The sequence below is a fragment of the Tenrec ecaudatus genome, chromosome 4 (assembly GCF_050624435.1).
Source record: "Tenrec ecaudatus isolate mTenEca1 chromosome 4, mTenEca1.hap1, whole genome shotgun sequence".
NCBI classification, from domain to species: domain Eukaryota; kingdom Metazoa; phylum Chordata; class Mammalia; order Afrosoricida; family Tenrecidae; genus Tenrec; species Tenrec ecaudatus.
In genome coordinates this window covers 112,027,853-112,099,351 of record NC_134533.1, presented here as the reverse complement: position 1 = coordinate 112,099,351, position 71,499 = coordinate 112,027,853, and the positions used below count along the sequence as shown (strand labels likewise).

Here is a 71,499-nt window from a genome sequence, read left to right as displayed (position 1 = left end):
AACTGTGAACACCCAATTTGCGAAGGCTATGGAGGGCAGTAGGAGCCCCAAATCTGTCTGCAGAGTATCTAGTCAGTATAGTCTTTGGCAGATCCCCCCTGGCCACAGGTGAGGGACTCGCAAACAGCGTTACCATCAGAAACTTGATTGTGGCGGATCGGACTACATTGTAATATGATAGCTTGCTCAGTTGACCCAACCTGAATTTGCTCTAGGCAATATTTTTCGCTTGTTCCACAGCAGACATTTCTTCTCCGGCTTTTAAAATATTGTTGGTGGTCTTTTCTTTCTTAGTCTTTATTTTTATCTTTATGTTATCATTCTGTCTCATTTTGGTTTGGTTTTGTATTGTTTCTGTTAGGTTTCTCAGTTTATGAAGCCCAGAAGGAGCGAATGCATAGGGGCAATAACTGATACAATGGTTTATCAGGATGGTGAGGGGGTGGGGTGGCTTTGGGTGAGGGGGAGGAGTTGGGGAGCAAACTGAATGCAGGAGGGGGGAGGGAGCACTAGAACGGATTGTAAAGGTGCATATACAACTCTTTTCAAAAGCGACCACGTTATGGAAGTGGCTGTATGATAGGTGAATTTCATATCAAGAAAACTACTAAAATAAATAAATAAATACTGTCTGTAAAGTAGCCTCTTGGTTGTTGGGGTTGGGGCTGAGGGACGTCCACAGGGGATGCACCTCCTCCGTGTTCTGGTTCAGGCAGCTAACATGTGAATCCCAGCCCCTCCACAGCTATGAGGCAGACCATGGCCCAGAGGCACATATGCATTCGAGCGCCCACGGGGCTGCCCAGGGATGGCCTGGTCTCACATGGACTTCTCTCCAGCCGTCCAAAAAGTCTCCCCTCCCCATAAGCTGGGGGTGTGGGAGGTTGGGGCGGCGCGCTCACCACGTTGATGATAGAGTAGACCATGACGTCAATGAACACGGTGGTTGACTTCCTCCAGTCCTTCACGGGCCGCACACCCTTGGTGTAGTTGGCCAGCAGGCAGTTGGAGAGCCTCAGCAGGGCAGGCAGGGTGGTATTGTGGGCCCTGGAACAGACCTTGGGCCTGGCTGGGGAGGAGAGCAGCGCAGAGTGGGCCCTCTCCCCTTGCCCTAGTATGAATGCCATTAAAAGAACTATGTCCCCACCATAACCATCTCGCAAAACTCTCAGACAGTCTCACCCCTGCAGACAGAAATCCCCACGGCCAGATCACGGAGTCTGCAAAGATTCCTGCCAACGTTCAAATGTGTCCTCTCAGATCCCCCACCCCCAACCGCATCCCCCCCTCCACCTCATGTACACCTAGCAGAAGCGGAAGGGGACACGGTCAGAAAAGTTCTGGAATAGGGTCAGGAAAGACAAGGATCCCAGGTGCTGAAGTGGGGTACGCATTTAGGTTGCTAAGGAGAAGGTCAGCGGTTCAAACCCACCAGCTGCTCCTCTGGAGAAAGATGAGGTTGCCTGCCCTGGTAAAGATTTACAGCCTGAAAGTGCTGTGGAGTGCTTCTTCTCTGCACTGTGGAGTCATTATGAGTCGGCACTGACTTGATGGTAGTGGGTACAGACTGAGAAAGGGTGAGAGAGAGCTGCCTGCCCTAAGAGGGCGGGCCTGTGGGTCTCTGGTCAAGGGGTTCAGGAAGCCGCAGGGAAATGGCCAGGGCTGTGTGCTGTAGGATAAGGTATGTTGGGTACAAGAAGGTGCATGCTCAAATGCATGATTTCTAAGCCAGATGGTCTGCCTGAGCCAGCACGGTATTTCAGCATCCAGGGCAGCTCTGTCACCGTGCTCCCAGCCGGCAACCACCCAGAAAGGAAGAAGGAAGGGCAACCAGACAGGGAAAACGGATACCCTGTCCCTTCTGCAAAATCAGCTCCAGAGGGTGTCCCGCTACCTCCCCGTCACACACAAACAGTTAGCTAGGCAGCCTTCTGCAGGCCCTAGCCTGACATGCTCGCTCGGTTGAGAAGAGAGCTTGGCAGTGGGGAATGAGAAGCCCCATCGCCTTGCTGTCAGCACAGGAGGTCCTCATCTTGCCCTACAGTGGACCCTGAGGCAGCCCACAGGACCATGAGATATAAGGAGCGGATATTTGGGGCAGGAAGGGACCACCCTAGAGAAGCGGGCTGTGGACCCAACAGGAGCGAAGGAGGGTCTGGCGGGGAGACCGCATGAACTGGCTTTCTCCAAACTAAGCCCCTCTTTTCTCCGCTCGCCTATGACGTCCCCATGCACCTGTGTGGCCAACTGGTCCCACCAGTGCCCCCTGCCTGCCTCCAACCCACCTGTGCCTGCCGAGCTGCCAGCACCCCTCAGAAGGGCAGGAAGGAGAAGGGAGAAAAGACCGCTTGCCGAGGCGGGTGCCTGCTCGGACGATCTAGGCTGACGTATGCTGCGCCTAGTCATTTGGGGCCAGTCCACCTTGGTGCTTATCAGATGGACTCATTCGATAAATAAGGAGGGAGCAGCGGGTCCTTTTCATTCCTCCAGCCAGTGGAGGAACTGGAGTCAAGCCTGATCCTTGGGTCTCCTCACAGGGGACAGCCCGGATCCTCCTAGTGGCAGGGCTCCGTCCAGCTCAGAGAGAACAAAATGGAGAACAGTGCCCCCTTGCACCCCCTCCCCTGGGCTGCTGGGAGGTACAGAGCTTCTCTCCAAAGAGAAAGGCCCACCCACAGTACGGCTGCAGCCTCCACTCACTAGCCCTACTGAGCGCTCAGCTGGCCGGAAGGAAAGTTACTGATCCCGCAAGCCCTGCTTTCACCCAGCCCCAGAATAGCATCTTCTAATCATTCTACAGAGCAGCCCTGAGGGTGTAGTGGTTACCCATTGGGCTGCTTACTAGAAGATCAGCAGTTCAAAGCTACCAGCTGCTCCTCGGGGAAAAGAGGAGGCTTTCTAATCCCGGAAAGAGTTCCAGTCTCAGAAACCCTCCCAGGGCAATTCTACCCTGTCCTATGGGGTCGCCATGAGTCAGAATCGACTTGACAGCAGTGAATTTTTGTTGTTTGTTTAATGACTCTCTAGCCCCAGCTCCAAACTGGGTCTGTAAGGGAGAAATCTTCTAAGAAGGCTCCTGATGTGACTACCACGTCTCCCCAGTTCCAGAGAGGGACGGGGAACCCAGAGAAATTCGGTGTCAGGAGAGTTTAGCTCAAAGAGAATCTTCAGAAACAAAGGCCCAGAGGAGCCAGCGGAGCCTGAGGGTCCCTTGCAACTGCGACTAGAGGAGTTTGTGGCCAGGATAAAGCCCCCCCCCCCCATCTAGCGCCTCCTCTCAGATACGCTAGGCGGCTGGGTAGCAAGCCCTTCCTACACCTGGTGGTCCATGGCTCTAACTTTCTAGCTTGACCACGATTCTTCAAAAAGCTCTCCTGCTCATATACATGAAGATGCCCACCTATCCTGCGGCTGCACCCACACCACACACTCCATCCCTCCACTCCCTGAGGGAGCAAGCACCTCGCCCTCACCCCACCATTGTGGGTGTCCAGCCACGTCGCATAAAAGTGCTCCTTACCTTCTCCCACTGCCAGGAACGTGGGCAGAAGCAGGGAGAGCAGCACCTTCCTCAGGGGCAGCAGCATGATGCACTTCCCACAGGGTGGGTGGCCGCCCAGGGCCAGCCTGCCCACACGCTACCAGTCTGATGCCCGGGCAGTGTGCTTCTTCTCCTGGCCGCTGCGGCTCACTGTCTGAGGATGCAGCCACCCGCTCCACACAAACCCCCAGAATTGGGAAGCCGCCAAAACTTCCCTGCAATCAGTCCCTTAGTGGGATCAGGTTTCCGGGTGGGAGGGGCAGGGAGAGGACCACAGGGAGAGAAGTTGATGTCACTGGGTTGGAGCTCAGGCCACACATTCATTCAGATGGCCTGGCCCAGGTTCTCCACGACCCCACGGGGACAGGGTCCTGCAGGGGTCTGTGGGGCAAGGGTCAGCAGGCTGCTACTTTCTTTAATGACCCAGGGTGAGTATGTCGCCCCAGCACTGGTCTGAGACCAGGTGGGCAATGGCAGACAGAAGCAGAAGGGTCATTTCTTGCCCCCCAGAGAGAAAGATGGGGCTCTCTATCCCACAAAGAGTTATAAACGCGGAAGACCACAAAGGTTATTCTGCCCTGTCCTGATAGGGTCTCTCTGAGTTAGAATGGACTTCGTGACAGTGAGTTTGGATTGATTTGGTTTTGAAGGTGTAGTCAGGGAAGAGAATCTGAGGTCACTGGAGCTGTCCCCTCGTGTCTTCCTTTTCAGTCGTTCTATTTTAATATTTTTATTTAGTTACTCTTCTTAATATTCAATGCATAAAAGTTTGTATTTAAATAGATAGCAAACTACATGCATGGGAAAACCATAATTGTCATCTAGGTTCGTTGCAGAAGAAAAATATTCAGACAAGTGAAAATCATCCACAAACATACTACTCAAAGACCCGAACAAAAACCAGACTCACGTCATTGAGGCAATTCCGACTCATACTGCCCCTTTAGGACAGGGCAGAACTGCCCCTGAGGGTTTCTGAGAAGAACCCTTTGTAGAAGGAGAAACCGCCGTCATTCTCCCAAAGAGCACATGATAGTTTTGAACTGCTGACCTTGCAGTAAGCAGCCCGATGGGTAACCACTACACCACTAGGCACCCTGCCCATCGACAGCCACTGTTAAGTATATGGGCATATAGGCTTCAGTGATTCACCCCTAGTATATTTACAGACCGAAGTAAATCGTTCATTTTGGATTCCTCACTTCTCTGTGCTTGCTAACATTTCATAAACATTTCAACACCTTTAACTGTGGCTTCCCCCCCTAAAGAAATTGTCCTTATCTTATTGTAAATTTAATAAGCAAGTATCCGTGCCTCAGATAGCTGGCTGTGTGCACCTCAAATTGCCTAAGCAACGAATTTTGGGGACATCCTCTCAGAAGGGACTGCACCATGTGAGTCAGCGCGAGCTCTTCTACCTCGAGGTGCTGAAGGCCAGGTGCATCTGTACTGATCACGTTGGCCTTCATCAACAGATCGCCTCATTTCTTTTCACCAAGTGTGGGATGGCCTGGAAGCCCTGCAGGAGGGATGGGTTGTAGGAATCGCAGTTGACTTCAAACACAAGGAAAACCATCTTATTTCAGATGGAACCTTCCGTGGCTCTGCCTGGAGGCTCCGGAATATTTCGTCACACTCAGAGGAGTTGGCCTTCTCTCTTCTTGTCCATGTGCTACATCTCTGTACCCTCAGGGGAAAGTCGGCTCAAAGGCTTTGGGGGCAGGGGTGGGGTGGGGTGCAGAATGGAGATGAGGGCAAGCAGAACAGGAGAAAAGCATGATGTAGCAGCTCACAGACAGACCCCTCCAAGATAGATTTGCTCAACTGAGGATGAGGCCAGACCAGGAGAACCAAGCTCCTCCCTGGGCTTCCAGCTGCAGGCCTGCCACGGCAGGATTCCTAGATGCATCCCAAGCTCAATACCTGGCATGATAAACAAAGCCGCGGGTTAGGCTCCTGCTCACCCGCATTTATGCTGATTGGTACTTAGAAATAGGCTGCACAGTGTCAGAAGAATTGTCCCTCTGAACAATTGTGCGCTATGAAACCTTCACCCAGAGTGACGCCATGCATGGTGAAGCCTCTTCATGGAGCTCTTAGCCGGGCACGCGACTAGAATGGAAATCTCCTGATTTCGTCGTTCAAGAACACACCAACACTTTCTCCCCTGTGCACCTAGGGCTGCCCTCCCAATTACTCCATTCAGTCGTGCTGGGCTCTCTGTGGATGCCTCCAAGGCCTGCCTTTCTCTCCTGCTCCCAAGGAGACCAGTGTTCTCTGGGGACCATGCCTTCCACACTGCCTTGCTGTTTGGAGCATTAGAGTAGGGAGGAAGTAGGCAAGCTCTACTGGTTCCAAAAGAGGTAGAACCAAAAGAGAATGAAAGGGGGGAAGGAGGAGGAGGAAGAAGAAGAAGATGAGGAGGAGGAGGAGGAGGAAAAGAAGAAAAGGCAATGCCAAGTGAAAGGATAGACTAACGGACTCAACCCAAACTTACCTTCTATAAACCCAAACCAAACTCACTGCCATCAGGCCCTATACGATGCATGGCAACCCTATAGGACAGAGTAGAATTTACATTGTGGGTTTCTGAAACTGGAACTCTTTACAGGAGTAGAGAGCTTCATCTGTCTCTGGAGGAGCACCTGGGGGGTTTCGAACTGCTGACCTTGTGGTTTGCAGCCCAGTTGGTTACCATTACGCTACCAGGGCTCTTTTACTTTCCATAGAGCAGTATTAAGTTATGAAGTATTAGCACAATTACTGGGAGAACTCTAAATACGCATAACTTTTCTACTATTTGCCGAGAGAGTTGGAAAGGTGTCATATTTGCACATATTGCAATCCGGATTTATTCTCAGAACACAAAAGTAAAGTTTATTCCTTTATAAGAATATACGTAAGACATTCATATTCCAATGATATGCAGAGCCTGTCCTGAAAATTACAGTGTGATTTAGCAAGCTATCTGTTTTGTGGCTCAAATGTAAATGATTTAGACAGGAAGCTGCATTTTCACTGTCTATATGGAGTGTCATAACTAGTATACAAATGTTGCAACTCTTTCTAAGAATTCAGAGGAAAAGTAAGAAAGGTCACGTGAGACATGAGCAAGGCCTTTGTGGGAGAGAGGAGCCAGAAAGGAACCATCAGCAGGTGAACGGATAGACACGCTGTGCGACACTGGCCAGGGAAGGTTACTGTGCAGCAAACAGAAATGAAGTCCTTGGAAATAAGTATCTGAGTGAAACAGGTCCATCACAAACGGGGAGGAGACTGCATGGGACAGTGGGAAGAAGCAAATGTGCAAAACCACCCTGTGGTCTGATGGGGCTAGGCAGGACAGGGCAAGGACAGTCTGGTCTGGGAGGTTGTTGCCAGGTGATGTGGAGTCGATTCTGATGCATAGTAACCCCGCGGGTACCAGAATGAAACCCTTCCCTCTCCTGTGCTGTCCTCTCCCTCCTTCTACTGGAACCTCTTGCTACAGCCATTGTGCCAACCCATCTCCTTCAGGGGCATCCTCGTTTTCTCTGACCTTCTACATTACCGAGCAGGATACACTTTGCCAGGGACTGGTCTTTCCTGATCACATGTCCAAAGCATGTGAGCCAAAGTTTCACCAGCCTTGTTTCTAAGACGGGTTGATTCGGGCAGCGCTGAGTTTCTGTTTCGGGGCTGGACAATTTGGAAATGGCGATTGGAGGAGGCTGCACAGCGTGAGGAACGTAGAGGAGCTGGAAATGTTGAATCGCTAAAACAGGCGAGAGGCAGAAAAGCAAGAAGATGATGAGAAAGGGCGGAAAGATTGGTGGGAAACTGAGGAGGAAGAAGAAAAAGGAAGTAAAATGAATGGAGGAATGGGGGAAGAAAAACAAGGAAGAAAATGGAAGGCGCAAAGGCTGGCCTAGAGCAGTGGTCCTCAACCTTCCTCCTGCCGCCACCCTTTCATACAGTGCCTCATGTGTGATGACCCCCAACCATAACATTATTTTCGTTGATACTTCATCACTGTCATTTTGCTACTGTTATGAAATCGGCAACCCCCGTGAAAGGGTTGTTCAACCCCCAAAGGGGTCATCACTCACAAGTTGAGAACCGCTGGCCTAGAGGGAGCATGGCGCAGAAGGAGCCGAGGATGCTGGACTCTGAGCCCACACGTGTCGCCCTGTGCCCTCCTGGCCCCTCAGCATGACATTCTGGATGTGGGCTCTTGGCGGTAGTGTGGAGACAGCCAAGGGACAGGAAGAGCGTCTGGAACTCCCAGCCCATGGGTCCCAAGCCTCCCTTCTGCACTGAGCATCTCTGGGACCGTCCAATTGGGTTAGGGAGGGAGGAGGATGTCCACTGTGTAGCGTGTGCATTAGAGAATTAGCTCCTTACGTAACAGGATTAGAGGGAGCCTGGCAGGCCGAGGGCTCCAATGGAGATGTATTGCCTGTGCATCTCTCCGGTGGATCGGCAATCAAGTTTTCCCTGAAGAAATGCCTTAATAATGGAACTGATGGCCCAAAAGACAAGGAGGGAGTTGGAGCCGTGGCCAGTGGCGGGGTGTAAATTGCCTCAGATGAAACTGTGGACTCCCTTTCGCCCCTTCGAAACAAGATAACAATTAGCAGGAGGACTTGATGAACTCACCTTGGCCGGTGGGCATGAGGAAAACAGAGGCCTGGCTAATTCGATTCCGCAGCTCTGCTCACAGACGGCCAGGCTCCTCCCCGGGAGTGGAGGCAGACATGAGGGTGGCAGCAAGCCAGTTTGGGTAATGAAAAGCCCAAAGACTGAAGAGCCTGCGGGCCTGCGCTTTTGTGTCCAACTGCCCCTAACACCCCGGAGGAGGAGGAAGACTGGTGTCACATGTGGTTAGGCTGGGTTGACAAGAGAAACAAATCCAGCGACACTCATATGTATAAGAGAGAGATTTATATCAAAGAATAGTTGTATATTAAGAAAACATCTCAGCCCTGTCCAGATCAAGTCCCCTACGTCCGATATTAGCCCCTAAGTCTGATAACTAGTCCATAAATCTTTCTTCAGACTCTCACAGGACATGCAATGATGCAAAATGCAGGAAGATCACAGACCGGTGGGTGCAAAGTCTTGTGGATCCAGAAGTGGTGCAAGCAGCTCCAGGGCTCCGTGGCTCCACGTGACTCATCAACAGAAAGGTGAAAGCAGAGAGCGGGCCTCCTCACAGGTCTCAGCAAGTCTCCTTGTGGCTTGTCAACTGGGAGATGAAGGCAGAGAAAGAGGAGGTTGCCAAAATCCTCATGAGAAGGCCACTCCCACAAGAAGGCATCATCAGGCTGTGACCGGATTGACTCCACCCCTACACTTACTGATCGAGTTGACATGACATTGTCACTACCCCACCATCCATGGATGCACGCTCTCATGCTTGATCTTACGCCTTATCACTTTTCTTGTACCGCACCCCCCTTTGTACCTCTAAGACAGAGAGCATCCTGACATGCTTTAATTCTTACACCTACAAGTGGAGCTGGGGACCCTCAGACTCCAGACTCCTGCCTCTTACCATTTCAGTGGTATATCCCATCCTGGGCAGTAAATTTTAATGGTCTGTAAAAACTTTTACCACCAAGGATCCTGACCTTTGAAAACCTGTAAACTCAGCAACTCACAGACACAGCTGGCCCCACTAAGGCCCACCTGCCAGGCCCAGTCTGGCTGGGGGAGGCTTGTGGTTTGTCATTATGGTGCTAAGTAGAAGCTATCTCTTCACCCTTTGCTAGGAACCCACCTCTCCCCACAAAGGACAGACAGGTGCACTCTTTCCCTCCCGGGGTTCCAGGAACCACCACAGAGGGCAAAAGGCTTAGGGACCGTCTAGTCATGGAGCTCCAGAAAAGTGCACGGGATGATTAGGTGCCTGATTCCTCTCCTAGGTCCTCTGTCCAAAGAGGCAGCAGCAGCAGCCTTGCTCGGGAGAGGATGACGGCATCCTCAACAGATGCAGAAGGGCCAGATGGATTAAATGCTTTCCCAAAGGATGTACTGTGACTATGCCCTTGTTTGAAAACAAGGTTATTCTGTAAAGATGATATTGGTTAGCATCCTGCTATACCGGGGCTGGAGGGGACCTCATCCTTCCGGAATTGCTGTTGGTAGGGGCCCTCGCATCGGGATGAAGCACTGCCCAGTCCCGTGCCATCCTCACAGCGTGGTTATGTGTGAGCCCACTACTGTAGCCACGGTGCTAATCCATCTCCTGGAGGGCTGTCCTTTGCTTCCTCGGACCTTCTTTTTCACCAGGCATGATGCCTTTCCCCAGGGACCGGCCCATCCCGATAACATGTCCAAAGGGCATGCGGTGCAATCTCACCATCCTCACTGTTAAGGAGCACTCTGGCGGTGCTTCTCCCAAGGTAGATTTATCTGTTCCAACGGTATCGTATCAAAGGGGAGCGCAGACACAAGGCACCCGGCGGGTGGAGGGGAGATGCTGTGGGAAGCTGCAGCGACAAGGCCACCGCGATGCATCCAGGAGCCTCCAGAATCTAGGAGGGAGGCATGGACCATGTCTCTCTATCAGGGTCTTCAGAGGACTCAGCAGGACCGGGACACTGATTATCGACTTCCAGTCTCCTGGGCTGTAAAACATGACCTTTCTGCCTCTGTTCAGCCCCCACCCCCTTTTGTGCGTTCAGTAGAGCAGCCCTAAGGAAGGGGTTTCTTTTTTCTTCCTTTTCTGTACCGTGACCCCAACCTCTGCTCCACCAAGGCCCGAGTCCTTAGAATGGCCTGATTCAATATGATCCCATGGTGGTATGTGTGTCAGGCACTGTGCCAGGCTCCCTATTTGTTTAATCTTTATTTTATATGGAGAATCAATTATTAACCCCATATCGCTGGCTAGCTAATAAGAGAAGGGAGTGGTATTCGGTCTGAAAGACTGGGAAGCTTGCACTCTGAGCCCTCTGATTAAACTGAGTCCCAGAACATTCTCTTGGCTTTAGACCAAGGCTTTTTGGACTCTGGCTATACCCTTTACCATCCTGGGGATGGGTGGGGGTCACCATTTCCATCGTCATTGCTCTTGTTGAAAGAATCGATTCACTGGGATGGTTTTAATTAAGTGATTTTTACTGAAGAATATCTTAAAACAAAAAACACTCACTGCCATCAAATCCATTGTGATTCATGGCAACCCTGGAGGTCGGGGTGGAATTGATTCTGTGTGTTTCTGAGACTGTAACTCTGTATGGGAGTCAAAAGCCTCATCTTTCTCCTGAGGAGTGGCTGGTGGTTTTGAATTACGGATCTTGCAGTTATCAGCATAACCCACCATGCCACAAGGATTCCGTAGTAGTAGTAGTAGTAGTAGTAGTAGTAGTAGTAGTAGTAGTAGTAGTACACTATCTTAAGTGAGACTATGATAACATAGTGGATCAAGTTTACTATTTTCCCCAGCATAATATTAGTTCTGAAATATTGTGTGGTCTTGTCCCAGCAAAGGCACGTTAAGCATGTGTGTGCGCGTGTGTGTGTTGTGTGTGTATGTGTGTGTGTGCGTGTGTTGTGGGAAGGCAGGGGATGCTCCATTATAATTTGGGACTGGTGACCTCTGCAGCCCCTCCTTGTGGCACAGAGTTTGGGGGGTTTATTATATTTTGGTTATTCTGTTGAATCTGGGAGCCTTGATGGCACATTGGTTAAGTCCTCAACTGCTGACCGAAAGTGTTGACGGTTCAAACCCAACCAGCAGCTCCATGAGAGAAAAATGTGGCAGTCGACTTCTGGGAGGGTTACAGTGATACAAACCTATACACTGTGCCGTAAGCTGAGTTCGCTAGAGCAGAGCTTCTTAAACTGTGGTTGACAACCACGCATGTGGTAGCTGGATGTGGGGGTGGAGGAAAAATCGGCAACACCAAAGGGTTTTGAATACGTGATGACTGAAAACGAATTCAGAATCAAACTCAGAGTTGTTTCTGACAGCACCTGCCAGGGCTGGATTTTGAGACTTCATTCTGAACACCCATCATGTGCTCAACGTGTAGTGCAAAAAATCAACAGAGTTGGATGTTGTGCTTTGCAAAACTATCAAAAGCATTAATTTCACTAAAAGTCACGGTTGATTTGTATACTTATTTTATCCGTGAGAGAAAGACAAGCCTGTGTGATCTAAGGACTGCTAATAATGAGATTCATGATCAGAGGAGGGAATTGTATTAGAGCTTAAATTCTAAGCATCAGTTTGCCAAAGGCTATGGGGAACAGTGAAAGTCAAAAATTCATTTGCATGATCCCCACATGGATTAAGCCTCCATTGAATTCCTTGACTACTGACCAGGGATGTGAATAGTCTTGCCCTTGGACAGAGTGCATTGGGAAATGAGTTACTTCCACCACCACCACCACCACCACCCGCCACCAGCCCAAAGAGGGGAAATATCTTTTAGGAGCTTATCTGGTGTGTCCTTGATGAAGATCACTGTACTGGGGGTCACAAAGTCATGACTGCCTTGCAAAGACCCTGGACTAATACTGTAAGCGCCATTGTCTAACATAAGGTACTTGTCCCAATCATGGACCCCCCATTCCACTTCAGGAGTTCCTCTGGTCACTAGGATGTCTTGATCTGTTGCTAACCATGTTTTTGTGACAGTTTTCTTTGACCTCTTATGTCCTTTTGAAAGCTCTATATCTCAGCACACCCTTGGACACCATTATGACTTTAGGTTGATGGCCCCTCATCTGGATAAAAGTCTATGTAGTTATCTTGTTCTTACCCTGTTTAAAACTCAATAAATGTTCTCTTTAAATTAAAAAAAAAAAAAGATTTACTCTCTCGGACACCCAAAGGGGCTATAAGTCAGAGTAGACTCAATGACAGTGAATTTGAGTTTGTTTAGTTACATGTCAAGGTTTATATCAAGGAAATGACTCACACCAATAAAGATTTACAGTCTCTTATATAGAAATCTTAGACATGAATGGATTTTACACAGTTGCAGAAGCATGCAATTTCTAAGTCTATGGGTCAGATGTCAGACTAGCGGTTTCACCTGACTCATGTAGCTTCAGGGGCAGATGAACCCAGTATCTGCAAGTCATGTGAAGGCTTTTCAATCTAGAGGTGAATAAAGTCAAGGCCAGCCATGAAAATAAGAAGCAGGCTGCTCAAGCCCAAGAATCACAGGTCAGACAATAAGCCAGATGCAGAATCCAGACCCCACAAAAAGCAAACAGATTTTCCAAAGCTTCTATATACGTTTTAAACATACCCTCACGGAAACTTCCTTTCAATTTCACTGCTGTTGATGCTAAACCAACCAAGTGGACACAAAACTTTAATAACGATCACAGAGCAGTTCTGCGCCATCCTAAAGGGTCAGTGTGGGTGAGAATCGACTCAACAGCAATGGGTTTGCTCAGTCCAGGTTCGTGAGGAGAGCTGTCCCAGAGGGGTGGGGTTATTTCTAGTTGTCTGTCTCACAGGGAAGAGGATTTTTCTAGCCCCACCACCAGACAGGATGGCGATCCTGAAGGAAGCTACGCAGCAGGACTTTTCTCTCAAACTTGACCCCATGTTCTGTATATTTTATCACGTGCACACACATATGAACCTGCACACACAAAGGACCCAAAGTTGAGATGATAGAGAACTTAGTCTTGGGAAGTGAGTCATCATGTGGCCACCTGCCAGAGCTGAAAAGAGGCAAGGTCTAGGCCATGGGAAGATCCAGCCAGGGGCCTCTGAAGTCGAAGAGGACACTGGGGACGTCCTGACATGTCTAGCAGAACCGAGAGCCCTGCACTGGTCAAGATAGATTACTTCTGTACCCTCCAAGTCTTGCTGATTCCCCCTGTCTCTTCTCTTAATATTGGTTCATGTGGAAACTTCTAGCCTCCATCTCCCACACTAAGAGGGACAGGAGGACGGGAACGTGGTGCAAGGCTAGGCCAGGATAGTAGCAGCATCCATAGTTATGCAAGAGAAGTTGCAGAGGGGGGTGAAGCCCACTGGACCCCCGGGGACTCCTTGTCTCCATGGCCCCTCCTACCCAGAAGTCTTCCTGGTGCTCAACTTTGGCTGATCTGAGACTAGATCAGCCTGTTGGCTGTTCATCTGGGTTGTGTTAATCCTTCCCAGAAGCCACGAGGAAGCCATGAGGAACCCATGGGTATAAATAACAGAGGAGCAGACAGCATCGTGTCAAACGAAGCCCGTTTCTCTTTCTGGGGCAGGAGATAAGAGATCTTGCTATGGTTCTTACAGGGATCCAAGGAGCTGGTCCAAATTCTTGGATATGTTTCATTCGTGTAAAGTAAAACTTTCCCCATGCACCATCAGATTCTAGCCTTTCATTCAGCTCCGTGGGGCAGAAGCTTTCATCCGCGCTCCAAACAACAGAGCTCCCTGTGGTGGTCCCCAGCATAGAAGGACACTCTAGCAAGAGCATCTGGGATTAGCAAGCTGGTAGCCACGATCAGGCCCAGCCCATCACTCCAGAGTGATCTGGTAACAGATTATTTGATTCAAATGTTTTCTAACTTAAAGTCATTCAATTCCAGGGAGAAAGAAACTAGAGAGGTCATCTTATTCCTGGTGAGTGACCACTGGGTCACTCCAAAACTAAGCTTTGGGGGAGAAATTGGTTTGACTTAATATTTCACTCTTACTTGAACTCTAATTTCTAAAGTGGAAAGGACGGAAGAGGCCCTTCTTATCCATTATTTCTGGGAAGGACAGAGTTTTCATCATTATTAGTGTTTTCTGAGAAATTATCAAAGAAAGAGACCTCACAAATTCCGTTGGGATTCCCAAACAAAGTTTCTTCTAATGTCTAACTTTAATTGCACTTGTTACAATTTAAGTCATTTCCTTTTGCCCTGTAGAAATGATCCCCATCTCTCATGCATCTCCGCCAGATTCCCGGAGACAGTGGGGACACAGTGACCATTTAGAGACTTTTCCAGGAAAAAAACAAGCAGAGGCAGAAGGCAACAACACTGCCCAACTCTTGTCCGGCGCCACACAGTTTGCAATGCTCTCTCTTTCACTTTAATGCTCACTGCGTCTTTCTCTGAGGCAGATGGCGTTATCCACATCTTGGACATGAAGGGCTACGAAGACAGGTTTACTCAACCACGACCTACGCTAGAACCCCAACCCAATCTAATACCATCTGCGGCCTTTTCCACTAAGGTCCGCCATGAGGAAGAAGGAGGCACAACCCACGAGGATGGTCATTGCTTCTGGAGAGCCGGTTGTGTGTCTGGGGCACAGGGGCAGGAGTTGCCACAGACCAGGCTGGCTTCTAGAAGCTGCAAAGGGCAAATCAACAGAGCCGCCAGTGGGAACTAGCCCTGGTCACATCTTTTTTGTTTTTTCTTAAAAAAATCATTTTATTGGGGGCTTATAGTTCTTATCACATTCCATATATACACTCATTTTCTCAAGCACATATGTACATAGGTTGCCGTCATCATTTTCAAAACATTTTCTTTCTACTTGAGCCCTTGGTACCAGCTCATTTTCCCCTTTTCCCCACCCTATTTCCCTCATAAACCTTTGATAATTTATTAATTTTTTTTCATGTCTTACACTGACCACTGTCTCCCTTCACCCATTTCTCTGTTGTATGTCCCCCTGGGAGGGAGTTATATATAGATCATTGTGATCAGTTTCCCCTGCTCACATCTTGACGCCCACTTAGTGAAATCGATGTTGGATTTCTGATCTCCAGAACTGTAAGAGAAAAAAATTGGTCTGGGTTTAAGCCGTGGAATCCCATGGCCATGCCCACTTCGCCATGGCCAGCACAGAGGACAGATCTGCTTTCCCACCTCAGGTTCTCGGAGACCAAGGTTGGGGAGGGGAGCCCTGCATCGTCCCAGCTGATTTCAGCCCTGTGTCTCATGTTCCTCCTTCGGAGTGTTGTTCCAAAGGAAGCCACCTGCTTCCTCTCCTCTGCAGCCTTCCACCCCGGGAGGCAGAGCTTGCGAAGCCTCACTGGCCCGGAATAGTCCCCCTGCCACCCACATGACCACCTTGAACCACTGGTTCCAAGTCTTTCATGAGTCTTCAGTGAAAAACCCTCCCAAAGTGGACAGCACTTTACCTGCTTGCTGTCCACTTACCTGTGTGTACGTGTGCTACTGATTGTCCTGCAGGATCCCCTGAGCCCCAAGCACATCAGCACTTCCTGCTTTCAAGCTCCGGCTTCCCTGGTAACCTTCCAGATTCCATAGCCTGGTTGGATTGCTGACGTTCAGAGGTCCCTGCTTTGCACGTGTCATTTAATCCTCACAACCATCTTGAAAGGTAGAACTATTAGTCCCACCTTGCAGACAAGGAAACCAAAGTGCAGCATACTGTGGGAACCAATAGAGCATGGGCCTTAGAAACTGGATATTGTTCATGTTATTCTCCAAATAGTCCGGTTTTTCTTTTTTCTTTTTTTCCCAATTTTCTTTCTATTGAGCCCTTGGTATCAGCTCCTCCTTTTTCCCTCCCTTCCCAACCCTCCCACCTTCGTGGTCTGTTATATCTTATACATTGCTATCTACCTTCACCCATGTTTCTGTTGTTTGCCCCCCTGGGTTGTACATTGATCATTATGATCAGTTCCCCCTTTCTCCCCCTTTCCCCCCCCCCCACCTTCCCTCTACCTTCATTGTATAACTACTCCCATTACTGTTCCTGAGGGGCTTATCGGTCCTGGATTCTGTGTGTTGATAGATTTTGTCTGTACCAGTGTACATGCTCTTGTCTAGCTGGGTTTGTAAGGTAGAACTAGGGTCATGATAGTGGGGGTGGGGAGGGAGGAAGCATTAAAAAACTTGAGGAATGTTGTGTGTTTCATTGGTGCTATCCTGCACCCTGGCTGGCTCATCCCTTCCTTGTGACCCTACTGTGAGGGGATGTCCAATTGTCTACAGATGTGCTTTGGGTATCCACTCTGGCCCCACTCATTCACATCGATAAGGTTGTTTGTTTGGGGTCTTCTGATGCCTCATACCCGATCCCATTGACTCCTCGTGATCACACAGGCTGGTGTGTTTCTCCGATGTGGACCTTGTTGCTGCCCCTCTAGATGGCCGCTTGTTTACCTTCAAGCCGAGTGCTTCTCTTTTCGTGTCCCGTGGGAGGGGTGCTCTTCTGGTCCTTGATGGGTTGCATGATGAATATAATGAGACAAAGCGTTCTAAGTAGAAGAGACTAGTGTGTCTTCCAGGGCAGGTAAGCTCCTTAAGAGGTCTCTCTCTCTCTCTCTCTCTCTCTCTCTCTCTCTGCCATGGCAACAAGCAGTGTTCCGGACAGATGCTCTCTGACAGTCTGGAGTCCAGAGTGAGGTAATGGGCTAAGGATAGGGCTAACCTGCAGAGTATGGGTCTTGGGTTCACCTACCTTCTCCTGACTAACCTGGTTCAAATGGCAGCTCTGCCACTTTCTAGCTGTGATTTTGTGTAAGTTAGTCAGTTTCTTGGGCTTGGATGGCATCTACCATCGAGTTTGAAGGTGGATTCAGTGACATAGGAGTGACACGCTTAGTGTTGTGCCTGTCGGGGTAAATCCTCAATAAATGGAAGTAGTAATTGTTGGTATTGTTATTACTGTTGTTGTTATAAAAGAAATTCAGCCAAATGACAAGATTCACCTAACTAAAAGCAAGTGTCGGGGTACGGGAAGGGAAAGAGTGAGGCACACTTTTGAGCAATTATTATGCGTGTCCTATGTATTCATTATGTGACATTAGGCTTCAGGTTTTGAATCCAAAAAGTGCTCGACCCCATAAAGCTGCCTTGAAGATTAAATTAGATGCAATATAGAAAACTTGCATATAATGCATGGCACCCGTTTCCATGGATAGTAGTCATGAATAATCAGCATGGTATCATTACATTGGGTGTATCATTGTCCTCTGCAAGACACAGCTTCCTCATCCCAAAATTTGTCTAGATTGCTTTTCTTTTTTTTTTTAGATTGCTTTTCAACATTGAGTCACTGCCTCACACTAGAGATGCTCACACACCGCCACCCAAATAGGCAGCGCTCTCTCCTCACCCAGTCTTTGAGGCTTATAAAGCCATAATGAAGAGTCTATTCTCCCCAGGTGTTCTCAATGTCAAGCTCATGGTGGCTGAAGGACAAAGGGACAGGGAATAGGGAGAGTAGAGTTGAGTGGTGAGAAGGGCCAGCCGGCAAGGAGGAGACCTAAAGGCTAGGGGTGTACCCCAGGGCCATCTACACCCATAAAACCCAACAACCCCACTGCCGTGAGGTCCAATCTGACTCGTAGCAACCCTACAGGACAAGGCAGAACTGTTCCATAGGGTTTTTAAGACTGTGATTCTCTAGTGGAGCAGACAGCCTCATCGTTCTCCATCGTAGCAGCTAGTGGATTTGAATTGTCAGCCTTTTAGTTAGTAGACCAACGCTTAACCCACAACTCCCCCAGGGTTTCTTATGATGCCTGATGGAGCTTTGGAATATTTCCAACAAGCGGGATGCTGGGACATGAAGAGAGCGTTCCTTCTTCCCAGGGACCCGGCTGAGACTCGGTCATGGCCACTCAGCGGCCACTCAGCAGCCTTGGGGACCCGGATGAGAAGACAGAGCCATTTGCCTGGCGCCTCTTCACAGCCCTGGATCCTCTGGGAAGCCTGAGCGTGAGCATTAACAGCAGAGAGCTTATGGGCACCTGAGGTTCCTCTCTGCACCCACACCCCTGCCCCATCTGTACTTGATGTGAGATGGAGGCAAGGCACTTCACCCATGGCAGCTTGGCCAGCTGCCTTCAACAAGAACTCTCTTTGCCTTCCCTCTGGGCCACGCTTTGTATCCGATGCTAAGCCCCAGGAAGAATGACTAAGACCTGGTCCCTGTGGTCTCAGGTCTACTTCCGCCTCCGAAAGCTCTGGGACGAGGAGGGCCTGACAGAGGGGCCTACAGTAAGAAGGCGTCCCATGCCCCAGGGCACCTGCAGAGGTCATCTGGAGATGCTGCTGTGGGCAGGGCAGCTGGTCTAGGAGAGCTTAGGGGTGTGCCGCATGCAGCACCTGGGTTCTGGCAGGGAGGGGACCCAACCAGCCTGGTTCTCTGTGACAAAGGGTGTTGACCATCAGGGGAAGGAGAGCGGGGAAGGGTCTTCCTCTCCCTCCACTCCCCTTATCCTTGGGCTGCGCTCACAGAGCCATCCCCGCCATCTGCTTACAGCCTATAATTCAGCCGCCCAGCTGCACCGGGGCCTGACTGCCCTGATTGTGGTGAGGGTGGGAGGCTGAGTGGGCGTAGAGTGAGGTGATTGGCAGGTGCCCGGCAGGGCCCAGCTGCCCTGGGAGCCAAGATAAGCCCCATGTGACTCTTTGCTGCCTCTGAACTCCCCAGCTCCTGTAGCCTGGTCTGCTGCCCTGGTCCCAGACCTGCAAAGTCCTCCTTCACCTTCTCCTTTGTTCTGATCCAGGCTTCTCCAGAGGGAGTGTGCAAACCAACACCGGGAGCGGGCTCAAATACTGACTCCGCTCCGGAGCAGCTGGGGGAGTCTGCTTGGCTAAAAGGCTTCCTGAGAGGAAGTTGATGCGGCAGGTCCAGGGGCCACACTGACGCAGCAAAGCTTTAAAGTTTACAAAGTGCATTCACACGCATGCTTTTTTTTTTTAATTATTAAACATTTCAATAACTTTCTTTAGTTAGTTATTGTAAATTCAAATCATTTCATTGGGGGATTGTACAACTTTTATCACAATCCATGTATGCATCCATTGTATCAAACACTTTTGTACATTTGTTTCCCTCATCATTCTCTAAATTTTTTGCTTTCCACTTGAGCCCTTGGTATCAGCTCCTCGTTGTTTTTCCCCTTCCTCCTTGCTCCCCGCCACATGTATGCTTTGACTTTCTACTTCTGTAAAGAGTTACAGTCTCAGAAACCCACAGGTTCTACCCTGTCCTACAGGGTTGCTATGAGTCAGAATCAACTCACTAGCAGTGAGTTTGGGCTTTGGTCTTTGGATCTTTCAAAAGTAGAACACCAAGCTTTTCTTCCAAGCTGCCTCGGAGTGAATTAGAACCACCAACCCTTTGATTAGTAATGGACCGCTCAACTGCTGCTGCTTTCTTCGTAGCTAATTTAAAGCACCATGCGAGGCACATCGTAAATCTTCATTAATCTTAATGCCACCTGTGCTAGGCTGGGTTGACTAGAGAAACAAATCCGGTGACACTCATGTAGGTATAAGAAAGAGCGTCCGATCAAGAAGTCATTATATACCAAGAAAGTACTCCAGCTCAGTCCAATCCAAGTCCATGCGTCCCTCTTCAGACGCCTGCAGCCACATGCAATGATGAAGCATTCAGGAACACAGGGCGGCGGGTGCAGAGGCCTGTGGATCCAAGGTAGGTGGAAGCACGGCAGGGCTGTGGCAGATCTCAAGGTCAGGGGCAGAGAGAGGAAGTGGGCCCTAGGGTCCTGCTCATAAGAAGGCCATATTCCTAGGAGACAGCATCAAGCTGTGACCTGATGGACGGGTTGGCCTGCAGCACTACACATTTCTGCACTTTGAAGCGGACAGAGAATTATCCAACTACCACACCACCACCGAAAGTGCTTCGCTACCATTTATCGGTCAAGAGGCTCTGAGAGAATTAAGTAACTTGCCCCGGGTCACAGGAGCCCTGGGGCCCAGGGGGCTAAGTGTTGGGTGCTAGCCACGGGCTGGTGATTTAACCCTAAGTGTTGCTCTGGCCAAGCTGAGGTTCCTGTCCCCAAATGTTCTGCAAGCTCAGAAACCCCCTGGGGCAGTCCTCTGTTCCGCAGGGAGACTGAGTCAGAAACAGATCAATGACAGGGAGCTGGGCCCAAGATTACAAGCCTGGGGATGGTGGAGTTGTCATTTGAATGCACATCTTCAAACTCTAGTCTTTCCCCTAGTCAGTGCTTATAAGACAAACTCACTGCCATCGGGTTAGTGCCAACTCATAGCGACCCTATAGGACAGGGTAGAAATGCTCCTGTGCGTTTCCAAGACTTTCACTCTTTATGGGAGTAAAAAGCCTCATCTTTTTCCTGTGGAGAAGCCGGTCGCTTCAAACTGCTGACCTTGTGGTTAGCAGCTCCATGCATAACCACTACAACACCAGAGCTCCTGAGAAAGCTGACAAATGCATAAAGACTCTCCTAACAAATAAAGGTCAAAGCACACAGTCTGGAGCCAGTGCACCTGCGTGAGGGACACTTTAACTACTTGGATTGGAATCAGAGCCATGTCACTTCTAGGAAAGTGACCAAGGGACCCTGGGAACACATTGCACTGCTAACCACAGGGTCAGCAGTTTGAACCCACCAGCAGCTCCTCAGGACCGAGAGGATGCTTTCTGCTCTTGTGAAAATTTGGTCTCAGAAACTCACAGGGGCAGTCTACTCTGTCTTATCAAGTCGCTATGGGTTAGAATCCACTTGAAGGCAGGGGGAGCGAATGAACTCTGTCATCTCTGGCAATTTACTTAACCTCTCTGAGCATCAGTTTCTTCAACTGTGATATGGGGGGAATATAGTAGAGTTACATGCGATTGTATGTATGGAGCACTTAGCAAAATGCCTGGCACGGATGTGAATGATATTGATGATACTTACTTTAATAATGTTGTTCTGTGCTGTTAAGTTGATTTAGACTCGTCTCCATCCCGGGGGACAGGGTAGAATTTCCCCACTCATTTCTCAGGCTGCAATCCCATTGGAAGCCGATGACGAGGTCTTTCTCTGGGGGAACCATTGTGCGGCTTGATCTGCCAACCTTTTAGTTAGCAGCCAAGCACTCAATCGTTGGTGTCACGAGGGCTCCTTCAGAATGACAAAATCCCAAACCAAACTCACTGCCATCTAGTGGATGCTGACTCCCAGCAAGCTGGAGGACAAGGTGGGGCTGTCCTTGTGGGGTTCCGCCATTAACTCTTCGCCAGAGTACAAAGTCTCATTTCCACCCCTCTGTCCCTGCACCTATAACGATAGCTAGCACTTATCCAGGTACTTAATATGTCCAGCCACTATTTAAAGCATTTAACCTGTTTTCTCCTAATAACTCTAGCAGCTACAATGAGTCTATCACTATCTATCTCTATATCTATATATGGAAATGGAGGCTCAGAGAGTTTAAATGACTTGCCCATCACAGTGCAGACACTAAATGATGTAACTGGATTGGGACCCAGAAATCCCAGTTCCCTTAACACAGATTGACATATTGGTTGAGTGTTGACTGCATACTCAACGCTGTGGTGGGCGCCACTGAGGATACAGTAGTGACCAGCACAAGTGCCCCGCCCTTTGGGAGCCACCCCACTCGTGGTCCGCCCAAAGCACTCAGCCCACTGCTTGGCACATGGCAAATTCCTCAAAAAGGTTTAGCTCCGGTTGCCCCCTTGTCTGTCTCTCAGAGGCCCTGAGTGCTAAAAAAGGTTCATGTGTTTGGCTGCTGACTGAGAGGTTGGAGGTTCAAGTTCACCCAGGGGCATCTCAGAGGAAGTCTATTTCTGAGACGTCAGCCAGAGGAACAGCTATGGCTCACGGCTCTACTCTGACACACATGGGGTCGCCATGAGCTGGAATCTACTCCATGGTAACCGACGCTGGTACCCGTCTCTTGAGCTCAGTCTTCTTACCCTCAGAGCCCTCCAGGCAGCCTCTGTCAAACCATCGGGTTTTCCACTGAGGCAAAGATCTCCGTCAGCTCTAAGTATCTGTCCTGTAGAGGACCTCAAGCCTGTGCTCCACACCCACCACTTCTGCTGCCTCCAAAGCTGTGCGAGGCCTGTCGAAGATGCCATTCTGCCACCTAGCAAGGTCCCTGACACCCAGATCATGTTCTCTTTCCTACTTCTGAAGGAGCAGATGAGAAGATGGCATGGGGCCACGCCTGACCGCCTTCCTCTAGCTTCAGTAGGGAGAAGGAGAATCCCATCCCTCCCGCCCCGCCTCTTGTCTTTGTCTAGTCCTAGTCTCTCGCCCACGTGATCCCCTGGCCTCGGCCTTGTTCGGGTGGACCAGGAAGCTTGCCGCTCTGCCTCACCATCTTGGTGGTGTTCCTCTGCTCTGTCCCACGGTCTCTGGTCTCAGCGCCGCGGCCCTCCAGTGCCTTTGCTGCCTCCACCAGTTCAGATAGCGATCTCACACACACTCCATCGGCGGCTCTTCATTCTTGATGCTTCTGAAAATCCTCTCTGCTCCTGCTTCTGAGATGGCCCTCACACCCAGACGAATGGCAAGACTAGCCAATCCCCGAGTGAGGGTCCTCTACACCTCATCTGCGTTCTCCCACCCAATCATCGGGCATGGGTTCCAAAGATGCCAGAGGGAAGAGGCCCAGCAAGAGATTTCACATCGCCAGGGTAGGAAAGTGAGTAAATTCCTCCAGGACCAGGTTCGTCCCAGTCATTGTCTTGCCCAGGTTTCGCTCGCTTCGAATACCTTATCCGGGAAGCTCACCCCTCGACCCAACATCCTCCCCTTCAGAGCCCGTCTGCCCACATCCACGCACGTACCCCAACCCCAAGAACGTGATGTCCTGCTGCTAGGAAGTCTTGGAGATGTTCACCACAAAGAGGACCCTCTCCCTGAAGAAATTACTTAGGGATTTCCAGTCTGATTCTACTTGTTTGTTTGATTTTGTGCCTTGTTCATAAGACACTGGCTTTTATTTTCATAGGAACACTCATAATGGTCCTGGTGACCTGTGCTGCTCGGAAGCCGGGTCCACTCTGGGGCATATTCAGTATAGACGGGGCACACCTGGACCCCCTCTAGGGAGACACGTGCCCAGATGGAGGAGTTAGCATTAACCCCTTTCATCCAGTGGCACTCAGGGTGGGTTTGTTGTAAACGACAGTCCAGCATCAGGGGTCCTGGCAGATTTTGTGCATGGTGGGCCGGAGGGCCGGAAGGCAAAGCTCAGCAACACTGTGGACATGTGGGGCAGGTGGGGGTGGGGAAGAGGCAGGAGCAAAAAAGAAACTCAGACCAACGTCAGCCATTGTGCAGCTTGGCTGAATTCAGGCTCAAAGGGCCTGGTGGAGGCTGAGGCGGAGGCTGAAGTAGAAGAGGCTTGTGTGGGTCAGAGCTGTGGAGCTACGCAGGACTGCCAAGGCATCTTGACCCCTTCCCTAGAGGAGGATGAGCCGGGGGTCCAGGTCCCAGAGGACAGGCCGTCCTGTGCCCCAAGGCATCCTGAGGCCCACTCCGCTCCCAGTTCTTGGAAGGCTTGCAGACCGAGGGGGAAGGTGGAGAGGACACAGGGAAGGGGAGGAAAAACCTCCCTCCCCCTCAGATCAGGAGCCCCCTCTACCCACCGCCCTGCCCGCCCACTGCCCAGCAGTCCCTTCCCGCCCCTGCAGAAAGTGCCGCTGCAGTCCCCGCTTTATGGCCTCTGCCCAATGAAGCACAAGCTTAACTACATCACCTCCCCGACAGGAGACCGGATGGGGCTGGGGGAGATGGGGCAGCGTGCTGAGCTGCTTCAGTCCCTCATCGAATCACTGGTGTGGGTCATTTCAATTAGGGACACCAGAGTGTCACGGGGGAGCAGCTGCTCATAAAAGCCTCCACGCTGTGACTCAGCTAATGGTGAAGCTCTCCTGTCTCAGCAGGTAAATAACTGGCTGCTGCCATGGGGTCCCGAGCCAGGGCCTCACCTCACGGGGGAGACTGAGTCTGGCCAGAGGGAGCGGAGGTGGGGGCCTGGGAGATGCAGACGGAGCTGCAGTGAGGAGGCCACGCCTTCCTGGGGAGACCTTTGGAGTCAAGGTCTCTGCCTTCAGGTGATCACTCATGGTGGGTCCCCAGAGGACCCCCTCCTTGAAAACCCACATTCTCACGTGTTCTGAAAATCTCGGAGGCAGCCTGTAACCACCCCGTAGGACCAGGTGGAACTGCTCCCGGTGGGTTTCCAAGACTGTAGCTCTTTACAGGTGCAGAAAGCCTCGTCTTTCTCCCAGAGCGGCTGGTGGTTTCAAACTGCTGACCTTGAGGCCAGCAACCCAATGAGCCACCACGGCACCACCCAGGCTCCATCCCAGAGGTACCCAACAGCCAGACAGAACAAACTCATTGCCATTGAGGGATTCTGGCACAAGAGACCATCTCAGAGTCCCGGGCAGGAAAAAAAGGTAACCTCCGGCCCCTCCTGCTAACAGAACCTTCAGCTCTGTGTTTTAAAGGGGTGAACAGCCCCTCATGGCCTGCATGAGCGTTCAGAGAACTGTGCCCCACAGCATGTTCAACTGTCGGATTTTTCAGAAGTACGTAGCTAGGCCTTTTGTTGTTTTCCCCACAAGGCACCTCTGGTTGGATCCAAACTTCCAACCTTTCTAGTAACAGCTGTGTGTGTCAACCATTTATACCACCTAGAGATTCTTAGATAGGCCCTTAGATATTTGGGACATGAAATAATTTGGGAACCCTAGAGGAGGGCAGGCAAGGAGCCTCATTCTATCAGGGACACATTTCCCATTGTCTCCTGTCCTGGAGGCTCTTCGGTTTGCCTCCTGGTTCTGACCCGTGCAGACTGAAAGTGGACCCCCGGGAGGCTTGCTGTGTCAGGACAGTTCAGAGGAAAGAAGCTCAGCTTCACTTTCCACAGTGGCCCTGTTCCTCTAAGACGAGTGGAGGAGGAGCTGCTGGGAGCACGTCGTAGGAGAGAGACTGACTCCCTTCCACCTGGATACCAGCAGCACAAAAGGCTGAGGACGCCATGAGAGGTCATGTCATCTCAGTAGCTCTCCAGTGACCGCCTAAGGCTCAGTGATGATGTCAGGCTTGCCTGGCAAGCCTGGGGCTGGGGTTCACGGGCTCTGTTATGGAAGTCCCTAGACGCTTCTTGATGAAGGCTGATGCTGCCTTGGGTTCTGGGAAACAGCAGATGGTAGGCGCATCGACAGCTGGGAAAATCCCGGTTTTGCTCTGGTCCTTAGTTCCCTTCCTCTGTGAAACGAGAGTGATGGCATTGACAAGCACGGGGAGGGGCTGCGCTAAGGTGCGCTGGGAAATCAGGACTTCTGGCACCCCAATATCCCCCCACTTCAGGGTCGCTGCTCCAGGAGGAGGTCGGCAGTGCCCTTCGCTCTAAATGTCTTTGTTTCAGGACCTAGACCTGGCAAGGAGCTGCTATGTTGGGAACAAAGTCACTTGGCCCTGCAGGGAAGGGTGTCCACACGGGAGCCAGCTGAGTGGCCAGACTTCACTCTGGAAAGGCTCCTTCACGGTGGCTGACACAAAGCCCCTGAGAGATGTTCTCTGGAAAGGAAGTGAAAATAAGCCGTGTGGGAAGAGGGATCGCAAACACGCTTAGCAGCCTCCACCACTCAATCCCTCTCAAGGAAGCACATGATGGCCGTGGGCCACAGGCCTCGGGAAGAGATGCCGCAGGGAACCGAGACCCTGACCAGATCCTGGGAAAGGCAGCTGTCAGTGGGGACCTCCCATCAAAACCCCAAGACTGGAGTCCGTGTGTCAGGAGCAGGCAGGAGTTCCCTTGATTCAGAGATGGATTCTTTACGTCTCAAAATGCTTGTAAATACATGACTTCCTGGTGTCCCATCACCCTGTGACAGGGGCAGCGTGTGTGTGAGCCATCCAATATCAAATAAGGTCAAAGGAGCGCCAGGAAGGTAAACTTGAGACCCCCGGGCTAGAAAGTGCCTGAGTCAGAACCCAAAGCAGGTCTCCTGCCTCTTAATCTAGGAAGGAGAACCCACTATTGTGAGTTTACCCCAGGCCTCTGCCTCCTGTAATCCCGGGGGAAGCGGAGGAAGCTAAGATCCATCTAGATCAGTGGTTCTCAACCTGTGGGTCGAGACCCCTTTAGGGGTCAAACAACCCTTTCACAGGGGTCACCCGATTCATAACAGTAGCAAAATTACAGAGATGAAGCAGCAACGAAAATAACTTTATGGTTGGAGGGGTCACCACCACATGAGGAACTGTATGCAAGGGTCGCGGCATCAAGAAGGTTGAGAACCACTGATGGAGAGGCTCAGGGAGCAGGTCCAGAGCAGAAAGTAGGAAGTGAGGGGACCGGTGGAGGCTGGCACGGACACTTCCTGTTCACAAACTTCTTATGTTCCCCATTTCATTAACAGCTGCAGTGGAATTTCATGGGCAATTGGCATTGAGCACTAACTGGGAGGTAATGAGAGAAGGAGGATGCAGGTAAAAGCTGTTTGAATTTAAATTCTTTTTCTTGGAGGGGGCAGATTTTTTTAAAAAAGCAATTTTAGAGCTGAGTAAACAAACTACGTTGGTAGCAAACAGCTTTGGGTTCTTGAGTTCTCTGGCAGTAGTGTCAGGACAGACAATAAACTCTCCGCCCTCTGGGCCCCACACCAGCCTCCTGAGGGCTGCCTGGGGTTGAGCGGGGAGAGGGGCCTGGGGTCCGGCCTCAGGGAGACTTGGGAAGCCGAGAAATGTCTCCATCATCACATGTGAGTTCCGATGACAGGCTTGGCGATCGATCATGAGGGCAGACTCACGGAGGACCAAACTCTGTAGAGACCTGGGAGCACGACTGAGGGAGCAACTAGGAAACAGCTTTACTATTGTAGGAGGTGTGGTATATTGAGGGAGTCAGACCACACACACACACACACACACACACACACACACATTCACACCAAGGGCCGCTCAGAGAGAGAAGATTGAAAGATCATATAAGAAGAGATAAGGGACAGAATCGTGAGAGGCCCCGGTGGCAATGGCGAGTGGAAGACGGCGGTCTTGAGCAGGTCGCTGAGTGAGTCTTGGTGTGCAGACTGGAGACGCCAATGAAGAGAATGTCAGTCAGAAGTCGGTGTGGATGGGAAAGGAGCCCCTTCCTGGGGGGTTAGCGTAGCAGGAGGAAATCCCCCGAAACAGAAAGCTATGAGAAATGAAGGAAGTCAAATGTGTGGTTGGCTTGATTTCGGAATGCTGATCTTAGCATTCCGGTTCTGAGGTCATAGGAACTGTCATCGGGTTGGATAATCAATACAGATTTTGTATTGATGACTCTGGCTACCCAGAAGCTGATAGGCCCAGTGCCTGGTGGCCAGGGCTCTCCAGTTCTGAACAAGTGACCGTGGACATGGATGGTAAGCCAAACAGACATCCAGACAGTAGAGGGGAAGTTCCTTGGCCCAAGGACAGCATGTTGTTATGTCTCTCCCCCAGCTCAGCTCCTCACGCATCCACTCTGTTTTACCAATGTGTTAGACTAAGCCTGGGCGCCTTGGCTGCAATGGCCTCCACCAGGCTAGTAGGCGCATACACTTCAGAAGGCTAGAGAGTGATGGGAAATCCTGTGTTCTGCTTGGGACGAGGTTGCCCATGGGGATCAAGTCAAGTGCAGAAGGATGTGCCTTCTGTACTATGCCTAACGCCATGCCTAGGACTCAATCACACTCCGTAGTGATTGTATTGAGAGACTGACTCTCAGAATGAATCAGTAAATAAACCAAGATGGGACTGGGAGATGAAGTGACTTACAGTTTTAAAAAATAGTGTTTAAGCGCAAAAATATGCATGTATGTGCCTTGGCAGGAGCCCTGATGTCACAGAGATTAAGTGCTCGGTGGCTCACCAAACTCTCGGCGGTCAACCCTCCTCGGGAGAAATGTGTGGCCCTCTGACCCTCTAAGAGAGAGAGACATGGGTCTGCATGTGGCCACGGACTTCCATACAGATTTCCGGCTTAGAAACCCTTAGAAACTCTGTCCTCTGGGGCAACGGGTGACAGGTTGGTGCCTCAACGTTTTCTGAGAAGACCCAAGAGTGGGCTGACTGACAGTGGTGACTCTGGGGCGTGCCCTGGGATGAGAAGGAAATGGTGCTTGTCATCGAAACTGGGGGCTATTGACACATTTAATCAGGAAGGCCTTGCTCTGGAGTCATGCGGTAAGTCATCCACTGGGAGTACCTAGACCAGTGACAAGAGGCAAGGGGCAAGTGGAGGGGAGTGCTGGAAAGCTTTTTTTTTTCTCAGTACATTCTTTTTTTTTCATCGTTTTATTGGGGGCTCATACAATTCTTATCAAATCCATACATATATCAATTGTGTAAAGCGCATTTGTACATTCATTGCCCTCACCATTCTCAAAACATTTGCTCTCCACTTAAGCCCCTAGCATGAGCTCCTCATTTTTCCGCTCCCTCCCCGCTCACCCCTCCCTCACGAGCCCTTGATAATTTATAAATTATTATTTCGTCATATCTTGCACTGTCCGATGTCTCCCTTCACCCACTTTTCTGTTGTCCGTCCCCCAGAGAGGAGGTCAAATGTAGATCCTTATAATTGGTTCCCCCTTTCCAATCCATCCTCCCAGTATTTCCACTCACACCACTGGTCCTGAAGGGATCATCCGCCCTGGATTCCCTGTGTTTCCAGTTCCTATCTGTACCAGTGCACATCCTCTGGTCCAGCCAGACTTGCAAGGTAGGATTCGGATCATGATAGTGGGGGAGGAGGAAGCATTTAAGAACTAGAGGAAAGTTGTATGTATCATCATTGCTATGTCGCACCCTGATTGGCTCATCTCCTCCCTGAGACCCTTCTATAAGGGGATGTCCAGTGGCCTACAAAGGGGCTTTGGGTCTCTACTCCGCACTCCCCCAATCATTCACTATGATAGGATTTTTTTGTTCTGATCATGTCTGATACCTGGTCCCTTTGACACCTTGTGATTACACAGGCTGGTGTGCTTCTCCTATGTGGGCTTTGTTGGTTCTGAGCTAGATGTCTGCTTGTTTACCTTCAAGTCTTTAAGACCCCAGATACTATATCTTTTGGTAGCTGGGCACCATCAGCTTTCTTCACCACATTTGCTTATTCACCCGCTTTGTCTTCAGTGATTGTGTTAGGAAAGTGAACATCATAGGATGCCAATTTAATATAAGAAATTATTTTTGCACTGAGGGAGTACTTGAGTGGAGGCCCAATGTCCTTCTGCTACCTTAATACTAAACCTATAAATATATGCACATAGATCTATTTCCCCATCCTCATATATAAATATATTTGCATATGTACAAACCTTTATTTGGACCTCTATAAATGCCCTTTGCCTCCTAGCTCTTTCCTCTATGGCTGGAAAGCGTTTTAACCCACCTTTTCTCCACCTTTCTCCCACCTCCAATCTCTGCCCCGCCCGACACACACACACACACCTCAGCCTTCCATAAGTGTGGTGTCATGGTATTAACACCACCAAGTATCAGCCTTCACAAGCTGCTCCAAAATGCCCAGAGGGAGCATAGGGTGATGGTATAAAGCCCCAGCAAGAAGAGGTAACTTCGAAATAGCAGGCGGTCAAAGCGGTAGAGGAGCGCCAGCCACTCAGTTTCCCGTTGGTTAGCCTGCTCCTGAGCCTGGAGATAGCCCCTTAGCAATCGCAGCTGAGACCAGATTTCTCTCAGGGTTCCTGGCTGAATCTGGTGCTCTTGGCAGATGGGGAACTCTGTGGGATGGAGAAAAACATCCAACATGAGGCCAGGCTAACAAGGCCCATCTGGGCTTTCCCTGGACGCTGCAGCCTTATCCTTCAGAGAAGGTGGGAACTGGGCCATGGGATGAGCTTGGCTTGGGGACCTTCTCCCTCCCTTTCTTCCCTCCCTCCCCTGCGGTGCTGAAGGATGCTTCAGGGAGCATGGCAGAGCTGTGGCATACAACTCGGGTACCACTAGGCCAGCTCCATCTAGATTTCCTGAGCTGGAGCCACCTTCATTTGCCTCCATGCAGCTTCAGGGGCTGGGATAAATTCTTAGAGTCAAAGACTTAGACTGTTTTAGGTTAAGCAACTAGAACATCAATATGCATGAATAGCTCTATGCCTGTATATCTATTTCTATCTATCGATCTACCTACCTCTCCATGCTAACAATCTATCATTCTAGTACCAGTGACTCAATCCGTGTGAGTAATTGACTGTAACTGGCACATAACATGCGAATGGTGGCTGAGGAGCTGACCTGGAGGCCATAATTAGGGTTCCTGGAAATCCAGAGGGTGGACTCTTCAGTCATAAAAGAGGTCATGAAGAATTCAATACAGGCTAAAAGGAAAGGTTCCAAATTCTTCGCCGGCCAAACCCACAGTCTGGTGCTGCCCACGGGAGCAGATGCTGAGGGGGATAAGGCAAGACAGGACAAGGCTCCTCACAAACCTGTTGCCCCAGCCAGCGGAGCCCTGGGGTCCATGCTAGTGCCGTCAGCATCCGGGTCCCCTTGAAGGCACAGGAGGGGCCGCTGCTGCTTGCTGTGCTTCTCATTGTGCAGGAATTGGATCAGCAGGATGGACTTAGATAAGCTGAGGACCAAGAGGGCCATGCAGACTGTGAAGAAGACCTCTGGGGGAAGGAAGCCAGAGGAGAGGGGTCAGGGTCAGCTGGAGTGCCCGAGCTTCTCCCTCCTCTACCTGAAAGTGCACCATCAGATCTTTGACGATGGTAGGGGAAGATGGGTGTCTGGTGACCCCAAGTCTGCTTACCAATCAGAGGGGTGCTCACTGCACTCTTCGGCACCTCGTCAGACATGTTGACCCTGAAGACAGTGTAGCCCACCAGCAGAGTGGTCTTGAACACAATCCTGGCCTGGCAGTTAGGCGGCAGGTAGAAGCTCCCCAGGTCCACAAGCATTAGGAAGATGCTGGGAACCAGCAGGCTCACCACGTAGGCCAATGGGCGCCTGCGGATCACCACCTGGGCAGGAACAAGGAATCTGCTGACGTCTCAGAGAAACCAAGCTGGCTGACCAATGTTGGACCAAATAGCTAAATAATGCTCCGGATGTGAAAAGTCTAGAGTTTACCTTAGAGATGCGTTTGTGGCTATTTTATGGGTGAGAGAAAATGCGGTAGTGGGAAATCTTTTAAGAGTTTACATGGAGCTAACAACAATTTTATTAATAACTCTAATAATGGTGCTATTGTTGTTAGGTGCCATCAAGTTGCTCATTTAAAAAACTCATTTTATTGGGGACTCGTACAGCTCTTATCACAATCTACACATCCATCCATTCTGTCAAGCACATTTGTACATTTGTTGCCATCATCATTTTCAAAATATTTTCTTTCTACTTGAGCCCTTGGTATCAGCTTCTCATTTTTTCTCCCTCCCTCTTCCACTCTCCCTCTCTCATGAACCCTTGATAATTGATAAATTGTTATTATTTTTCATGTCTTACATTGGCCCATGTCTCCCTTCACCCACTTTTCTGTTGTCTGTCCCCCTGGGAGGGGATTAGGAGGGAATATATGTAAACCATTGTGATCAGTTCCCCCTTTTTCTCCCCACCTTCCCCTTACCCTCCTGGTATTGCTATTCTCATTATTAGTCCTGAGAGGTTTATCTGTCCCGGATTCCCTGTGTTCCCAGCTCTTATCTGTACCCATGTACATGCTCTAGTCTAGCCGATTTGTAAGGTAGAATTGGGGTCATGCTAATGGGGGGAAGGAAGCATTAAAAAACTAGAAGAAAGTTGTATGTTTCATCAGTGTTACACTGCACCCTGACTGGTTCATCTCCTCCCTGAGACCCTTCTGTAAGGGATAACCAATTGTCTACAGATGGGTATTGGGTTTCCACTCCATGCCCCCCACCCAGCATTCACATTGGGTATGATTTTGTTCTGGGTCTTTGGTGCCTGATACCTGATCCCTTCGACACCTTGTGATCGCACAGGCTGGTGTGCTTCTTCCATGGGGACTTTTTGCTTCTCCGCTAGATGGCGCCACTTGTTTATCTTCAAGCCTTTAAGACCCCAGACACTGTATCTTTTGATAGTTGGGCACCATTAGCTTTCTTCACCATATTTGCTTATGTTTCCATTTTGTCTTCAGTGATCATGTCAGGAAACTAAGCACCACAGAACAAAGTGTTCTTACATTGAGGGAGTACTTGGGTAAAAGCCCAATGTCCTTCTCCTGCCTTAATACTTAACATGTAAACATATGTACATAGATCTGTGTCCCTATCGTGTTATACACACACACACACACATGTACACGCTTGTATTTAGACCTCTATAAATGCCCTTTGCCTCCTAATTCTTCCTATTTCCTTTTACTTTCCTTTTGTCCCACTATCATGTTCTGCCTTCATTCAGGTTTCAGTAATTCCTCTTGGTTACATAGCACTTGATCAAGCCCCACCAGGAATCCTACACCCTCTTCAATATCAATTTTAGATCACTTGTTGTTCCCTTGTCCCTGGGTTTGTTAACACCCACTTCCTTTCCCCTGCCTCCACTTCTCCGGTGCCGCCCCCTCACCCAGCCATCAGTCCCATTGTTTTCTCCACCAGATTGCTTATCCCACCTATCTTATCTAGATAGACATGCAGAGACAATAATAAGCACAAACACAAGACAGAGTAAAAGAAAACAACAACAAATCAACAGCCAAAAAAGGCCTATAAATAGTTCCAGGTCTGTTTGTTGACCTTTAGGAGTGTTTTCCGGTTGAGTCTGATAGGTGCCACGCCTTGGCCCCAAAGCTTATTTGTGGTATTTCCTGGGGACTTTATTGCTCTGCTCCCCTTGCTGTGCTGTTGCAGGCCCTTAGCATTCCGCCCTGGTGTGGTGGGGTCAGACGGGGCACAATTCCCACACTGTGCCTCCAGTGTTGATCCTCAAAGCACTTTCCCTCATGTCTCGTGGTGAGGCTGGCCGTATGGTCCTCTCTGTACACTGGCTGCTCTGAGCAGGAATATCGTCCCCGGGGCTTGGTGGGCCAGTTTGTGTTCCATACTCTCTCCTTCCCGCTACGTTTGCTCCTGTGTGCTCTGATCAGATGTGCCCCTCTCCCTGAGCTGTGGCTAAAGTGCTATCCTCAGAAGCACATTCTTCTGGGTGTGCATGTAGTTGGGATTGGGGCGGGGCCCGTAGACCTCTCCATTGGTTCCCTGCTTCGTGCCGGTGTGTTACATTCACATTATCAAGTCGGTTCTGATGCAAAGCGGCCCCGTGCACTACAGAACGAGACGCTGCCTGGTCCTGGTCTTCCTCAGTTACTCTGCCGGAGTCCCTTGTTGCAGCCATGGTCCAGCCACCTCCTTAAAGAGCTTCCTCTTCTCCGCCGCTTTTCTACTTTACTAAGCATGATGTCATTTCCAGGGACGGGTCTCTCCGGGTAGCGTGTCCTGATAGCAGGATAATAAGTTACTATTTAGTCACCATTCCTGTCTGTGAGTCAGACGCTGGCTTCAGTGTTTTAGTTGATTTCTCTTACAGAATCCCCCCCAATAATTCTAGGAGCGGGGCATTTAGATTTCATTTGATAACCAAGGAGACGGAGGTGTGAAGAAAGTAAATGGTGTGTGCACCCTCTCATCGCTGCTGAGTAACAGTTTAAAACCAAATGTTGCACCCAAATCCTTCTTAACTTAATAAGTATCATCTTGTACTATATGTTGGGTTTTTTAAAATCTTGTATTGTGAATTACATAAAGGTTTACAAAGATACTTAAAATTGTATATGCCTTCTGGCATAGATTACAGTCCCCACGATGTAATAACAATCATTCCACCTCTTCCCGGGATTTTCCCCCTTCCAGTCCTGTTGCTAGCCCTTCTGAACTCCACCCTGGGCAAATTCTGCACTTCTCATTTCAAACGGTGGTTTGTTCTGAAGGCTGTTTACCTCCCTTGGGTTAGTGTTCCCTTATAGATCTATTGAAAAGTGAGCCAGAGAGGTAAGTTCACTTCCAAGCTGAGCTAAGGGCTAAAGTCTAAAGAGTTCCCTCCCATCTCTATCCAATCTGGGCAACGAGTCTGGTCATAGTTTTGAGTTTTGTTCCACATTCCCCCCCCCCCCCCCCACTGTATCCTGGACCTTCTAATACAATCCCTTACAGAACAGTTGGGCACCATCTAGTTCCTCTGGTCTCAGGGTCCTAGAGCCTGAGGTTCCATGGATATTGGTGGTTTATTATTATACCAATTTAGTCTGGCCCACTCCTAGAATATGAACTCCTGAGCACCTCTGTATCTGTGGAGTGGACCAATTTGATGGGGAATTTTGAGAAGGTTTTTTTTAAAGGAATTATTTCCAAGGTGCGCATAGATGGTCTGAAAACCACAAGAAACAGTGCAGTGCCCCAGGTCTTTTAAGGGGCTGGGTGAACTGTTTTAACCCATGGAGAAGGTTTACTCTCTAGACCCTGAAGAAAGAGAAAGCTCTGTGGAGAGGCCTGTCAGATAGGAACTGTGGCTTTCCCCCAAGAATACAGCCAAACGGGCAGGGACTTCCCAGAGTAGGAAGTCGAGAGACAAGTCATGTCCACTTGCTGTCTGTGCTCTCTCTCATCTCCTGCTATCCTCAACTCCCATTAGCCACGTATGACTAGGGATCCCACTTCGACTGGCCACACAGCTCAGCCTCCAAGGGGGGGCACACCAGGGAGGAGGTGGAAAGTGAGTTTCAGTGGTGGGTGGACAACTAAATAAACCCAACCACCCTGCAGAATGTTTGCGCATACGGCACTACTGTGTGGGCTTGAAGGCTTGGATTTTGAATCTCATAAAATTATTAAGATTATATATATACACACACACACATATCTTCTCTGGCATGTGATAGGAACAACTAGGAGAGAAAAAATAGGGGATGACAGGTCTGTTTTCCCCAAAAAGCGATGTACCCCTTAAACATGAGAAAAGTAACTTTTTTTTTAATCTTCCAAAAGGCCAAAAAATAGCATCTACCTTAAAGTTCAAGGAGTGTTTATTGAACCAATGAATGTTCCAGGGCCTTTGATATAGGATTTGTAAATAAGTCATGTCTGGAATCTCCTATTTCTCTGATTCAACAAACAATTGAATGCTTTCTATGGGTCAGAGAGTGTGTTAGAGATGTGTCCATATATGATATCATTTATTTAATCTTCAATACAATCTTATTGTTAGGTAACCACTCTATTTTATAGTGTTTACAAGATAAAGTGCAACCCCCTTAAGTGGGAAATTGAGTAAGTGGCAAAACTAGAGTGAGCACCCACACCGGATTCCCACCTGAGTGTTCTTGCCCATGGCGGCAAAGCTGTGGCTCTGGACTCCACTAGCCCTCTGAGTGTTGTGCAGGAGTCTTCTCACTTGCCTCTGCCTCCTGCTCTAGAAGAGGATGAGAAAGAGATGGAGCCAAGGCTGAGGTTCGGTGCAGAGGCCAAGGCGAGCTAGGACCGAGCAGGAGGTGGTGGGAAGATCTTGGCTTGGTAAGACCAGACACCTCTTCTTCCTTGAGAGCTGGGACTCCCCCACCATTTGGTCTGGGAGACTATCCCATGTCAGTGGAGCATGGCAGCCCGGCGCTGCTTGGGGGATGGTAGCGGCTGCTGTCTTTCACTGGAAGCATGTGAATGCTGCCGAGTGCTCTCAAGGCCATGCTGGCTCATAGCAACCCTGTGCACGGCAGAACAGGATGCTGCCTTGGCCTGAGCCGTCCTCACAATCATGGCTGAGCTTGAGCCCTCTGTCAGCTACTGGGTCAATCCAACTCTCCTTTGCCTTGAAGCTCTACTTGCCAAGAATGACGTCCTTTCTCCAAGGACTGACTCCTCCTGTTATGTCCAAGATGCGTGAAACAAAATCTTACCAGTGTCATTTCTAAGGGCCATTCTGGCTGTCTTTCTTCCAGCATCGATTTGTTTGTTCTTCTGGAAGTCCATGGTACAGTCAATGTTCCCTGCCAACCTGATAGCTCAGTGGCATTGGCTCATCTCCCGTCTTCTGTATTCATTGTCCAGCTCCTGCACATATTCGAGGTGATAGACGGCACTGTGGCTTGGGTCAGGTACATCTCGGTCTTCAAAGTGGTACCTTTGCTTTGTAACATTTTAAAGAGATCTTTTGCAGCAAGTTTGCCCAGTGTCGTACGTAATTTGATTTCTTGGCTGCTGCTTCCCAGGGGAGTGGTCGTGGATCCAATTAAACGAAAGCTTTGATCTTTCCTCCATTTGTCTTGATGTCGCTTATTGGTCAAGTTGTGAATACTTCCATTTTCTTGACTTTGGGCGTAATCTATACTGAAAGCTGTAGTCTTTGATCTTCATCAGTTAGTGGTTCAAGTCTCCTTTGCTTTGAGCAAGCAAGGTTAGGTCTTCTGCATATAAAACCCAAACCAAACCCACTGACTCGAGTTAATGCCAACTCATACTGACCTGATGCAGTTTCCAAGGCTGTGAATCTTTATGGGAACAAACAGCCTCATCTTTCTCCTGAAGGGTGGCTGGTGGGTTTGAACCGCTGATCTTGAGTTAGAAGTTCAACTACTACCCAACAGCACAGCAGGTCGTTAATGAGTCTTCCTCCAGTCCCGATGCCAAGTTCCTCTTCTTATGGTCCAGCTCCTTGGGTTATTTGCTCAGCATGCAGTTGGAGGAAGTATGAGGAAAGGATGCAATCCTGAGAAATAGCTTTCCTAATTTTAAACATCAAGCGCAATTGGCTACAGATGTGTAAACCAGAGTGGCACTCACTGCTTTGCAATAATTCCAATTATTTGATTATAAAACTTATTCCTACCAAAGTGCGATCAAACAACCATCAGCAACTACAGTACCTGTTATCAAATGCACCTCTCTACCTCCTGCCACCATGCCATGGCTGGCATGACTGTGTCATTAGGTGGAGACAATAAGAAGCAAGTTGAGTGATCAAAGTCCCTGGGGAATTTGCTTTTAAAGGATCCAGTGATCTGGCCGGAGAGGAGGGTGATGGGTGTATCCGAGCCTGCTAATTTAGGAAGTTAGAAGCAGGAAACGCCCCCCCCTCCCAGCAACGTCGTGATGGGTGTTGCATGAAAGGGAAGAAAGAGTATTAAAATACATCACCCTCAAAACAGTACAAGTAGGCAAGCTGAATCAAACGGAAAGAGCCACAACTTGAAGTCAAAGAAAAGGAGTTTTCACTTCTAAGTCCCTTTATCAGCTAGGTTCAGTGGTGCTGGGTGAGGGATGAAATAACTCTGTACCTCAATATTCTCTTTTTTAAGCAATTTACTTGTGTCTTGGCAAACATCTTGGGTATAATTGAGATTAGTTGTGCTCTTTAAATAAAGATCCTGTGTAAATAGCACGTGCTGAGAAGATTCCTCTCAGAGGCGGCTGTGGAATGTGTTCAGGGAGCCCATGGGCCATGAGGCATAAAGCTAAAGAGTGAATGCAAATCTGGGCTAGCACCGTGGCAGGCAGTGTGGCTCCTTGGGGTCCCTGGTTTTAGAGAAAGGACTCTGTCATCAGATCCAGTGTTTCCCAGGAGACCAAGGGAGAGGAGTGTGGGAAGCGCTAGGTGTGGGGAGCTACGGCCAGCCTACGGTGGGGCCTGTCGCACAGGTTTCTGAACTTAGACGGGCCCTCTGCTTGGTTTAATGCTATGCTGGGGCCATTTTGAAATTCTTAATACTCCGAACATGGGCTTTCCTTTGGGGCCAAGCCCTGCAAATTATCTAGCGGGTCCTGTTGAGAGAATATTCATCACTAGATATCAGCAAAAGATGAATTGAAAGAAGAAATGGGTACAAAAGAGACACTGGTCTCTGCTTAACTAAACAAAGAAATCTCCCCTTTGTCTTGTCTCGCTCTAGCTAGACAGGCCTTCCTAAACTATCCCACCCATTCTCTCACCTGGAGCAAAGGCGTCCCCAATCACACATAAGAGAGACCAAACAGCACCCCAAACTTTAGCTTCTTCAATAACAGAACAATTCACTTTTCTTTTGGCTGATTGGGGGGCAAAGTTCCCCTGAAGAAAACAGAAACAAGGAAGAGTTGCCGCCCTTTCATCTAGACTCACAGTGGCCCGTGGGGTCGGAGAAGCACTGTGCCTTGATGGCTGAAACTTTGAAAAAGCGATTGTCAGGCCTTTCCTCTGAGAAGCCTCTGGGAAGACTCAAACTGCCACCCTTGGGTAAGCAGCGCTGTTCTCTATGGACTAAACAAGCCCAATACAACTGCAAGAAACTACTTTCACTGCAGTTTTCAGAAGTGGGTTGTTGTTGGTGTGTGTGTGTGTGTGTGTTGTTTTTGGTTTATCGTGATCCAGTTTGATCCTCACGGCCCTTTATGACCTCGTTCTACAGCCAGTAACTGAGTGAACGAGGTGTCAGGCACTATCCTAGGTACTGGAGTGAGAATCATTAACAGGTCTGACATTGTCACCGTCCTTGCCCCAGTTTTATGGGGCCCGGGACCAGACTGGTCGGGGGACCCGCCCAGTCATGCAGTGTGGGTGAGTGACGAAGAACAGAGTGGGACCTTTGGTTGCAGGGCAGCATGATAGGGCTGCCGAGGCCAGACTGACTGGATTCGTGGTTTCTGGAGTTCGAGTTGGGCTCCATCCGTCCGTCCTCCACTCCGCATACATTGCCGGGCTGCCGTGCGGTTCCGTTCCCTTACAAATACGCGCATTCTTAGAGCATGCATCTCAGGGCCATGAGGATTTCCAGGACAAAGTCTTAAAGTGGAGCCTGTCGTAGAGTAAGAGCCCACCCAATCCTGTGGTTGCGGTTATTGCATTGAGACCCACTGAATGGCAGTGAGTTTGGGTGACCGCGTCTCCCTGGCCAGGGATTGAGGTCCACAATAGAAGTCAGAAACCTGCACTCACTCCTCTGTGTGGTGTCAGTGTTCATTGAGCCTGGCACATGGCAAGAACTCAAAAGATGTTTGTTGAGTTCAGGTTTGGATGACCCAACAAGCAGGGTAAACGTGGTCTGGTTCCTGCTAGTTTATGAATCTGCGAGTGACTATTTTTGCATGTTTTTGCTCACACATAAAATTGTTCCCACAGATTAGTGAGGAAACACAAGTGAGCCTCTGCTTGTGTTGCTTACCGTGTAATGCAGCACAGTTTGAGTTGTATGGGAGTCTGTTAAGAACACTACTTTTCATTTTAATGGGATGGGCTCATGAGACTTAGCTCTTCCAAAAGCTTCCTCCCTGCAGGTCCTGCTGGAAGCCGCGGCCCCTGCTTTTCCTAGAGGAAAGGGATGTTACCAACACAGTGAGATCCTGCCCCTACCTGGAGCACATCATTTCTAATGGACTAAGGACTAAGGAGCTGGTGCCTTTAAATCCCACAGAAAGGGAAGAAAAAGCACTTTCGTTTCAGCCCATGTTCTCCATTAGACACCCTTCAGGTGTTAGCAAGATTATGCCACAATTTCGTTATCCATTAAAGCCAGGTAATAATAAGTACACAAAGGTATTTGGAGCCTATTGATGTTAATGAAAGAGATCCATCTAATTCAGAATGTGTGTGCGGAGAGCTCCTTGGAGATGGGATAGGCCCCAAGGTTAGCCTCTAATGGCCTCCTTGATGGTAGACCCCACCAGTACTCAATTTTGCATGACCGTCTTTATGACATCGCTGGAATTTTGACGCGCACACTCACGCCTCATACAGAAGCCCATTTTCCTCCTTCCCTCCTGAACCCCCCCCCCAACATTCCCAATTGAGAAACAACGGGGAAGTGGCCGGCAATTAAGTAAGATCCTGGCACCTGAACAAACACTTCTTGGATGTTGACCGGATTGGATATGCAGAAGGCCTAAGGCTCAGGAATACTGCAGTGGCCCTAGGATGATTTCTAGGGCTGTCTCGCCTCTCCCCTCCCCTCTCCTCTTCTCCCTTCTCCCTTCACTGGGTGTCTCAACCACATCTCTCTACCCTAACCTTGAAAGGGCAATCACGACAGAAGAAGACAGGTGAGGTGGCTTTCTTTCCCAGGCGCCCCTCAGTGCCTCTCTAGGGGTCCCCTGTGGACAGGACCTTTCCGGGCTGGATGAACGCTGCCGTCCACGTGGGGACTTCTGGGGCTGAGCTCTGTCTGGTTACCACAGTCACCCATCCTTTTCTATCCAACATGAGCTCCTAAATTTTGTTGCTTCCTCCCTCTCCCACTTCTGCTCTCGTTCTTTAGAGGAAAAAGCAAAAAAGCCCTGCCCTACAGAAACAGAATGGCCACCCTGACAATTCTGGGAACCAGCACCTCCGATCATGTATGGGGGAACCCACCTCTCCCAATGCTGCTGGATCAGGTCCCAGGATGCACACTGCCTCCTCAAAAGGAGAATCACCTGTACTTGGGGGCCCACGGTGGAACACAGTCTGACTGACTCCACAGTGTCTGCAGATAAGCAGGCTGAGTCATGGAGGCGGCAGGTGTGATTGCACGTGAGCTAGAGCTAACGGGCATCTGGAGTATCTGATTTAATACAAGTGACAGCTGTGTCCACAAGGCCCAAGGTGACGGTGTATTATGAGTAGATGGTATCCCCCTGCCTGCCCCACCTAACTCCATTCCCCTATGGGCAACGTGGAGTTCCTCTTTGTAAGAGACTAGATTAGGAGAGAGACAGGGAAGCCCAATGGTGGCATGAGACTGGCTTTGACTTTCATGCCACTGGCCCAGGGCCGGGGAAGGCACCTGAGTGTCTTGGTTGCTATTTCCAATGGGGGGCCATCTGGTACCATGGACTTCACCACACTGCGCAGGACAGCAACAGAGAAGCTGGGAGGCCGAGGGAGGCAGAAAACGGTGACCATCTCCAAATCAACTTGAAGCTCTCTGGAGTTGCAGGAGGCCCCCCGCATGGGTGCCCTGCCAAATGCCATCTGTGACTACCCAGCATCCTTCCCCTGCTCTATTCCAGTGCCAGGGCACAAGCCCGCTCGACAGCCCACCTTAGCCTACAGGGCAAAGAGAAGCCAGGTCTTAAAGCCCTGGAGCGCATCCTGCCTGGGATGCCCTCAACAGACACACCATCGATGGAGATGGAGCTGGAAGGGAAGACAGCAAACAAATGGAACCGGGACCCTCGTCAGCCTTCATCCCTGATCATCTCTGTGGGTTCTACTTAAGGAGCCCTGGTGGCGCTGTGGCTTAGGCGGTGGTCTGTAAGCCCCCAGTCTCTCCGAGGGAGAGAGGAGGCCGTGTACTCCTGATCATATTGACTCTCGTGTAAATTCAGAGGGAGCAGTTCGAACAGCCGCTGTGAGTCAGACTCGACCGCCATGGAGTTCATCTTAGTGACAACGGGGATGGTGCCCTGGACGCCTCTCACCACTGTGGAGATGACAAAGGACGACTTGCGGTGAGGGATGGCTTGTCACCCCCCCAAGAGCGGCTGCGTCCTCGGAGCGCGTGCGCGTGCGTGTGTGAGAGCGCGCTCCTGTGTACCTGCCTTTGTCGCCGTGCTGCGTGCGGCGCAGGTAATGGTGTGTGCAGCGTCCTCGGCAGTGTGTGGTAGGTGACTACGCTCCCCATGCACGCGCTGCTCCCTCGCATTTCCCTTTAATGCCCTCCTGGATGCGGGCTGCATTAATAATGTTTGCGGGCTGATATCTTTAAAATTAATGAGGTGTTTACTCTGAGCCAAGAAACTCATTGAAATTAAAAAAAATAAAAAGAACTTCCTTTCCCCCCTCTCTTTCGCTAAGTAAAAGAAAAGTGGACAGACAGGACACAGAGAAAGCTTTGCTAAAAGCCAAGCAGAATTCGCGGCAAATCCCAAACCCAACTGCTTAGAAGGCAGGAGTGCGGACAGTATGCACTGCACCAAAAAGCACCCCAAACTGCTCTTCACCTGTTTCGACTCTGTGGGGGGTCGCCTAAGCTGCACATCTGGACAGGACCAGGCAGCTTCCTCGTGGTCCTTCGCGGTGGCCGGTGGGTTCGAGCCTCTGATCTTTGGATTAGCAGCCCGGCACTCAAGCCGCAGACAGTACCAGCAGGGCTCCTTGTACGTTATACTTTCATCGGCTTCGACTCAGCCCCATCTGAGAGGTCCCTGCCTTAGCAAGAGTTTTGCTAAGCCTGGCTGGAAAACGGCATAGGACACCAGGGGACCTGTGCCCTGAGCCTTAGTTTATTTCACTCCCTCGTAGTTTATTGCATCCCTCCTTAGAAAGAACCGGGACCCTGGCAGTGTTGTGGGGGGTGTGTTTGACTGTGAACCGCAAGGTCAGCAGTTCAAAACCACCTGCCACTCTGAAGGAGGAACTAAGACTTTCTACTCCCATAAAGAGTGACTCTCAGAAACCCACAGGGGCAGTTCTCCTCTGTCCTGTAGGGTCACTATGAGTCACCCTCGACTTGATGGCAGTGAGTTTTTGTTTTGAGATGGAATTATCCACAGTAACCAGAGGACCAAGGTCTCAGCCACATTTTCTTTCTTATGGAAAGGGTTTCATTTCTAGAATCTGACTGTCTCAGTCTCAATTTTTTAATCAGATCCGTTACCTACTAAGAAGGCCCGGCCACCACTTTTGAACTTCATGCCGAAGAGCACAAAGCACGTCAATGCACACTAAGGATGTGTGAATTTGCTGCAGCCCCAGAGGGCCAGCGCAGAGAGAACGCATGTCTGTGGGGGGGCAAAGAGTCTGGCTGCACTGCAGTGTGCCCCCAACCCAGACCCTGTTGGGCACGTTTTCCTGTGAATGTTTTCTGGAGTGTTCCCAAGAGCATGCCCAAGGGCCGCTCTGAGAAGTGTGGGCTCCCTTCTCCCTCTGTTAGGGCAGTCCTGCTCTCCCATCCTCAAACCATCAGCAGTCTCCAAGCGGCCCACAGGTGGCCTGTGGGCTACTCCCTTAAGGGGTGCAGGTGAATGGCATGATCATTTTAGGCACCTGCACTGAAATGAATGGTTCACAATAAAAATGAGACAACCATGTTTGTGAGACTCGTGTGTGTGTGTTTCCTCAGGAGCAATTACAAGTGAGGATGTTGGTTAGCAAGAGAAAGTTGGCAGATTCCTGCTACAGTGGGGCATTCCAGCTCTCGGCTTTTAGCCCTCCCTCTGGCATTGGGGCGCCATTCCTGCTTTCTGCCGTCCCTTGTAGAATGTCTACAGCAGGAGCCCGGTCTGTGAGGGAAGCGCTCTGGCGCGGGCAGATGCCCAGGGCCGTATGAATCAACTAATCGGGTCTCTAATGAACATGCCTATGCAAGAGTCAGAGACCGCGCAGCTCAAAGACTGTCGAGAACAAGCCACGCGGACGGGAAGGGGGAGAACCTACGTTAAATTGAATCTGGGCAAAATCTCCCGAGCTGCTCCGCAGGACGTGGTACTCGGAGGGCACAGAGCGAAGTTCCCACTCGCCGTCATCCAGAAACGCCTTTTTGTCATGCTTCATGTCTTCGCTGCTCCTCAGGAAGGCCAGGTTCACATCCTCCACTAGAAGCAACCGAGACAAGAGAGCTTTATGTAGCAAAAGAGGTTCCAACGTCAGCTCCATTTCCTGTCCTTTGCCTCTGGGCCCACATGCAGTCTCACTAGGGTTAGGGTCCACAGTAATGATTTGAATAGAGGTCGAGGCTGGCCAGGATGACAATCTTTCTCGCCACGGGGTGGGGGAGTAGGAGGGAGAATCCAATTCTGAATTTAGAGTTTGGATTCATCTGTCCATACAGTGAGGGCATTGGTCTCCATGGCCCTGGAAGTCTACTGTGCTTCCAACGCAGCACGGGAATGGGCTGTATATCTATCTGCACGCCACATTCTTCTTGGCCTGCTTTATGACAGAAAGTGAATAGCTGCAAAAAGAGGGGTAGAATTTTTTCTGAAAATTCCGTCATGGGAAGACTAAACTAGTCCTGATGGGTGACAGTATTCCACCCACGTGCACCAACCCTCCATGGGTGTGTTTTCCGAGTCGTACCCTGCATCGCTCTGGTTTACCTGTGTGCAGAATGCTATTGAGAGTTAGGCTGCAGTTCTGGATATCAAATGGGAAAGCGTACGTCTCTAAACTGCAGGCAGACACCACCTGGATAGGCTTATAGTTCTTAATGGTCCCAGATGAGTTCACATACACATAAGGCAAGTCGGGCGATCTTTCAATGTCCACACTATATGAAATGTAAGAAGCTTGTTGTTACAGAGAGACCTTTGGTCCTCTCAGAACATTACCAGCTACAAGATGGTAGTGACCAAGACACGTACAACGGTCTGGCCTTGCCAAGATAGAATCACATTTCCCACAAGATGATTGCCCTGAGCAAAGTTGAGGACAGCAGATGTGTCCACAGGCTAGTGTTCTAATGTAGATATAACCCACAAGGAAGCTCAAGGGTTAGTAACCAAAGCTATGTCTCAAACGAAGTTGACTCACAGTCTTCCACCCCGCCCCCTGAATATCCCCCCACCCAGAGGAAGCTCCTTCAACGATTCAGAAGGAATAGTTTGTTTCAGAAGTCGGCGCAGAAGTAAACACGCCAACAAACAAACAACAAAAAGCCAACCATGAGTCGACTGCAAGGAGACAGCAACTGGCGGTGTGAGTAATCTAAGCACCCCACAAGCAGTGTGAACTCCACTGAACTGGACCCAACACACTTACCACTCATTGATGATGATGTCAGGGGCCCAGATGGCGCTCAGTGGTAGGGAGATCTCACTGATCTCATCGAACATGCTGGTGTTCCAGGATAAAAACTCATCATCCCAAACCTGTGTGAGAAACCACCAAAGAAGTTAATGAAGCCATGTCTGCCTCATCAAAAACCGAGGAGCGATGTGGAAGAATAACCCAAATGGTCATTCCCCTGGGACTGTGCTAATCCATCCAGATCTTGAAGATGGCAGCCCACACCAGAAACCAGGGGCGCACATTTTATGTGGTTTCTTACACTGAGATATCAGCATCCATGCAAGCTCTGTGGAGCTACAGACACAGAATATAATACAGATTCTCAGAATAATGTACATTTTTACTGATTCAAGCCAGAGCCCACCACACACACACACACACACACACACACAAGCTCACTGCCAACAAGGCAATTCCATCCCATTGTGACCCTACACGACAGGGTAGAACTGCCTCTGTGAGTTTCTGAGACAGTGACTCTTTACAGGAGTAGAAAGCCTTGTCTTTCTCCCAAGGGGTGGCTGTTGGTTTTGACCTGCTGTCCTTGCAGTTAGCAGCCCAACACGGAACTGCTATGCCGCCAGGGCTTCTACAAGCACAAAGGAAACATAATGAGTTACCTCTCGATACCATAGGCTTGTCTTTAATTTTTGATTCTGTGCATCCTGCAAAGCAAAAGTAAAATCCACATCAGATCTTAGGATGTCAATAAATCAAAGGCCGGTTCAACAGTATGACCATTCAGGGGAAGAAAGCAAAACTTAACCAAATAATCCCAACTCTAAAATCATTACCTTGATTCTGCGTGGGCATTCTATTTCCATTTATTATTCACACCTGTCTCTGGGAGTGCAACTATATTAACTGTGGCAAAATGGCACTTTGACCGCACTTGACATCAGGGAGCACGTGCTAGCGCTCTTCCCACTCTAGTTACTTACCCTGACATTAATCAGACGGAAAAATGGTATGAAGTCTTAGTCGATTGTAGGCTAAGAAGATGGTCTCTAAGATATCATTCATAACCTTTCAATGAGAGTGAACTGCCGTTGGCAGCCATTCCTGTTAAGCTCACATTTCTCTGCTTATGAAATAGACTGGATGGACTCAGTGTGGATGAAGTATATTTATGATGACAAATGATGACAATCCCATGTCTTTCATGAGTCAGGGATTAAAAAAGAAAAACCAAAAACAAATAAAAGCCTCTAAAACATCAACCAAACTGATACCAACAAAAACCCTGACCAACTGTTTTTCATCCTGAACCTAGTAAGGACGATTTTGAAATTCTATCATCTTAGGGATTAAAAGAAAAAGAATCCATCACACCAAACACTTCACCCCAGATGCCTCCCAATAGATGAACTCAAAATGGATCATAGGCCTAAATGTAAGAGTAAAACTATTATACTTTTAGAAGAAAATAGAAGTCCATCTTTATGACTTTGAAGGAGGAAGTGGTTGCCTAGATAGGACACCAAAACATGAGTAACAAAAGACAAAGAAAATGAGGCCTTATCGAAATTAAGAACTTCCTTGCTTCAAAGGGCACAACACAAAGAGTGGGAGGAAATAGTTTCAAATCATTTATGACCAAGGATCTGTATCCAGAATATATAAATAACTCTTATAAATCAACAATAAAGAGCATCCAATTAAAACCTGCGGACGATCTTGAATATACAAGTATATTTGGCCCATAAGAAAATGAAAGCATACCCCACATTATTCGTCATTAGGGAAGTGATACTCAAAGCCACAAGGAGATACCACCGCATTCCCACCACCATGGCTAAAAGGAAGACAGAAGATGCCAAGTGATGCCAAAGATATCTACAGAGGTTATAATCCTCGTACATTGCTGCACAAAATAGCACAGCCACTTTGGACCAGACTGCTGTCTTCTCAGAATGCTCAATATAGAGTGACCGTGCAGCCCTCCCCCGCTGAGTGCACATATACACCCAAGAGATTTGAAAAGCAATGGCCACACAAAAGCCTTACAGGAGTGGCCACAGCAGCATCCGATATAATAGTTAAAAATAACTCAATTGTCCATCAATCGATGGATAAAATGCGGTCTTTCCGTACAACGAAATCTGAATTTGTGTGGAACAAAACTAAAACTTATAAAGAAGGTTGTGTGTGCGGGTCATATACAGACTGGTGGACCTCTGAGACTACAGCCCTTAGATACCTTTCAGGTCTAGAGCTGAACTTACGACTTCAGGCTCAGTTTTCAGCCCAACAACAGACAGGGCTGTCGGGGTAACAATAACACAAGAGAAGTATGCACACCTTAGCACAAGCAGCCATTTGAGATGAAAAGGACAGTGTTTACCCAAGCACAAAGTGCCAGAGGATTAGGAAAGAGGGCAGAATGGAAACAGGAAACTCAGGGAGGACGTGGAATAAGGGATGTTACATCCAGAAGGTTGCAATCTGTGAGAGGACGCAGAACCTGTATGAATTGCCCAAGGTCAAAGTGATGGCCTGCAACTTTCACCCAACACACAATTGATTTTCTTTTTTGGTTGTTTTTTTTTTCCCCACAAAATTGTTTTTAACAAACGACTATCGCTCCATTGTAGAAAGTCATCCAGTACTGACACGTGCTATAAGATGGACGGACCTCAAACACATTACGCTAAGCAAGAGAAATCAGTCACAAAAAGGCCACATCATGTATGGTTCCACTTGTATGCAATGTCTACAATAGAAGCAGACCATATATGGCTGGTTGCCTAGGCCTGGAGGAAGGCATCAAGGGGGATGGGCATGGTTGCTAAAGGGATGGGGTCTCTGGGTTGATGACGATGCATTTAAGTTGGCTGGTGGAGTCGGTTCCGTAACTCCCTGAATACGAGGATAGATGGAAAGAATTACTACTCAAGTTCTGCGTGCACAGACTTATTCTGAACAAAACCTGTTTAAACACTCGTGTGGGGTCCGTGGGTGGCTACAGACAAGTTCTCTCTGTCATACCCTTGTCTTTGTCTTCCAAGAGGCCCGCTCAGCAGGCTTTGGAGACTCTTCTGATGGACTTCCGGGGGCTGATTACGATAGCTTTCTTCAAAGGACACAGGACACACACGGAGGCTTGGTAGAAAGACGCGTCAAGAGCACTGGAAAATGCATTGGTGGGGAAAGGACTGCGAAGGGGTGCTGAGGAGATTCCCCCCACACCCCCATCATGACAACCTACCGGCTCATTCTTTAAGGTAGCAGGGGCTGGTCTACGAGAACTGCACTGGGAATCCTTACTGCATCCACCTACAGCCCTGATCTTGCCCCCTCTGGCTTCTGTTCCCCAAAGTCGAGGACGCTCCACAAGACTTAATCCCTTAAGGATGCCAAAGCTGTCGTTTTGACACCATGTGAATGTAAGCGTTGGCGAGATGGAAACACGGCCTTCAGACGTGTGTAGACCTAGAGAGAAGATCTGGCAGGTCCTAATAACACTACAGTTGGACATGTTTCATTTACTAGCGCTCTCTGGGTTTAGAGCGGTACTTTTTTCCTTATCCTTGTATACTGAAAACCACTCAGCTGTGTAGTTTGAAGAGGTGACCTTTGTGGCTGGATTCTATTTCAACTGAAGTGGCTCCTTAAGAAATCCGTGAACAAAGGAAAACAAAGTCACTTTTTGAAGACATTGCTAAGAAATGTATTTGTGAGAAGGCTGATACAAACTATTGAAGAAATCACCCCTTTTAGTGACTAATCCATCCTGGAAAAAAACTCGATTTGAAGCGAATGAGAGGCGTGTGGAATAAAAGGTGGAAAGCAGTTTTCCTGCCTGGTTGAGGCTCAAAACTAAGAAGCCATTGAGGTGGGACTGCAATGAATGTGAATCGAGTCAATGACAAGGGGTTTTGTGTTTCTAAAACATTTAGTTTCATACCAAATGTCAGGAAGTAACAGCGTTTGGGGTGTTGACAACATGAAAACAAATGATAGCTCTACTTTATTCTGCCAAACAGTATATTAAGTCATTAAATATTAAATATTCACTTCTTTGTGCACAGGGTCAGATCACCATTCCGAAGAGCCCAGACTGACGTTGCAGTTCATGTGGATGGTGCACCTGGCAGTGCCAGGTACAGATGGCACCTGTGTGTGGACCCAGCGGCTATGCAGAGTGGCACCATTTAAAAGAGAAGCAGTGAGTCTTTTAGGTGAGTTTCCCTTCTTGGGATCGCTGTAGTTAGGGCACTCAGATGATGACAACAACAACAATGTCAGCAGTTCAAACCCACCAGCCACTTGACCAAAGATTGATGGGCAATCTGTTTCATAGATCAAGGATTGCAGCTTTCAATATGGACCACACCTCCGTGTAAAGAAGATGAAACCCTCACGAGTGGACATGAGGATACATGGAGAAAAGATTGATGTTGTCAAGAATTTGATCTTGTTGGGATCCACAATCAATGCTCATGGAAGCAGCAGTCAAGAGAGCAAATGACACCTTGCATTAGGCAAATCTGCACAAAACCTCTTTCAAGTGTTAAAAAGCAAGGCTGTTACTTTGAGGACTGAGGTGCCCCTGACCCAAGCCATGGTATTCTCCATTGCCTCACATGCATGTGAAAGCTGGACACTGAACAAGGAAGACCGAAGAAAAATCGATGCGGTTGAATGATGACATTGCAATGACAATGAAAGTACCATGGACTGCTGGAGGAACAAACAAATCTGTCTTGGAAGAAATACAGTCAGCATGTCCCTTAGAGGTAAGGATGGCAAGTCTTGCGTACTCAGGCCACGAGTCCTTGGCAAAGGACATCATCTTGGTAAAACAGAGGGGCAGCAAAAGAGAGGAAGGCGCTCAACAAGCTGGATTGCTGTAGTCGTTGCAACAATGGGCTCAAACATTGGAACCATCGGGAGGATGGCCAGGACAAAGCATTGTTTCAATCTGGTGTACACGGGGTCTCTGTGAATCAGAGCTGGCTCAATGGCACCTAGCAAAAACAGCAACACTGCTGCCACTGAGGTTTACAGGCTGGGAAACACTGGGGGCACCTCTACTCCGTCCTGTCGGGTCATTGTGAGATGGAATCAAGCCAAGGGCAGTGGGTTGACGCTCATTTGGCTACCTGAAGAACGAAGAAAGATATGGAGTGGCCTGACTTTGAAAAGCTAGTCCGTGTGAGCTTGTTCTATTGAGTTCCGTGACTTAAGTAAGTGCTTAGGAAAGATGGGTTTCAACGTGGTACAGAAAGCGTAACGACTGCACAAGTGTTTCCGCAGAGAACAGCTTATAGGAGCCACAGAGGCCTTGCAGGCCAGCCCAGCTCCACAGGGTTCCCGGCAGTTGAAATCAAAGACCTCTTACGGAGAACTCAAGATGAGGTGACAGAGCTTCCTTGCGAAGTTTCCCAGCTGAGCGCCCATGTACTGAAGAGCGTCTCCCCCACTAACACACAAAATGGTCCCTTTGAGTCTTAGTGTCAAGGAAAGTAGGTTCCCCGCAAAAAGCCAAGAAACGATCATAAAACTGCAGCTGATATTGCCGGAAACAGTTTCAGTTCACTACTCGACTTACCAGACACACACGTCTTACATCTATCAGAAGTCCTTCTCTGGTCCTTATCACCGTCATCCCAAATGGTGAATGAGTCGGCCTGACCCTGTCGTGCAGCTGGGGAGGGGCGTCTCAAAGTCCGAACGTTTCCGTTTCCCCATCATTGTATCCGTGTGGTCCCGATGATGCCTGAGCTGGTGTTTCTTTGTCTGTTTCTCTTCCTGCCCAGGGCTCTTGTCTGACCACATGCAGCAATAACATTACGATTACTTTTGCCCTCTGACATCTTATGGAGGTGGTTGGGAGGGTTTGCCATTCGGCTCCAAAGAACACAACGTCAAAAAGGAGTGTGAGGCTAAACCTAGTCTTTTTTTTTTTTTTTTTTACAAAGGAAGCAAGTTTCCCGATACCAGCTGGTGAGCATAATTAGTTCTCTGGTGGCTTTATTCACAGTTCTTCCCTCTGTGTGTGTGCGCGCATGTGTGTGTGTATCTGTTTTTCTCCCAGATACCTTCCATCTTGCTTGTTAAAAGCAAAGGATATTTCAGAGAATGGGAATTCATTAGTCTTCCTAACACAGGGAGTCTGTTTAGATCTAAATTGGTGGTTAGCAAATATACAGATAATTCCCCACATTCGTATTTATCTTCCCCAGTTCCAGGCACTATAGAGACAGATGCCTCAGCGTCTGGCTGGGCGGCTCTAGCCAATGGACTGGAATACAAAGCTATCGGGGATTCGGAATTGACAAAGCTCAATAGAAACAAATTGGAACGCCTCACTGTTGAGTAGATTATCTCTATAATCAGATTTCCCTAAGGTAGTCATAATACCCGGAAATTCTGAGACAAGACTGTAGTCTTTTATGTAAGTGAAACGAGAGGCAACACATTGTCGTGGAAGCACGGTACGGTGACGAGAGCCGGGATGAAAGCTCTTCGTTCCAAACAAAAGTTGCCAGTGGTTCAGCATCTGGCAGATGTCACCAGCAAGTTATCTATTCGCACTGGGAGTGCCCTGACATGAGTAGAATCTGTAAGTGATGTTATTAAGTGCTTCAAAACGGTGCCTCCCTCTGAAATTAACTTCCAAAGCCCACCTAAACCCAATAGGCTTAGCCCCGCTAAACGTAATGGAGACAGTCTCATAGCAACTTCAGTGTCACCAACTCATCTATAAAGACAATCTCAACATTGGTATTCCCTAATTTTAATTAATTGGTTAATTGGACAACTGAGGTACAGTGATGTGCTTTTTGTGGAAAATATGAAGGTGGGTCCTTCTCTCACTAATTATAATAGAGCAATCGCATAAATGTGAATTAAGAAACATACAGATTGAAATATAGAGGCTATCTGGGTATCCACAATGTTTGGTTGTTTTTTTTTAAAGAAGAATATACAGCTGATAAATGAATGTTAAGGAAGGAGACATTATCCAGTTGGAGGCTGAAGAGAAGTTCTTTCAGAGCTGAGCTTTGCAGGACTGCAGATGGGGAATGAGGAGGGAGCCATTGCTGGGAAGTGGCCGGCTCAGAGGCAGCACACAACAAGAGCTCAGCTTGAGTGTAGCATACCCAGACAGAAGACCATGGGTAGGGATTCAATTTAAAAACTGTATCAACTAGAGAGCTAACCTTTGAGAATTTCCCAGATTTCTGAAGGAAAGTTTGTCTCATCTAATAATATAGGTCTAAGCTGCTCTTGTGAAAAATGAGTGTATGTAGCTTATCCTTGTCAAACATAACAATATTCCTTTAGCCACTATGACGAGGATGGTTTTATTTTCATTTATCAAAGTAGAAAGAGAAGTCCCCCCTCCCCCAGTGGATACAATCATTGCCGAGGAAACTGTGCAGACTTGACTCTCTTTGGATAAGACTTGACCCTTATCTCCAGAGAAGCCTCTGTGGGAAAGCCGGAGCCCTTCTCCTCCATCTTAGTCTGCATGGAATGAGACACTGGAAGGAGCGGCAGAGACCTGGAAGGTAGCCTTGGTCCCTTAATTCCCACTGATGCCACTGCTTTGCTGGGCTTCACCTGACAGGGTTCACTTCACATGTCTTTACTCAAATCATCGTATTCCCATTGGACAAGTCTGGGGGAAATAGCGTCATAATATAGTCACACTGGCCCAATAGCAACTGCATGGCAAGGAATCGTTTCTCCCTTTGCCGGGTGGAGAACCAGTCCCAGAAAATGAAGTATGTAAAATCCTAGTTCACTGTCCGATTAGATAAAAAAGACTCAAAGAAGTTTCCTCTTGGAACTTTGTGTATCACTAGGCTTTGACGGGTAGAGATGGGCATTTCTTGGCATTTAATTGAACACTATTTTGTTGGGCCTTAGATGTAGTATTTTACTAGGGTACGAAGGGAAAGGGCAATTGGCTGATAAAAAAAGATATATTTTAGGTACTATTACAATATTCCTGTTTAATAAAGAAACAATTGATTAGGGGTATATTTAAAATTTCACTAAAATAACTTTAATTAGATAAAAAATTGAAGTCTATTATAGCATATCAATCATACTTTTTTAAGTTTCGATTTCATTTGTTCATCAATGCTAAAGCCTAATTCTGAGTTAAAGAAAAATCTGAGATCCTATGATTCACAGAATGGCATTAAGATCTTAATATAGAAAAGCATTCCATTAAAAGAGGAATCATTCAATTATTTTAACAAAGCAAATGGAAGCAGTAACATTGCACCGTGGGGCACACTGCCTTTGTAAGTCTAAAGTAGAAGACACAAAGGCAGGGCAGGAGAGGGGAGAGGGTGGAGTTTTGCTGCTGCTGTAAGGGTTGAGTCTGGCTCTGGCAGAAGTCTTGCCTCTCTTGGGGAAGATGGGACGTTGGTTCCACTGAACTTCACATGCCCCCACAGCCCCTGGCCCCATGCCACTGTAGGTGGAGGCTTGCTCGTTGCTATGATGTTGAAAAGATTTAAACAATGCTTATTAAAAAAAGATGAACCACAAGGAAAAGCCGGACAATCCACTTCTGCAAATGGTAGTCGTGTGGATCATGGCCACCTGGTCCTGTCAGTCATGGGACGGCGCAGAGCACGCCACCGTGCATGGTCTCTCATGAACTGAAGGACAGTTTGATTGGGGACAACTAACAGCAAAAGCAAAGGTTTCCCTGGTCTACGTGAAGAGTCCGAATATTCCTTCTTATGTATTGATCGGTTATGACGACTATGCCAATCCCTAAAGCAGCCTCTGAAAAAAAAATATGTAGCTGAACAGCATGAAGGAACTAAAATCAATGTTGAAAGGCATTTAATTAATTAACCTACAGGAGAAAGATAAGACTCTCTACTCCCATAAAGAGTTACAGTCTCAGAAACCCACAGGGTAGTTCTACCCTGCCCTATAGGGTCACTGTGGGAACCAGCTCAGTGGCAATGAGTGAGAATTAATTCATCTGAAATAAGGCAGGAGCCCGAGTGGCATAGTAGTTACATGTTGAGTTTGGGACCACAGGCCAGCTGTTCGAAACCACCAGCCACTCCGTGGAAAAAAAGGTGAGTTTTCTACTCCCTTACACTTACAGTTTTGGAGGCCTAGAAAGTCAGTTCTACCTTGTTCTGTAGGGTCGTTATGAGACAGAAACAACTCTGTGGCAGTTAGAGCAGTGAATTTTAGTGAAATAAGGTATGGTGAGAGGAACAGAAGAATATAAAAGAGATGAGACAACCAGAAAACAAGTACAAGATGATATTGGTGAGTGGACTACATACATCAATTAATATGCATAGAGCAGACTTCTGACAAGGTGGCAGACTAGGTGGACATGCTACCCAAGCTCTCTACATTAAAGACTAAAGAAACCACATGAAACAGATATGGATGATAATAAACCTGGAACCCCAAACTTCAAAGGAAACAATAGAGAATTAGATTTTAAAAAAATCTATTAGAAGAAGAAATTAAATGAAAACAGTGAACAGGTAGAACCCAGCACAGCGCGGCACAGCACGGCACAGCACGGCACAGCACGGCATGGCCATACAGAATTATTGCAAGCACCATAGCGAACAAGGCAGAAGCCAGAAAATTGACTCCTCTCGCCAGGACTACACCGGTGCCCACACTGATGGTTGGCAACTAGGAAGGTGTGACCCCGCCCTATATTCCTTTATATCCTCTGGTGACCGGAGGTGTGGCCACTGCAGATCAGGTGCTACATGCATGCCACCCCTAAATGTAGAGACCTGTACTCACTGCGCCCTCCGTGTACTGTGTGCCCTGACTCCCTCTGCTCCGGATTTCTCCTCTTTGTTTTAAACTTTCCCCTGCCCTTGGCTTACTTTGTCCTCTTTTTAAATTATTTTACTTTTGTTTATTTGTGGATCTGTTTTTATTGATGCACCTGGTGAGGGACAGAAACTGGATCCACACTGCACAGCCACACCCACCCCTCCTTCTGCCCCACCCACAGGACTGGTACCATCATTCATTTCTGATCCGTGATGGGGAGGAGCCACCATTAGACCAGCACATCCTCAACTGCTCTACGTGAACACTGAACAAAGAACGGTACCCATCCCGCGTCACACCCTGGAGGCAGGCGGTGAGCAGCTAGGGTGCTGCCACACTGGCACAAAGTGGCAGGCTTGCCCCCGCTCATCGGGATATATCAAAACAAAATAAAGCATGAAACCTGAGTGAAGCATCCCAGCATACAATCAGCAATTAAATGCAAATGAAGCAACACCATAAGGTCTAAAAGACAACAGACAGCCTCAGTCCACACAAGGAAACAAAGAGAGGGTAGCTCACACAGTGATAAAAATCAACCTCCAAAACACCTTTTAAGAAAAAACTGGTATGGGACCTACCTGAGAAGAATTACATTTAGGTCCCTTCCACTGATAGAGAGGGAGGGATGTCAAGAAAAACACAGACAAAAACTCTAGAAGAATCCAGGAAATTGACTAAATAAATGGAAAACTAGGAATCACCCAAAACAACAAACAGAAATCCAGAAGATTAATACTGAGAAATAGCACATTGGAGTAAAATTGAGTCAAGGAAAAGTTCAAGGCAAATCTCTAATATTAATAATCTGCTTAAAAGAACCATCAGAAAAAGAATGAAAACATTTTAAAGAAAGTCTAGAATTATATAGGACGCCATCAAGAGGAATAACTTATGTGTGTCAGGAAGAGACACCAAAAAGTACAGAGGAAATTATAGATTTGTTGGAAGACATTTTCCCTTATGTCATGAAAGAAGGGAAGAAATACAATCAAGATGTTCAATAAACCCAAAGAGGATGAGCCTCAGAAGAAAACACCGAGACAGATCCTAATCAAACTTTTCAAAACCAACGATAAAGAACCCTGAAAGCAGCTTGGGGGAAAGAAACCCAAAAGTTAACTACACAGAGGAACCAGGAGAATTCAGCTCTGAAAGCAACGTGGAGAAACAAGGAGTTGCCTGCAAAGAAGACCCAATCAAACAAAGCTCAGATTTCTCCAGAAACCATGCCAGTGAGAAAGCAATAGGATGGAATACGTACTTATAGATCCCTTACACACATCCCTCAAAGAAAAACCATGACATACTTAGAGTGTGAAAATTATGAAACACTGGAAATCAAAGAGTGACTGAAAAACAGAGCTTGTTCTCGTGGATTGGATGACTCAATGTTGTTAAGATGATCAAACTGATGTGTGGATTCCATGCAATCCCAATAAAAATTCCTGCCAGTTTTTACTGTCACTTGTTTTGAGTGTCACTATTAATTTTATATGGACATGCAAAGGGTCTAGAAAATAAGAACAACAACAATAAGTTTGTAAGGCAAAAAAAAATCTGCTTTCAAGACTTCTGTGATGCTTTGGGGGGCGAAAGCTCCAACAGTTTGGTTCTGAAAAGATTACAGCTTTGGAAATCCTGTAGAAGGGCTCTACTCTATCTTTCCGGGTTTGAGCGCAAATCCACTTAGTGGCCATGGGTGGTGACGAAATTGGCTGTTTCCTGGAAGGTCAGCAACTAGAACCCCTCGGGTGCTCCCTGAGACAAAGATGTGACAGTTTGATTCTGTACAGATGCAAAGCCTGGGAAACCTTACGGCACAATTCTCCTCTGTCTTATGGGGTCAATGTGAGGTGGAATAGACTCAATGGTAGAGGGTTTGGTTTGGAATTTAATAAGACTTTAAGAATAAAGATAATCATTTGGTCTCCCTTGTTTGTTATGTTTCTTTAAATGATTTTCTGTCTATGAAATCCAGGCGAGGTAAATCCAAAGAGACAGTAACTGTTTTGACGATCCTTGGGGGTATAGCTGGGGAATTTGGGGTGAAATAGGGACCTAATAACAAAGGATACAAGAACGAAGAAAATGTTCTACATCTGATTGTGTTGATGGTTATACAACTGTCCTTGGTGTGCTTGAACTATCGAATTGTGTGATATGTGAATTACTTACCAATAAAACTGTTAATTAATTAAGATAAAGATAAAGTGGTCTACATGTAAGGAAAAACATATAGAATGTTGGATAGAACAGAGTCCACAAATAGTCTAAAATACATAAAGAACTCTTGTAACTCAATAATGAGACAATAAACTTGAACTTTAAAAGAAGATAAAAGATGTGAATATTTTATCAAAGATGACATATAGCAGACAAATGAGTACATGACAAGATGCACTGTGTCATCACTCTTCAGGGAAATTAAACTTTAAAAGTACATGGAGATACCACGAAATTCAATAGAACAATTGAATTTTAAAAGATGGATAGTGTCAACTGCTAAGGAGGCCGTGGAGCACAGAAATGTATACTTTGAGTGGGAATAAAAACTCATGCAATCATTTTGGGAAACATGTTAATAGGTTCTTCTAAAGACATAGACTTATACAACTCAACAAGCCCGATCCTAAGTATTTATCCAAGAGAAATGAAAACATATATAAATGTTTATAGTCGCTTTACTCATGATTGCCCAAAACTGGAAACCATCTATCTCTAAGAACAAAACCAAAACCTCACTGCCATTGAGTCAATTCTCACTCCTAGTGGCTCTTTCGAACTAGCTAGAACTACTCTTGAGGGTATCCGAGAATAACTCTCCAGGAGTGGAAAGCCTCATGTTTCTCCTGCAGAGAATGGCTGGTGGTTTTGAACTGCTTGGCCCTGGGGTTTGCAGAACAACACGTAAGCCACGATGCCCCTGGTAAAGAGGTAAGCAAATGACACTATGTGTGTACAGTGGACTACTACTACTACTCATATAGGCAACCATCTGACTGAATGTCAAAGATACTGTAGTAGATGAAAGAAAGCAGACACAAAAAGTAAAATACTGTATAAGTCAATGGATATGACACTTGATGAGAAAAACCAGATCAATCTGCTCAGGGAGGATGGGCTCCTGAGTCTCATCTTATGTAAATTATACTTCAAGTTTAAAAGGCATTAATAAGTTGTTCAATGCCAATCAGCTGTTTGAGATCAAAGGGACGAGGACAAAGTTCAGGGAGCAGAAGGAGTAGAGAGGAAGGGCGAGTAAGAAAGTGAAACACAGGAAGGAAGGGGATGCAAAGTGCTATTACATTGACAAGACGGCAACCAAGCAAAACGTGTATGATTTCTTTGTAAGCATCCGCCCAAATCACAACAAAGAAGTTGTGTTTGTTTTTTATTTCATTCCTAACACAGTATTTAATGAAAATTTTATAACTTTGAATAAGGAAAGAAAAAGACTTAAAATCAGTTATCTAAATTTCTACTCTAAGAAGCTAGAGAAAAAAAAATAAATGAAGTCCAAGTAGAAGAAAGAAAATAAATAACCATAAGAGCAAATAATAGTGAAATACAAGGAAATGAAGACAAGATTTTATTTTTGGAAAGCGATAAATAAAATTAATAAACCTTTGGAAAGAATGGTTAAGGGACAATAAGAAAAATATTAAATGGTCAATATGAGGAACAAAATAAGTAGTAATCACTACAGATCATAAGGGCACTAAAATATGAAAAAGGAAATATTTTGAACAACTTTAGGCTAATAAATCCCCAAACTTTGATGAAATAGACCAATTCATTGAAAAATTACCAGGGCTGACACCAGAAGAAATGCAAATATGAATACATTTTATATCCTAATGAAGATGAATTCATATTTTAATAGATTCCTATTGAGAAAATTCTAGGGCCAATTGACTTTACTGATGAGTTCTATCAAACATTAACAACAACAAAAAGAACCCATATTTACACAACTTTTTCAGAAAATTGAGGAAGGGGCAGTTCTCAGTTGCACTTGAGAGTTCCGTCAGACACTAAAACTCATGGCCATCAAGTCAAATCCCACACCTGGCAACCCCTAGAAGAGAGTAGGAGCACGTCTGGGGGTTCCGAGGCAAGTTAGACAGCAGAAAGCCTTAGTTTCCTCACAGCTCCCTTTGTAGTTTCAGACTGCCAACCTTATAAGCCCAACTTGTGACCCACTATGCCAACAGGACCCCTTTCATCAAGCATTAGCAAAGGGACAAGAATCGCATTATATAACTTCTTCAAAAAAGAGGATGCTCTTCTCAGCTATGTTGATAAGGCCATTGTAACGGTGATAAAGAACTAGACAAGAAAAGAAATGCCCCTCATTAACACAAGGGAGTACAAGAAAAAACACACACAGAAAAAAGCTGCGATGGGCGGAGCTTTCATAGTGTGCATTTTCCCCACTAGGCGAGCATCAAGTAACTCACTCTGAGTCAGTGCACACAGTGCTGTCGCCTGGGAAGGTTCTCTCTCTAGTCACAGTGAATTTTTTTTTTTTCATAAAAGCAGTTTCAATCGAGCCTTGTTTTTTGTGATGGTCAATTTCGGAGAACAGCGTGTGGCTGTGAAATTGTGTTTCCTGCTCTGGAAAATTGCCGCAGAAACTGCTGCAATGTTGAACAGAGCTTGCAAGGACAGCGCTATGGGGAAAATGCAAATGTATGAATGGTTTTCTCATTTCCAAAAAGGTGAAATGTTGATTGAAGACAAACCTTGATCTTGACATCCGCCAACTTCCCAAAGGGACGAAAATGTTGACAATATTCATGCACTTGTGTTCCCAGACCCACCCACGATGGACCATTGAAGAGATGCGGAAGTTATCTGGACTAGATTGCGCTCAGGTCAGCAAATTTTAAAGGAAGATTTGGGAATGAGAAGGGTCACTGAGAAATTTGTGCCTCAGGTTCTGACTGACCAGGAAAAAGAGTGTAGAGTGGAAACAAGCTGTACTTTGAAAGAACAGCTCCAAACCAACCCAGACTTTTTTTCCATGGTCATTACTGGTGACAAGACATACACCATCATCACCTCACGCCCAAAAAGCTCATCAAGTGAAATCAAAGATCAAGACGATGCTCCTTTGTTTCTTTGATGTGAGGGGGATAGTACATCTGGAGCTTGTTTCACCAGGTCAGACTTAATCAAGCTTTCTATTTAGTGGTTCTGAAAAGACTGTAACAGTGCACAAAAAAAGGCCTGCTTTGTGACAGACAGGGTGCCACAAATTTGTGGCATTGTTTGTGTTGTCACCACAACAATGCACCTGCTCACTCAGCCATCTCAGTGCACCAGGTTTTGGCAAAAAAACAGCATGCCTCTCTTGCCCCATGCACCTTACTCGCCTGGCCTCTCTTCGTGTGACTTTTTGTTTCTGAGAATGAAACAGAGACATAAAAGGACAGAGATTTGAAAACATGAAGAAAAAATGAGGGAGGTGCTGTCAGTCATCCAAAGAGATGAGTTTGAAAAAAGTTTCCAAAAATGGAATAACAGATTTGGCAAATGTATTAAATGTAATGGAGAGTACTTTGGAGATGATAAGGTTGTTTTGTTAAAAAAAATTAAATACATAGCTTTAAAAAATTCATTTTGGGGGGGTACCCCCTCATATCCAAATTACATGAGACAACGTCTTGCCAGCTCTGCTTTTAAGGAGCATTCTGGTGGCACTTCTTCCAAGACAAATTTATTTTTCTTTTGGCAGTCCATGGTGCTATCAATCTTCTTCAACACCATCTTTCTTCAGTCTTGCTTATTCAATGTCCAACTTTCATATGCATATGATGCCATTGAAAATACCATTAATTAATGGACATTTATTCTTCTTCAGTGTCTTCTCAAGGTGAAGAGAACTCTTTATAAATGTCCTAGAGAAATACAGTAGCTTTCTGTTCACCCTTTGCAAGTACAGAGGGTGGATCGTTCCACTGCTGACACTTACAACAACAACAAAAAGGAATTACATGACACCTATTCTCTTGTAAAAAAGCCAACAAAACAAAACAATATATACACAAAGTAAAGACAGTTTCTCTTTCAAAAAAAAAAAAAAAAAGAAGAAGATACCATTAATTGGGTCAGACACATTTTAGTTCTCAAAGTAACATATTTGCTTTTCAACACTTTAAAGGGGTCTTGTGCAGCAGTTTCAACCAATGCAATGCATTTTGATCTCTTGACTGCTGCTTCCATGAGTATTAATTGTGGGTCCAAACAAGACAAAATCGGTGACAACTTCAGTCTTTTCTCCACATATCATGGTTTATCTATTGGTCCAGTTGTGAGGATTTTGATTTTCTTTACACTGAGTTGTAACGCATCTCCTTCAGCAAGTACCTCAAGTCCTCCTCACTTTCAGTAAGCAAGGTTGTGTCATCTGGATATTGCAGATTGTTAATAAGCCTTCCTCCAGTCCTGATGCTACATTCTTCTTCATATAACCCAGCTTCTCTGATCATTTGCTCAGCATACAGATTGAATAAATATAGCGAGAAGGTACAATCCTGATACATACCTCCATGATTTTGAAACATGCAGTATTCCCTTGTGTTCACACAACTGCCTCTTGATCCACGTACAGGTTCTGAATGCGCACAATGAAGTGTTCTTCCTATTGTTCTCCATAGTTTGTTATGATCCACACAGTCGAATACTTTCTCATGGCCAATAAAATACAGGTAAACATCTTTCTGACATTCTCTGCTTTGGACCAAGATCCATGTGACACCAGCAATGTTATCCATTATCCAAAGTCCTCTTCTGAATCCAGCCGGAACCTCCAGCAGCTCCCTATCAATGTGCTGCTGCAAACTTTGTTGGATGATTTCAGCAAAAAACTACTTGCATGCGATATCAATGATAATTGTTCTGTAATTGAAGCATCCTGTTGGGTCATCTTTCTTTGGAATGGGTAAAAATATGGATCTCTTCCAAATTTCCTGGAAAGACAAGTGTTTCCAGTGCTTCATCAGCTTCCATCAATTCCCGAGGCTTTGTTTTTGGCTAATTCCTTCAGGGCAGTTTGCACTTCTTCCTTCAGCAGCGCTGGTACTTGCTCGCAGGCTACCTCTTGAAACGGTTGGATGTCGAGACGTTCTTTTTGGTGCAGGGACTGTGTGTCGTCTTTCCATCTTCTTTTAGTGCTTCCTGGATTGTTCAATATTGTACCCATACAATCTTTCCATATTCCAATTTGAGGCTTGACTTTAGTCTTTAGTTCTTTCACTTTAAGAGAGTAGTTCAGCCTTCCTAATGCCACAACTCTTTTTAAATTTTTGCCACAGCTCTTTAACACAGCTCCTCATGTGGTTATTTTCCTTGCTACTTCATTACTGTCGTTTTGATAGTGTTATGAATTGGGCAGCCCTTGTAAGAGAGTCGTTCGCACCTCAGAGGGGTCGCGACCCACAGGTTGAGAACCGCTGAGAAGCTGCCCAAGTTCTTCCTTGTTGGTTTTCCAACTCCAGGTCTTTGCACCTTTCATTATAACACTTCACTTGTGTCTTCTTGGGCTGCCCTTTGACATTTTCTATTCAGCTCTTTTATTTCATCATTTCCTTCAGCTGCTTTAGGATGCCAGGTATTCTAGGATTAAGAGCAAGTTTCAGAGTCTCTTCTGACATCTTTAATGTTTTCTTTCTTGCCTGTCTACTTAATAGACCCACGATATCCGCGTGGGCCTATTTCTTTTGAAATAAAGTATTTCTAAGATCTTCAGTTTTCTTTTTCCTTTTAAAAATCATTTCACTCTTTGGAAGGCCTTGGCATTCTCATGTAATACTTAGAATCAACTTGTTGTTTTCATTTTAAAAAAACCCCTACTGTGGGTTTGTTTGGAATTATATGGAATCGAGAGATCAAATAGGTAGAGAATTGGTAACAATATTGAGCTTTTCCATATTAGCATGGTACACAAGGGTAGTCAGAAGAATTACTACAAACTTATAGAAACTTTTATTAAATGAAAACATCGAAAGGTGAAGCTACTTGTTTCTCCGTTTATGCCCATAGGCTTTGGAATGTGGTATTTCCATCTCTGCAACCCTTCTCTGAAAAATGCCACCCTTTTCCACTTACAGCACAGCAAATAGCAGTTATGGTATTCTTGAGGAACTAAGATTGTCTTTTACTAAAATGTTCTTTGAGTTTGGGGATCAAAAGGATATCTAAAGGTGCAGATGACAGCTGCAGGCTGGTGGATGGGACAAGGCTTTCCGGCAAAATCCTCATATGCTACTCTTTGCTATCCTTCCACAACGAGAAGGTGCACTGCTGTGGCGGGAAAATAATTTCTCAGTGCAACTGTCTGGGCACCTTTCTCACCAACACAGCCTTCAATGTTCTTACAACTTCTTCCTACGAAGGCCCCACGATGGTCCCGTGTTCTCTCAGAAAGTCTATCAGGATGACTCCTTTGAAGTCCCACCCTCTACTCAACATTCTACACCTTTCTGAGTTGACCTCTCGGCCCCTACACAGTCGCTATCTTCATTTGCCCCTCTTGGAAGGCACCATAGTGAGATAATTGTATTGCTGAGAGAACTTGCCTGCGGCCATCTACTGATTGCAGACACGTATCTAAACACATTTTGTTCGGAATAAATCCATGCATCTTTGAAACCTTTGTAATAATATATTTTATTTACTCTGTATCTCTCCATTTAGTTGTTAATTCAGTAAGGTTTTTTTTGTTAATTTTTCTACTTATCAAACCCAGTTTGTCACTACAGAGTTTTACATTCCACCCCTAATCTCTCTGTCCTTTCTTCTTTCCTCATCTAATTATATTGTCCAATCCTCTAGCACAGTCGTAAATAAAGAGGGGGAGAGAACATATCTTTGCCAGTTCCCAACTGCAGATTTTCTTTATAAAATTGAGGACGTTCCCTTTTATTTTTTGTGTGCTGAGAGTTTACATTTTTACTTTTATCATAAATATATATAGTATTATGCTTCATACTTTCCTACATCTAGTTGGGTGATCATAGGATTTTTTTCTTTTAAATCAATACATCACATTGCTTTTCAAGTGTTATGCCTCCCTGCATTCTTGGAATAAACCCCACGTGATCTTGATATATTATTATTAATGCATTTCTGGATTTGATATTCTAGTTATTATAAATTAAATCTATACGTGTAAGAATTTCTTGGAACCTACAAAGCACTAACCGTAAGTAAAGAGTTGATAAAAGTGTACTTGATCATACAACCCATTAAGAAACTTTACAGGTAAGCCACAAACTGGAATGAGCCTTCACAATGTGTTTTATGTATCACTGTGGCTGGGCTGCTGTGCTTGGTCAGCAAAACAAAGCTAACCCATGGCCAATGAGTTGATTCTGACTCCTGGCAACCTCATGTATGATGGAGTAGAGCCACCCCAGAGGGTTTTCTTGACTAAATCTTCACAGAAGAAGATCACTAGGCCTTCCTCCCGTGACCTCACTGGGTTAAGTTTCAACCGCAACCATGTCGGTTAATAGCCAAGTGCAAACGATTTGCCCCATCCGGGGACCTCTATGGTTTCCTAGACCCTGCATAACAGCCAGTGATTTTAAAAGAGGGCAGCACGTATGAGGAAATGGGGGGTGGTTCTTACCACATCCAAAACCGCATGGACATATAGATCGATGTGTACAGTGGTGGTCTCACGCCAATTGTGAACTGGTCTGACTTCCTTGTGGTATTTCTGGAATAGCTTCTTGGTGAGCTGATGTAGACCAGAATTCCTGGGCTGAGATGAGACTTGGAAACCTGCAAAAGAGACTCATCACTGTAAGGATAAAAATAAGAAGAACTTAACATCTTTAATACGTTTCAGGCTTCCCAGGACTGACTGGTTCTTCGTAGAAAATGAGTTTCAGCTCTCTCCAGTCTATATAAATTCACAGCCAGCTCACAGCGCTCTTTGGCAGATACCCTCTTGCCTGGACTGATTTGTGCCCCCCAACCCCCCACCCAGCACATGCGATGACCTGGCTGGGCACAGTTCTCAGTGGCCTGGCTGTTCAGGAAGGATAAAATCACGCCCTCGTGATGTGACCAGTCAATTCGTTATAAGGGACTAGCATAGAGCGTAACATCCTTAGTCAGGTCACAGCCCTGATCCACCATAAGGGGAGTTCTTCTGGGGTAAAGGAGCCCTGGTGCCTCAGTGGATTTCTCAGTGGGCTGCTAACTGCAAGGTGAGAAGTTCAAAACCACCAGCTGCTCCTCAGAAGAAAGATGAGTCTTTCTACTCCTATAAAGACTGACAATCTTTAGAAACCCAAAGGGGAAGTTCTACCGGGTCTTATAAGGTCACCATAAGTCAAAATGGACTGGATGACAGGAAGTGAGTTCTCTGGGGCGTGGTCTGCATCTTCCTTTATCTTATAAGATGCAAATGGAGAGCGGGAGGAGAACAGGAAGTGGGATCACAGGACCACTGAGCAAGAAGAGCCAGGGGCACAACACACCCTTTGAGCCTGCCTCCCTCTGCTGAGTAACACTTAGACCCAGGGCCAGCTGTTGCCAAGACACACTGACATCTCCAAAGAACGCTGAGTCCACAGAAGTGGACGGAGAGACCCAGGAACATCCTCCAGAACCAACAAAAAGAAAAAGTCTTCCCCTGGAGCTGATGCCCTCAATTTGGCCTCTAGCCTTCCAAAATGTGAGAAAATACATGTGTTTGTGAAAACCATCCACTTGTGGTCTTTGCTCCATAGCCGCTGTACATAACCAAGACACCTCTTTGAAGAGAGCTCCTGGCCTAAGGGCCCACTAGAGAAATTCCACTGTAAAGATAAATAAACTAATCCCATTTCCAAGGACGCAAATTAGACGTATGGTTCTGTTCTTTGAGCAATTCTGCATCTGGGAGAGCTCATCTTTTCTGTATTTCTATATTCCTACCCCTGAAACACGGACAAAACCCACTGAAACATTTAGCCCAGTGGTTCTCAACTTTCTTAATGCTGCGACCCATTAATATAGTTCCTCATGTTGTGGTGACCCACCATTCATAAAATTATTTTCGTTGCTACTTCATAACTGTCACCCTGCTACTGTTATGAATCAGGCGACCCCTGTGAAAGGGTCATTCGCCCCCCCTAAGGGGTCATGACCCACAGGTTGAGACCTGCTGATTTAGCCCAAACTTAAGTTCACCCTGTTTTTTTTTCCTTCTCTTGATTTTCCACTGATAATTCAGCAATTAAATAGAAAGAAACAAAGGGTGGGGGAAACAGACAAATCCAGGAACTCGTGTGGCTTTTTAAACAGTGAGAGGAATAAGGTTCTAGTTCATACTTTTCTTAAAAAAAATAAAATAAAATCTTTTCTCTCACAATCCATCTTTCAATAAAGCGTACTTGTCAGAAAATGAGATCTTTGTTGTGGGACAATTCTCTCCCTCGGCAGGGAACAACCATTCCCTGTCACCCGGCAATCTTGATGTGCTCGGGGCAGTGATTGGTTCTGAGGCACGGGGGCCGAGGGGACAAGAAGCAGGAGAAATGAGCACCCACAATTGGAAGTGACAAATTTGTGAGGGCTGTCTCTGAATTGCAAAGAGAGGTTTTGTTCACAAGCCCTGCCGCCCTGGGGAACCCACAGCCTGGCTCCGTCGTGGGGCCAGGCGATCGCACACCCTCCGGGCCGGTGCGTGCGGGAAATGGAACCCGTCCAGCGCGCTCAGCGCGTCCGATGGTTATTTGGATGAGCGGATCTGGCAGGGCAGCGTAGATGAGCTGTCTGCGCCCCGCGCGGCCGTCCTGTTCGCGCCCACTTCTCTAAGACTGATGCCGTGTCACCGGCCGCCACGGGCAGCAATTTCTATGATTTGTCAATGTCAAGGTGCCCGAAATGCTGAGGTGGGCAGCGGAATATCCACTCTCGTTACCACCAGTCCTGGGAATCCGAGGAGCATCTTAGCTCGCATGCAGATGCTGGCAGTGGTCTTAAGAACTCGGGGAGGGGCGAGGAGTGGGGGGGGGGGGGCGTGCAGGGCTAGTGCCAGGCATTATTTTTAGGTGCTTTGACGTTCCCTCTTTGGCTGTGCTGGTTAACCGGGTGCTGTGACCGTTTCTTGCAGCGTCCACCAGGGGAGGCGAGGCGGGAACGCCAAGGGAAGCCAGTGCTGCTAACACCTCTCAGGGCAACTTCACTTTTACCTCGCTTGGAAGCCCTCAATTCGCGTCTCAGTTGGGGAAACGCTGAAATGTACATGGTTCGATACAATACAGGGAGTTAACGACCTGGGACAGAATTAAAACATAATTCTGAGAAATGAAGACCGCAGTCTGCCTATAAAACTCCCCTCTGCTATCCTTTCTAGGAAACCATCCGCAAGTTCCCTGTGGACACAAGTGTATTTCCTAGAACGTTTCAACGGCTCCGACTGCCTCAATGTCTTTGAGTATAAACGAGAGAGAGAGAGAGAGAGAGAGAGAGAGCTAGAACTAGGGACAAAAGAAAAGCAGGCCCTGGCAGGAGAAAAATAATAAGCAAATGGAAACGTAGTTTAATACACCCAAAAGGGAAGGAGTTCTTTGTTTAAAATGGAAATAATAAATTGCATTTCTACTAAGGAGGCAAATCTGCCTAAGGAGAAAGATCAATTACAGAAGAGAGATTAAGGATTTAAGTGACCATTAATTAACAGTAAATTATGCCCCTTGACATTCACACAAGCACCAAATGACTCACAGTTCAGTGATGTTGCCGCCGACAGCCGCTGATGGCAGCTATCAGCAGGCCCAGAAAAGACTCCTCACCAACACTGCCTCCTTGAATGCTAATAATCAGCTGCAAATAATTCCCTTGTAAGATTGCTGGAAAAGTCGTACGTGTGGGTGACTGAGCGATGAAGTACTGGTAGGTGAAAATGGATTTTTTTTTGTAAGGGAGAATACAATTATTACTTGGTCTTCCTTGTTTATACGAGTTACTCTCTCACATGCCTGTTTTCAACTGCCCAGGGACCTCTGAAAAAAAAGATCAACTACCCTTTCTTTGGCGACGGGCTGTCTTCATGATTCTGAGTCCCGGGAGGTGGGGGTGGGGGTGTGTGACACAAATGGGTTACGTGCCGGACGATTTTACCAGGAAGGCTGGTGACGGAAACCCACTCAGAGGCACCTCGGGCAAAAGGCCTGGCCGTCTGCCCCCAGAAGACCACAGTATTCAAACCGCTCGGGAGCACAGTTGTTTCCGCACTCCGACTCGGGGAGTGCCAGGAAACAGAATCAACACCACCAATCACAACATATGGTGATCTGAGAGGTTGTAAGAAAACAGAGGCCGAGGCGTGCGGTAACCAAGGAGGACTAATTAGGTTACCTACTGTGTGCCAGGAAGTAGGCTAAGCTTCACATGAATGATCTCATGGAACGCTTCACACGGCCTTGTGGGAGAAGGTCCCCTACATCCCCATGCGGAACACACTAGCGTCACAGATGAAGGGCTACCTGAACTTAGTACTCCTCCCCATGGGCCATACAGTCTGCAAGTGATGGAACTGGAGTTTAAACACAATTTGTCTGGATCCGAGGAACCCTGGTGGCAGAGAGGTGGCCTCGCGATCCTCAGCGTTAACAGTTCGAAACCACCAGCCAATCCTCAGGGGGGGAAATGGAACTTTCTCTGCCCATGAAGAGTTACCATCTTGGAAACTCACAGGGCGTTTCTCGCCTGTGCGACAGGGCCCTGTGAGCTGACATCGACTTGATGGCAGTGAGTTTGGTGTTTTAGGTTGTTCCGAGCTGAAAGTGCATGCTCTTAAACACGATCCTCCATCGGCCTGGCTCCCTGCGAATGTTATCAGCAGCCACGAGTCACTCTTCCTAAGGAAGCTGCCATAGTGCCTGGAGGCACTATAGGGCAGAGAACCTAGGTGATATTTTCTGGGTGGGTGTGTGTTTCAGGTGAATGATGTCTTATGTCTGGGCTCCATCATTGTGATTTCATAATGCCATCATACTGGATCTTCATGAAATTAACAGTAAACTTACAGGAAAACAGAGATTAATCGGCATATCCAAGATAACATGGCTAGGGAGCAGTGAAATGAGCTAAATTGTTCACCCAATCCAGGTCTCCTTCTGTACTCCTTCTAGACTCTGGCTCCCCTCCAGGTAGCAGCCATGGATTCAGGGTCGGGTCATTTCTCTTGTAGGCCCAGGGGGTCCTGATACTGACAAAGTGGAATCCCAAAGGGCAGATTTTTCTGCAGTAAATGTTACTGTCCAGCACTGATTACTAGATATTATCAAGGCACTAGCAGATTGAAGGGAAAACTCAACCAGAATTCCAACCATGAGAAGGAGTTATCATGAAAGAATTTCTTCTTTTCTTACCTTCATTTTTTTCTGTTTTATCTAACTATTTTAACGTTTACAGTTATTTTCTGCTTAAAACAAATAAACAAACAAAACCCATCTGGTATTTAATGAGATTTCCTCTGCTTTCATTTCATAATTAAGATATGCACATACTCAGTTCAGCAGCCAAGATTTTTACAGTTTAATGATAAGTGGTCATTCTTCCTCTCTATACAAGAAGAAATCGTTTCCAGCTCCTTGCTACCAAATGCCTTACTCATCTCCTTAATTGGGCACACTCCACTTCCTGTTGCATTTTAAAAACTTGAAAATCTCAGATATCGAGCTCTGAGAAGCAGGGTGTTGGGAGCTGCCAGCAAAAACATCGATCTTGATTTGTGCAACTGAGAGCCATTGCCCCCTAAGTGAGAGCGTTCCCATCCGTAGAATTAACCCTGGCAGCTTCAGAAACTTAGGGGGGGTAGGTCGGGGGGGGGGGAGGAGGAAGTATTTGTTTCCATAGCTTTTATTTTAGGAGAATTATCACCCAAACCCTGGAAGCTTATAATATCTGTCTTGAGAGCTAACCGTCTCGCTTACATACACTACGTAAGACTAATCATAAAACCAAAAACACCAAGATAATCTCTAGGCATCTGTAGCCAGGGTGCAAGCAAGGGACGCCTTGGCGCTTCTAAACGCCTAAAATGAAGGCCAGGCTGTTTTGAATAATAAAAGTATCTTGTCCAGACATAAAGGGGAACCTGAAAAAGGATGTCCTCAACTCGCATTGTAAGTTGCTGCAGAGAGACACCTGTTAACAGAGTCGCAGCATTTGGGAGCTCATTGCTCAGCTCTGTGTGAACGGCCACAAGGTAGCCCTGTATTTGTGCGCATTGCTAATTGCGAGTGTACGGTCATCAACACATCTCCGCGTAGCTTCACTACACTGATATTTTTTTCAGATGATGGCTTTCAAAATCAAAACATTCACGAGGAGTTATAAAGCATAGTGTATAAAAATTTTGCCTCTAGCTTCCAAGAATCCATGCCCAGTGCCTCGTAGAACCATTCAAAGGACTTACCGGAGAGAGCCATCAGGATGAGGACCCACACGGGAGCCATCCCACTTGCCGGCGTTCCTGGGAAGGCCCCACAAAGGAGGGCATGAAGTCTCTCATCAGCCGGGTCACCAGTCGCGTTTACCTAAGAGCGTTCCTCTCTTTCCGGTCTCTCACTTCACGCAACACGAAAGGGGACCAAAGGCAAAAGCAGGAGCAGCGTCACACAGATGTTCTGGAATGAATGCTGTCCCCGAACCCCTCATTCTCCTCTGGCTTCTGCCCCTGGATCAGATCATGGCCAGCATTTCCTTTTCCCTGACAGGAGAGCGGCTAAGTGAGTAATGTAATCTAAGAGGAGGCCCTCAGGAGAGGAAATTCCACACTAATATGATTTCCTTTACAGCCTTTACCTAAGGCAATGCTCTTGCGGACATTCAGGACACTAATTTCATTAATAATTGAGAACCAAATAGCTGTTCTAAATCAGACTTAGGCAGTAACGTCTTCGGCGGTCCGCAATGCCGAATTGGACTCTTGAATTCCACGAAGCTAGTGGAACCCTAGAATTGTCTAGTGAAGAGCCACTGCTAGCAATACGAACAGGGCAAGGTGCTTTTTGTGTTTCCTAAGCTCCTTTAATTAAAAGAAACATTGATTTTTGATAAATAGGAGTCCTTCTTAAAATTTCACTGCCACGATTCAGAAAGGAACCATCGCAGAGAAGCTGCTTTGAGGCCTGCTGATAATGAGAACCATTAAAGTTTAGCCTCATCCAATTAAGCAGTTTTGTTTCTTTTCATTTTTTGATTGAGTACCCATTTCCATTTTGTTAATAAGGAAAAGGCTTTCTAATTCTGTGTAATAACTCTATCACCCTTAGATGTTCTAGAAACAAAAACGCATTTTCATACCACGGCCACATGGGAAGGCAGAGGGATAAGTTTGAGCCAAGGGCTCAGAGAGCAAATCTCCTCATTCTTCCTGGATTCCCTTTGCCTGGAATTCATGGAGTTCTCCTAATTTCCATCTGCCAATAAAATGTAGCTTGATCAGATTCCTAATCAAGCTAACCTCACTGCCACTGGGTCGATTCCAACTCATAGGTAACAGGAGTTACAAACACAGAAAGAGAGAAAATTAGAATGAGCCCTGTACGGTTAGGTTGGTCCTAGAGCAGGAACCCAAGGTTTTCTGTGTGGCTATATAACTCAGCATAGACGTAAACACAAGCCTAACCTAATTCCATATGTCCCTTTATTCTGACATATATGGACTAGCTTGTCAACTAGGGGAGGAGGAGCCATGACACCCAGTGAGAAGTACAACTAGCGCTTAGATCTTGGTTTCTTTCTTTCTTTAAAAAAAATTTTTTTTATTGGGGACTCATACAACTCATC

General features: G+C 47.3%; 2 protein-coding genes and 1 non-coding gene across 3 annotated transcripts in view; 1 reads left to right on the top strand and 2 right to left on the bottom strand.

Annotated features, from left to right (window-relative positions):
- Nucleotides 1-3,587, bottom strand: part of HTR3A (5-hydroxytryptamine receptor 3A) — a 16,803-nt gene extending 13,216 nt beyond the window's left edge. Inside the window, exons 1-2 of the mRNA XM_075548767.1 lie at nt 3,521-3,587; nt 903-1,069 (exon numbers count right to left, since the gene is read on the bottom strand). Coding sequence (XP_075404882.1) covers nt 903-1,069; nt 3,521-3,587 — 234 coding nt within the window. The remainder of the gene's footprint in view (nt 1-902; nt 1,070-3,520) is intronic.
- Nucleotides 3,588-29,751: 26,164 nt separating this feature from the next.
- On the bottom strand, nt 29,752-70,163 carry HTR3B (5-hydroxytryptamine receptor 3B). The gene is made up of 9 exons (XM_075547823.1): nt 70,124-70,163; nt 64,334-64,488; nt 45,516-45,560; nt 44,866-44,975; nt 44,205-44,374; nt 43,543-43,700; nt 31,016-31,226; nt 30,693-30,875; nt 29,752-29,987 (listed from the first exon to the last, which is right to left on the bottom strand). The coding sequence occupies exons 1-9, from the start codon at nt 70,161-70,163 to the stop codon at nt 29,752-29,754; spliced, it is 1,308 nt and encodes a 435-aa protein (XP_075403938.1).
- LOC142447715 (small Cajal body-specific RNA 24) lies at nt 60,542-60,671 on the top strand. The gene has a single exon (XR_012784375.1).
- Nucleotides 70,164-71,499: the final 1,336 nt, after the last annotated feature.

Excerpts from the sequence above, each read along its gene's own strand:
- HTR3B (XM_075547823.1), bottom strand. The coding sequence starts at position 70,163 with ATGGCTCCCGTGTGGGTCCTCATCCTGATGGCTCTCTCCG. Across the intron at positions 64,489-70,123 it reads CATCCTGATGGCTCTCTCCG|GTTTCCAAGTCTCATCTCAG; the intron begins GTAAGTCCTTTG and ends TCTCTTTTGCAG. Across the intron at positions 44,375-44,865 it reads GACATCATCATCAATGAGTG|TGTGGACATTGAAAGATCGC; the intron begins GTAAGTGTGTTG and ends CATTTCATATAG.